This window comes from Neolamprologus brichardi, chromosome 4 (assembly GCF_056152115.1).
Source record: "Neolamprologus brichardi isolate AB-2024 chromosome 4, ASM5615211v1, whole genome shotgun sequence".
In the NCBI taxonomy this organism is placed as follows: domain Eukaryota; kingdom Metazoa; phylum Chordata; class Actinopteri; order Cichliformes; family Cichlidae; genus Neolamprologus; species Neolamprologus brichardi.
The window spans coordinates 20,348,796-20,420,181 of NC_142107.1; the positions used below are offsets into that span (position 1 = coordinate 20,348,796).

General features: G+C 39.8%; 3 protein-coding genes and 4 non-coding genes across 17 annotated transcripts; 4 read left to right on the forward strand and 3 right to left on the reverse strand.

Moving 5' to 3' along the window:
• Window positions 1-225: 225 nt before the first annotated feature.
• On the forward strand, window positions 226-30,083 carry kcnh6a (potassium voltage-gated channel, subfamily H (eag-related), member 6a). Of its 4 annotated transcripts, none has more exons than XM_087840002.1 (16): window positions 226-688; window positions 3,460-3,690; window positions 5,310-5,459; window positions 5,742-5,845; window positions 6,662-6,971; window positions 8,653-8,855; window positions 17,140-17,568; window positions 18,764-19,181; window positions 19,632-19,831; window positions 20,623-20,875; window positions 21,481-21,674; window positions 22,601-22,700; window positions 22,782-23,069; window positions 23,276-23,459; window positions 23,984-24,200; window positions 24,699-30,083. In XM_087840002.1, exons 1-16 carry the CDS (start codon window positions 613-615, stop codon window positions 24,993-24,995), a joined length of 3,654 nt encoding a protein of 1,217 aa, XP_087696128.1. In that variant the 5' UTR covers window positions 226-612; the 3' UTR covers window positions 24,996-30,083. The 4 variants fall into 4 exon arrangements, with proteins under 4 accessions (XP_087696128.1, XP_087696130.1, XP_087696129.1 ...); XM_087840004.1 differs by having other exon boundaries at window positions 24,708-30,083; XM_087840003.1 differs by having other exon boundaries at window positions 23,279-23,459.
• trnac-gca (transfer RNA cysteine (anticodon GCA)) lies at window positions 5,203-5,274 on the forward strand. The gene has a single exon. It is a non-coding gene; the product is annotated as a tRNA-Cys (tRNA).
• trnac-gca (transfer RNA cysteine (anticodon GCA)) lies at window positions 20,226-20,297 on the forward strand. The gene has a single exon. It is a non-coding gene; the product is annotated as a tRNA-Cys (tRNA).
• On the reverse strand, window positions 23,505-23,576 carry trnac-gca (transfer RNA cysteine (anticodon GCA)). Its single transcript has one exon. It is a non-coding gene; the product is annotated as a tRNA-Cys (tRNA).
• On the forward strand, window positions 27,300-27,371 carry trnac-gca (transfer RNA cysteine (anticodon GCA)). The gene has a single exon. It is a non-coding gene; the product is annotated as a tRNA-Cys (tRNA).
• On the reverse strand, window positions 27,600-34,319 carry dcaf7 (ddb1 and cul4 associated factor 7). The gene is made up of 7 exons (XM_006803021.3): window positions 33,920-34,319; window positions 33,446-33,604; window positions 31,693-31,804; window positions 31,469-31,587; window positions 31,163-31,372; window positions 30,810-30,927; window positions 27,600-28,866 (listed from the first exon to the last, which is right to left on the reverse strand). Exons 1-7 carry the CDS (start codon window positions 34,055-34,057, stop codon window positions 28,694-28,696), a joined length of 1,029 nt encoding a protein of 342 aa, XP_006803084.1. The 5' UTR covers window positions 34,058-34,319; the 3' UTR covers window positions 27,600-28,693.
• Window positions 34,320-45,710: 11,391 nt separating this feature from the next.
• On the reverse strand, window positions 45,711-68,101 carry LOC148103012 (uncharacterized). 8 transcript variants are annotated; one of them, XM_087840011.1, is made up of 13 exons: window positions 67,107-68,101; window positions 66,587-66,690; window positions 63,196-63,397; window positions 63,002-63,034; window positions 62,785-62,903; window positions 50,524-50,626; window positions 50,328-50,360; window positions 49,954-49,986; window positions 49,621-49,854; window positions 48,412-48,515; window positions 47,166-47,331; window positions 47,014-47,069; window positions 45,711-46,689 (listed from the first exon to the last, which is right to left on the reverse strand). In XM_087840011.1, the coding sequence occupies exons 3-12, from the start codon at window positions 63,349-63,351 to the stop codon at window positions 47,025-47,027; spliced, it is 1,026 nt and encodes a 341-aa protein (XP_087696137.1). In that variant the 5' UTR covers window positions 63,352-63,397; window positions 66,587-66,690; window positions 67,107-68,101; the 3' UTR covers window positions 45,711-46,689; window positions 47,014-47,024. The 8 variants fall into 8 exon arrangements, with proteins under 8 accessions (XP_087696137.1, XP_087696134.1, XP_087696133.1 ...); XM_087840008.1 differs by lacking the exon at window positions 66,587-66,690 and having other exon boundaries at window positions 45,711-46,677; XM_087840007.1 differs by lacking the exon at window positions 66,587-66,690.
• Between the last annotated feature and the right edge of the window lie 3,285 nt (window positions 68,102-71,386).

A 71,386-nucleotide genomic window follows, 5' to 3' on the forward strand; every position in this document is an offset into this window, starting at 1 on the left:
CTGATTTAAAATTCCATACCGTATGTCTTCTAAGATATATCTAATATATATGTAGAGAGACTTAAATACTTATATATACATAACTGATGCTTCCGCTGTCTTCTGCCTTCACGCTGCTGATGGGCGACAGGGGGTGGTGCAAGGGGAGTGGGTTGGGATCGGGCTAATGGGAGCTTCTTCACTGCCATCCTTATCGCGCATTGTCCAAAACTTCAGGGAGAATGCAGCGGTTATAAAGCAACGAACGGATTCTGCGCTCTGCAGCTTTTGTTCACAACCTGTCCCGCAACAGGTAACCTCACTAAGGAAAAGACTTTCGAATCGCTTTCATACATTTTTTGTTGTATCCTAGTCTACTTTTTACCCCCACGTTATCAGCGTGCAACATCCTGCATCTGCTATTGCCCTGGCAACCAGCCCTCCTCTCCATCATTCTCCGGCGCTTCACCCCTCACCATCAGCGGCAGGCTCCGAGGGAAGCCAAAATCTGCTGCTTACGCTCGCCCTCTAAGTGGAAGCGGACCCTTTTGTTCACTGGCGTCAGTTCAAATCTCTTTGCTTTTTTACTTATCTAAGGTTCATGTGTCGGAAGTGTTTTCTCTCAGCATCAAAATGCCCGTGAGACGCGGTCATGTTGCGCTCCAGAACACTTACTTGGATACTATCATCAGGAAATTCGACGAGCAAAGTAAGTGCACATGAAATTAGTTTCAGTTATGCGTCTGTGCTGCTGTTGAGGTCCGAACAAAGGGTGTGATATTTAAATTCCAAACATTTTACAAAATACATATTTAGTTTTCCCATTTTAAACATTTGAGCTGTTTTTTGCTGCGATGGTTTAGCTCGCAAATGCTTTAAATATATCCAAAAGAGATGGCAGAGACGGGGAACTCTAATTTACGGTGAATTAATTACATCCTCTATTTTAAAAGGGATAACTGTGCTCCTTGTCTATGGGAAAAGTGTTTCTGACAGCTAGTTCATCAGTAGGAGTGGTAGCCTGTATTTATTTCAGAGCTGTTAGTGTATCCAGTTAAATCTTGTTGGTATAGTTTTGTTTGCTTTATTTTTCACACGTCTGTGTTTGTTTGTCGGTCAGTCTCATTGCTTGAACAGATGGTAGAAGGACAGGCTTTTTATATTATAATAAATTAACACATCTTATCTTATCTGTATCAGTAATGCTGACAGAACCCAGCTGCTGCTTTTATGTTTGCGGGGTTAGTGCACCTGCATGTGAGTTTGTTTGTGAGAGCTCACCTTATGACTTACATTGTGTTCCATTAGCTCACATGTTCCATTGGCTGGAAGAAGAGACCACCTCTCACTTATTGGAGAGGAAAAAAATCCCTTTCCCTGAAACCACTAAGGCCTCTGATAGAACACATATGTTGCTGTCTTCTTTTGACCATTATTTGTATCCAGTTTTCCCTTCATCCATTTTCAGTACTTAACACTTATTACATGAGCCTGTAAATCTTTGTTAATGCTACTTTAGTTTAAAAACAAAAACACTGAAAGACACCATGCCACATTATATCTCATGTGCAATAATCAGTACATTTCCTCGCCACTAGCAGCGTGTTGACACAGGACTGAAAATAACCCTGCCATCCTGATTAGATACTGACCATACATGGAGAAATAGTTGATTGCTGACAACTCTCAGTTTGTGTTAGTATAATCAGCTCTAGGACCAGTAATGCTTGAATCTCTCCAATATCCCCTAAGAAACCCGTATTATGTAATGGCTCTACTGTATCCCAAAAAGGTGTATGTGTGTGTGCACGCGCAGTCACATACACGTGCACGATAAGGTGAGTGCACGTGCCACAGTGGTGCTGCTTAGCAACGGTGTGACGATCAGTGTTTTTGCTTTGAGCCCCAGATAATGACTTTGGACAGAATGTGCTTTTCCACTCTAAGAGCTCACCCGTTTATATTAAAAAGAGGGGCCAAGAGAAGAGTCCCCTGCTCTCATCTGTGTGGGCAGGAAACAGCTGTTTAACCCAGTTTCACCAGTAATAAAAAGGCCAATGAGAGGCGACAGAGGTTATGTATGTACTTTTCATTCAGATCGTTCAACTCCTCCATTAGCAGCCTTCGAACAAAACTGCCCCAATTCCCTGTCATGCAGCATTTTTGGGACAGTGGGTGTTTCCGTTGCCACGAACAGTATCATTCATTTCATTGGTACTAGGCACTGAAGGACATATGAGCTTGGAGTTACTGTTGGGGATGTTTCTGAAAGCAGGGTGACTCTGAGAGACTCAGAATCAAAGCTCTGACTGACCAGGAAGAACCATTATTGTTGTAACTGACACTGTACAGCCACAGTGTTTCCCCCATGATGAAAGAGCACTGATGGTGGTGGTCAACGCCCCAGTGAGTGTCATTAGCTGATGAGAAGTCCAACAGCTACCATGCAGTTAGAGATTTTATCTCAACTTTAATGGCATTATTTTATTTGATTATTTTGTCGCACTGTCACATGTTTATCTTATTATGAAATTTCAATGTAAAATGATCTTAATGTTGTGTTTTCATGAACAAAACTATGTCAAATGTAGGCTAGGTGTTACATTCACAAGTACTGCCCTTCTTAAAAGACAGACTGGCAATATTTTTAATACAAGTTAAAGCTGGTGGCAAAAATATCAACTGTACAGTGATTGTACTTTTAATATTGTTTACCACTGTTAAGATATGAAAACTATTTGATAAACAATGTAAATCTGGAAATGTAATATTTTTACTGTTTAGGTAGCCTTGCTAAACAAATAAAATATATTCATAGGCAAGTGGCTGATACCAATGTAATGATGTAATTAAAAAATGTCAGATACACAGGCTCCAAAACTTGTAGATTCCCATAAGTTACCTGGCGCCATGTGCTATACTCCAAATACCCTTATGCTGAAGTGCCCACCTGCTCCTTTTCAATCCCTTGGGAGGAATTGTGACGCTAATAACATTAGCACCATGGAAAAGTAGACTTCATTAGTTCCACTTCAGCTGATTGTCATGCCTAGATGAGGAAGAACAGACTTTGTGGGCTGTGAAGTCAATGCGTATCCACAACAGTCAGCACTTCAGCATCTTTAAATCAAATTAAATCTTAAACAGTGTAAACAGTTTAATTGTCAGCATTAACAAACTATTTCTTTAAATCTTTCAGTGACAGGCATAAGTGCAATCACTGGAATCAGGCGTCATTACCCTCTGTGAAGTAAAAGACTAATTTAGTTGGTGAGATAGTCATGGCTAAGCTTAATTTATAAACCTCTATGCAGTATATTATTTCTCCTTTAATGAGCAGAAAGTTTATTAATATTTATAAGCAAGAAATTGGCTTTGTCAGTGTTGCTTCTAACCCAGCTTTAATGGGCGGTCGTTGTACTGCCACATGGATATCTTGCCTTTATAAATTGTCAACTGACACTGTGTTCCTCCCTTCAGATCGCAAGTTTATTATTGCCAATGCCCAGATGAAGAACTGTGGCATCATCTACTGCAATGAAGGCTTCTGCCAGATGTTTGGTTTTACCAGAGCAGAGATCATGCAGCAGCCCTGTACCTGCCAGTTCTTGGTGGGTCCTGGCACAATGAAGAGTTCCCTGGCCCAGCTGGGACAGGCCCTGCTTGGGTCTGAGGAGCGCAAAGTGGAGATCCTGTACTACTCTAAGGAAGGTAAGACACGCGAAAAACAAAAACAAGAGCTGGAGGAAAAATGACTGGATTAAGCCCGTTTATAGCTCGAGACCTCATGAAGAGAGTCCTCTGGCTGTCACAAGATTTGGCCTGCTGACAGCTTGATTGTTATCAGAACAGTCCAAATAATCCTCCATATGTTCAACTAGTTTATCCTTTATCTCCTGACAAGAAACCTTGTTACAGAGATCTTAATCCAGAATGTTACCTCAGTCCACCAGCCATTCGATTGGATCTGTTTTAAAACATCTTTCCTGCTTTCCAAGACTAGTCCTTTCATTTTGATAATTCATCATGATAAATGTCTGGATCTGATGCACAAAGATGATTTTCATGTGAATAATATTTGCAATCAAAACAAGTAGATAGTAAAAGATCGTCTCCCTTTAAGTTTGTGTAGTTCAGGAGATTCTTTATTCATCTCAGACCACTATATTTGGCAGGTATCCGCGTTTAGCTGCTATCTTTTGCTGGACTCCCATTGATCTTGCGAATCCGTCACCATGGCCAGATTATGCTTTTATATTTAGGCTTTAAATCACTTGCCATGTTTTCGAGTCACCAACCCAGCGAGACCAGGCAGGCAGACTCAGCGTCTTAATCACTTCTTCAAACCTGCTTTTTTGGTGTATCCTTAATTCATACTTGTGTGTATTCTCATCAGTCTTATGCATGATTCTCTGCACATCGTTTACTTTTATTTTTAAAGTTTAATTTCCTGTTTATTCCAAGTTATTTGGGATGCCAGTGACACACTGTCTTCTGCCGAGGTCTGTGTTTAACCTCCATCATCTCTTTTTCTTTATCATCTTTTTCTGGCACAAAGGAATTGAGGTAGACACACATGAGTGAGCATGAGTTAGACAATGACAGTTACCGACTATAAACCATACATTTACTGTCTACATTTATACAAGGACATTCATAGTACATGTCTGTTATAACTTTTGCCATTTGGGCATGAGGAGCGCAGTTTAGAGTGCTGTTGTCATGGGAATGGGATTGTGTGCCAGATCAAATCCACTAAGCATCCATTTGTTTTGTTCCCCTGCTTCCCACTGTGCTCCCAGGCTGAACAGACTGGAAAAAAAAATCTGAACATGTGATTGCAATGTGATTCAGAACAAGACTACAGCGCTCACAGGCCCATTTTTTTCTTAACCTCCAAACAAAATCTCTGTTCAAGGTCTTTCAGGGTGAATGTATGAATGGAAGTGAATGCATGCACTGTGTGTGTGTTTCTGCCCTCTCTCCTGTTTCTATTTTTGGAGCTCACTGATTGTGAAGTGAAGTCAGACCTGACAGAAGTATTGCTCATTTAGCCTTTTTTTTTTTTTTTAGCTTCCACAGTTTTTGAAATGATTCCTTTCTTTCTTTCTCCTTTGCTCATATTGCTTTCTCCTGTGTGACCTCCCTGAGAAACATAACCTCGTTAAACTAGGCCAGCCTTCAGCTGATCACATTTTAGAAATAACTTCTGGGTTACCAACAGGGGGTATAGCTCAGTGGTAGAGCATTTGACTGCAGATCAAGAGGTCCCTGGTTCAAGTCCGGGTGCTCCCTATATAACTGCTGTTTCTTACCTTTTGTGTCAACAGGGACCTGCAGACCCTGCCTTGTGGGAATCGTTCCAGTAAAAAATGAAGAAGGCCTTGTGATCATGTTCATCCTTGACTTCCAGGAGCTCATCGATCCCTCCCACAAGAAGACTGCTCTCAGGCAGAGAATCACCCAAGGATGGGCCTATTGTAAAGTCTTTCACACTGCACACTGCATGTTTTGTTTGTGTTTCACATTTATAGAAGCTAAACATTTTTCTGTCTTTCTCTTTCCCTGTGAATTCTGCAACTGTAAATATAAATTAGAAATTAATGTGTGTAATTACTCTTGATTTTCTCATCATATTGGTCAGAATGTGCACTACTGTCTTATCTTAGCAGAAAAGTTGGATATTTTAAAGCAGAAAAGTTGAATTGAATACATTTTGAACTTTGATAACAAGTGAGCTGAAGATGAAGTTTTCTCTTTAGGCCAGAATCGCAGGCTGAAGATGAGGCTGCCGGTGCTGCGATCCATGCGACGACCTTCACTCTCAAAAGATCAGTTTGAAGGAGTGGTAGTAGACTACCTGCAGGTGAATAACACGTGCATGCAGTGCAGTCCATTTGCATGAATGCATGCTTTGCATTTTGCTGGAGTACATAAACACATCTGGCAGTGGAAAAAAAATCTGTACAAAGATAATACGTCACACTGTGACTCCTAGGCATGACATTTGCAATGATACAATTTTAAAACTTACTGACATATTATGCCTGCAATGCCTCTACTGTTCTTCAATCATGCATGAAGAGCACTAATCAAAATGTTCTACATATATAGTAACAACAAAGTCTTTGATTTGCCTTTCAAGTGCTATATATGCAATTTTAGTTTTATATGCAGTTCTAATAGTTAAATACGAACCACCTTAAATAGCAGAAAGATGTTTTTGAAGCAGAAGTTCTTGTTTCTCAGCCCAAAAAGACACCAAATGGAAGAATGAGGAGGAAAAGCAACTGGTCTGTTCATCTTTCTCTTCTTAGAATTTTCCTTTACTTGTGTTTAGAGTTCTCTCTTTTGATGAATGGCACCTTGTATGAAAGTATTTCCTGCCAGTATCCTTACCTGACACTGGAACTGTACTGAATCAGATAAATTGACATGTTGGGACTGTTTTACATTTACGTGCTGGCAGGGAGGTGACATTCCTCTCTGTTTCAGAACAGCATTTGTGAAGTGTGAAATATGACAACGTTTTTAAGAAAACATTTAGAAGAGAAAAAAAGCATTTCAAGCCAAAAACCAGCAGATATGGTGTGTAATTATTTGTTTGAACTATAAAAAGAAGCATGGCCTTCATTTCCATAATATTCAAAGTAGCTTGTGCCTTATTGCCCTTCCTTGACAGCCAAACAGCGAGGAAGTCCCTCTGAAAGAGTTTCGGATCCCATCTAAGGAAAGCTGTATGCAGTCTGAGACGGAGGCTCTGATAGAACAGGACATGGATCCCCCATCGCCAGCAGCTCAGCCCTCCACCAAACGACGCTCCCTTCTGACAGATCGACTGGACCCCATGCATCCCTTCCCCCAAGGGACATTACCTCGAAGTTGCTCGAGGGACAGTGTTCGGAGCCTCCGACGTGCCTCGTCACTGGATGACATCGATGGCATGAGGGCAGAATGGAACAGTCGGCCTGGAGACGCCCGGACTAACAGCAGTGAGTGTCTGATGGGGCATCTCAGAGGGAAACTAAAGCTGTAAATAAAATATAGAATTAGTACGAGTATCATCAGGTTATCGTTGCTGTATTTGTGTCTCAAAGAAACTATGAAGTCTTTACAATGCATATTTTTTTATGATGTTAGTGGAATTTAATGTGTGTTTAACTTTTTTTCAGGTTAACCTTCTGACAGGAATATAAAGCAGCATCCTAATAAATTAAATCACACAAAGCACTTTTCACAGCTGGTTTCTCTGACTCTGACTCAGAAAATGACACAGAATTCAGTTCAAAATTTTTTCTTCATTAGCCTTTTATTCTGTTAAAAAACAACCTGCTTTGAGACATAAATTTGTCTTTGTTGTTATTGCCACTTTGGTTTGCATACAAACAAACACTTTCACTGTGAGATCTGCTGGAAGGTTTGCTGGTATTAAAGGGATCTCTAACAGGTCATGTCTATTATTTGCTATTTTAGGACACAGTAGGATCTCAGACGTGAAACAAGCTTGCAGTGGTGGCAAACATGTTGACAGATGAGGTCAGGCAGGATGTTCACAGATGACATTGTGATCTGTAGAAAAAGTAATGGCGGGAGAAGCAAGACAGAATACATGTGTGCGAATAAGAGGGAGACAGATGTACCAGTGAAGATGCAAAGAGCAAATGAGTTTAAATACATGGGGTAAACATCCAAAGCAGCAGACAGTGGACAAGAGAGTAGAAGAAGAGAGAGCAGGCAGGGTGGAGCAGGTGGAGAAAATAGTCAAAGGTGATTTGTGACAGAGGATGTTAGCAAGGTTCACGCGATGGTTGTGAGAAATGCTGTGATGTGTGGTTTGAAGATGGTGATACTAACAACAGACGTTAAGAATTTGATTGGGAGTGAGCAGAAAGGACAGGATTAGAAATGGGTACAGCAGAAGAACATCTCAGGTTGAGTGTTTTTGGAAAACCTAATTAAAGAGGCTTAAAGATGATCTGAATATGTGCAAAGAATGGTTAGGGGAGGAGGAGGGCTATGTATTGGACAAAGGATGTTGTATATGGAGTTACCAGGCAGGAGGAAAGGGGTAAGACAACAGAAATGATTCACGGATGCCATTAAAGAGGACATGGAGGCAGATGATCAGCTGTAGCAACCCCTAAAGGGAGCAGCTGAAAGAAGAAAAGGAAGTTTATATCAGATTAGAAAGTGAGGTGACACATCAAATCATCAGTATTATCGAGTTAAATGCAGTTGAATTAAATGTTTAGTAGCTTAAAATGTCCTTGGCATATCCTAAAACACATAACTGCAAACTAATCAGAATCAAAACGGATTTTTTTGCAGCTGAGCTGTAACAGCTTTCAACAGATTTCTCACCAGTTCGGCACTTGTCAGGTTGTTGATGTCAGATTGTTGCTCTGATATTTATAACACAGAGAGCGTCCCTCTGTGCAGCTGCCTAATAAAAATTCCAGTAGAGACACGATAATCAATTCTTCTGTCAGTGATTGGGTCTGTGTTAAAATTGCTCATCACTGCACATCATCTCCGCTCTCAGGGGAAATACTTCATGAGGAAACGTTTTCTTTTGTACAGGTTCCAATCATACTCTTCCCTTTTTCTGTTCAATCTACTCTTCCACAGATTGTTTTTTTACTTGACTGCTGATGCTGTTGTTTTGTGTTGTAGATCTCAAGCCCAATACTCTGAACTCCACTTCAGACTCAGACCTTATGAGACATCGAACCATAGGCCGCATCCCACAGGTTACCCTCACGTTCGGCTCTGACCGAATGAGACCGCCTTCCCCAACTGAGATTGAAATCATTGCACCCAGCAAGATTAAAGACCGAACGCAGAACGTCACAGAGAAGGTCACTCAGGTCACACAGGTAAGCTGCTCTTTACCATCTCAAGAGAAAAAACAGAGAATAAATACCTGTTTTCTTTGCACTTTACTCATCTTCACTCATTTTATGTCATCACCAGGGTCTTAAATTTTCCATTTCACATTGCTGGCTGCATATGTATTTTCTTATTCAGTAATTGGCTACATCAACCGAATTGCTGTTTGATCTTTAAGAGGCGAAGTTGCTAGAAATTGCTTGCTTCTCACCTGTGAGATTGGCCAAATTGTTAAATGACTGCAATAACAAGGGACCAGCGTTCCTTTCTTCCCTTTGTTTGGTTAATACACAACAGCAGATATGTCTGCAGCCGCTGAACAGCAATCAGTGGTAGGAAACACTAAAAGGAAGAAAATGTTCAAAATTACAATACTTATGTCCTAGAAAAGGAATCAGTGACACAGACTTCGGCTGGTAGAATTGGTTTTTGTATCTTCTGCTTGGAAAATGTTGTGTTAAACTACTGCATTCTTTATTGTTTTAAGCTAATACAAGGAACAGCAATAAATAACTCAGTAATTAATATTTTCTGGTGTATTTTTAGCTGTTTTTGGCTCTTCCTGAAAGAGAAATTTCTAATGTTTCTAACTGGAAAAAAAAGAAATATGATCATTAACATCATATTTCTGTCAGATAGTTCAGTCAAAGGTGTCTATAAATGGCACATGCTTCAGGGTGACTGAAGACGCGAGACATCCGAACTCACAGGGTGAAAGCGTGAACAAATAATCTCACCTGAGGTGTGACAGCAGCAAAACACATTCATCAGCCACCTGTCATCACACCACGGTGTCTCTGTGTACATTTTGGCAAACTGCCTCACAAGAGTGAAAGAAGGACCACAATGGAAAATACCTTAAAATACCCAAGAAATTTTTCTCCTGCCAAAGGAAATCGTTATTTCCAGTATAATACAGTTACGTCGATAATTTCTTTTTTTGCAGTTTTCCGCTATACACGACAAGTGATTTAAAATCAAACAATGAGTACATGTGATGGAAGTGCACAGTTTCAGCTTTAATTCAAGGGTTTTTTTTACAAAGGTACGGGATAAATTATTTATTATTAGCAGTCATTTTTATACACAGTCCCTCATTTTTAGAAGCTTAATATTAAATGAACTGCCGGCTCACAGGCAGTTTCATAGTGAGGTGAGGCCTGAGCCCTTGTAAACAAATGCAGCAGACATAATATTTGAAGCTGATTCAAAAACCTCACTTGATGCTTTATAGTTTTGCACTTGAATTACATTTGATAGTTTTAAATTTCACTGTGGTGACGTCATATGTTAGTAAGTAACATGAATAATGATTAAGAAAAGCAGTTTAAAGCTGCCAAAATATATTTTTTTAAATGCATTATTATTTGTACAGCAGTATGTCATGTTTTCTAGTAGTAATAATTAAATTATTAAAATTATTATATTATTAAATATTTTTAATAATATAATAATGATGAAGTTCTCATGTCGCACTAGACACGCTGCACAGCAGGTTGCTGCCATTAGTAAGTATAAATGGATCTACGAATGTTACATTGAGCATAAGAAAAAATGATAAAGCTTTTCTTTCTGACTGTAACGATGCAAAGGCCTGTTTGCTCAGGTATAAAGCAGAAAATAAGGCAATGCTGGGCTCCCTAAGTGCATCACATTAACCGGTTTATCTGAGAGGCTTTCAGGAAGGTCAGTTGAGCCTCTTTTCAGCCAAACTGACCAAAGAAGGGTTTTTGTTTATGTCCCACTTATCTTTTTTCTTTGGAGTGGCTGGTTTGTTATTTTAGCAGGATATCAGATATAGGAGCTATGGGTTCACTATGAGGTGTTGTGTAAGCTATTTAAATGGTTCATGACTTGTAACATTTTACAAGATTTTAATTATCTGATTCATTAAAGTCTTTAAGATTTAGAGCATCAGCTGATTTAATATACAGTATGATTTCTTTTTAATCTGGGTTAATGATTCATCTATTAGTTCCTCCACAAATCTATATAATCCAGGCTATAAAACTGCACACAGTAACTCACAGTAAGTGATTTGATTACATTTGGTTGCAGTTCACCCCAATTGTATCTGCCTCTGGGCATTTAAGCGACCATGACTCGGTTAATCTTTGTGAAGTTTAATAAATTACTTAGAAAGTTTAATAAACATTTCAGTACGGATACCACCTTTTAGGAGATGTTAGTTGTGCATTTGCACAGTGCTGTGACCTCATGTGACTGCATTGTGACTGAATGGTGCTGCTGTGGTGGTGGTGAGATATTGCTTCTTTGCACTGGGAGTGATTGCGGTATTGACAGCCGGCTCTGACTCTATATGCAAGCAACGTAGCTTCTGTGGTCCTGGAAAAAGTGACTGCACAAACAGAAGACCTCTCGAAAAGCCTGGCTGAACACTTCATCTGTTATCTTGGCTTAGCTGACGTCATGAACAAGATTGGTTCGAAAGTAAGCGTTCCTCTGTTTAACTACACAGACAGGGTTTGTCCGCTTGTCAGGGAGGTTTGTTTTAGTCTTGTTATGTTTTTGTTGGAAGGTAGAAGGTAATTATTACAACTATCTCTTTGGTGTGCCACTCGCTGGCAGACCACACATCATCTTAGATGTTTAGTTGTTTTTAGATTGATAAAGTGCTGTGATGAAGAAGATTATACAACATTAAATAAACTCAAAGTATTTCCATCCATCCATCCATTGCTGCTGCTTTATTTACGATTAATTAAATCTATTCCTGTTTTGTTTTTTGATATTCTGTGAATGTGAAAACATGTTTCTTTTTCAAATATATAACAATGCACAAAACATTTTAACCTACTTTGTTGAAAATTGTCCGAGTTTATGCACCTGAGGTTTCAGGTGTTTCCCTTCCTGGTTTTTATACCATAAAGTCACCACTCATGTACACAACTTAAATACATATGAACCATAACAGTAAAATCCCTCCTAACTACATGACTGTTCAATCCTTTTAGGGTTAAATTCTATAAACACAAAGGTCAAGCATCCAAATAAAGAAAATATGTTTGTGTCTTATAGAAATATAAACTTTTTCTCCAACATTCAAAAATGAAAAAAAGGTTTCATTAATTGCAAATGCAAATGGAAGTTATTTCCAAACTTCTGTGTAGTCATATTGCTGTGTTTTCTTTATGTAATGTCAGTACATGAAGAATGCCTGGATGTATGTAGGGCTCACAGCTGCCTGTGAGTGTGGAGAGTCCTGCTAGTGAGCTGGATTTATGAAAGGGAGCGAGACTATTGAGCGGTACTCGTGGCTTGACGCTGCCAGTGACCTTGGCTCCTGCAGCTAATGGAAGTGGAGGGCAGTGGGCTTGGTCTCTGTGCCTCTGTCAGACACTAAATCACAACTGCGTGTTGTTACCGCTGTGAGTTTTTGTCCGGTTAAACCAACTTGCTTGAGTATCATAATGATGAGTTCGGAGACAAGAAGGTCAGGCTAACGTCACAGTAATCACGGCTGCTGCCATGTGAACTGTAGCGGTGGTCTTTTACTGACTGTGAGTTTTCTACAGGTAATAAATAGTAAAGCACATGTTGCCTTTCTCTGTGGCCCCAGTTTCATTATGCATAGAATGTTTTCTTTATGCTGCCCTTATAATTGAATTTCGATTGGCAAGTTAAAAAAAGAGGGATGATGGTTGTCATTGATCTCTGTTCATATTGATTTGTCTGCATAACACAAAGCACGCTGCGATTGATTATAGACTGTGGCTTGTTAAAGACAGATAACTGTACAAGAGCCTCAGCGCACTGTAACTAGTACTGTGTGTCGGTGTGTATGTGGCGCCCCCTGGCGTTGACTGATCTTGCAACAGGGCAACTTGGAGATAGCTGCAGCTTTAACTGAGTGTGGCTCTGTTTTTTGCAGGTTTGCACAGTTATTTTGAGTATTTGTCTCCATGAATGTGTGTGTACAGGTTGATAACATGCTCGTTTGAGATCTGATTGAACTCTGAATAGTCACACCCAAATAACGCATGCTTCTAAAAAAACAACATCCTCACAAGGCGTGTTAGAGAGGCGTGTGTAAATATATTTTCCAAATATCAGGGTTGAATATGAGGTTATTTGAGTTTTTTAATGGAATTTATTAGTTCATTTACAAGACTTTGCAAAAAATATTTTAAAAAAAGAATTACATTAATTCAGAGGGGAGAAAAGACATGGCAATGTTACCGTAAACCTTTGTTTTTTGAAAATATAATAAAAGTGATTGGAGGGTTATTCACAAAATGACAAGACCTCACATACACTGCATTAATTCAGATAATAATTTGCATATACAAAAATATAAAACAAAAACAAAACATCAAACACGCACAGTGTATTTGCATTCACAAACAATTCACGCAAATGCTTTTATAATTATTTCCCCAGCAACTGACAATGAATCTCACCTCCTATAAAGAGTGTATAGAGCTAAAGGGAAATTTTACTTCAGTCAAGAGCTTAAAATTTATTTAGCTGTTTAGCTTTTTATTGTCAGGCCAAACACAACCACCTGATTTTTTTTCTCCAATAATTACTACTTGTTGAGCATCACACAGGAGCCATCATCCATCACTTTTTATGTGCTTGAAAGAGGATCCCATGATGAGGGCAGGGCTACAATCAGGGAGGAAGAGCGAGAGGAGCAGAAGGGAGGGAGACACAGACTGACGTACAGAGTTCCCGTCTCCCTCTCTCTTTCTCTTAGTCGTAGTCTTGTCCTGCTTTTTACCCTGTGGTGTGTGTTTCAGCATGAGCGTCAAGCAGAAACTTCAGCCTGTGAGTACAGCCTTACTGAGTCTTTCATGCTCTCTGCAGTTACCCTCAAAACTCTTTCTTTTTCAGCTCCACATTCCTGTTTGTTAGCTGCCAGTGTTCCTTTCCCTGTTCTTCTTCCTCACCCCATCTTTAGTCGTCTTCCACCTCAAACTTCCAGCTTACTGAATATTTCTCCACGAGTTAGAAATGATCACTTGAGTCAAGTGACGTAACTTCACAAAGAGATTACATGAGAACTGTGCAGAGTTAGAGCACTTTCAAATTTACTGAGGGGTTTTTAAGCTGAAAATAAATGCTACTTTCATGTCTGGATTCTATTAATGTGATAGTCACATCTTAAAGGCTCAATTTTGTCTTTACTTATTTTTTATAGATACTATTTAAACTTTGAACTAAAATATTTAAAATGTTTTGTGCTTTGCATTGTTGCTTTATCCACAGTTGTCATATTATTTTGAATATTTTATATTTCTACTCTGAATACCTTAGAAGAAGCAGTTTCATATATATATCTATATCTATATGCATGTCTCTCACTTTTTCTTTCTCTTCATATATATATATATATATATATATATATATATATATATATATATATATATATATATATATATATATATATATATATCTTTTAAATCTAGTACAGCTTGAAATGTATCAGCTTGATCTCTTCCCATGATGACTTTAAAGTCGGAGTACCAACAGAGAGTTGTAGCGTGCAAATTAGAGGTGCCTGTCGTTGTCTGGTCATCATTATCATTAAACAGAGCTGTGGTGGACATCAATAACGTAACATTTCTTGGATGAGTGAACCTTTGCTCATGTGTTTACATTCTCATTACTGTGTTGTCTCTTCACATCTGTTCAGCTCCTGTGGTTAGTTGCTTACACACAAAAGGTTGTCACAGTTTGTTGTCCTAGATGGAGAATTCAATCAATTCTGTGCACTTTCTTCCATTTATGTCTGTTTTCCAAACTCAACGCTGTCTTGTTGGTCGTAAACCCAAATTATGAAGCAAGTGAAGCAGCCAACATCCCTTAACTGAAACCTTGGTTATTCCTAGTGACCATCTTTCTTAATTTATATATAGTACTCTGTCTTGAGAAAAAGTTTACTTTGACTATTTATGGACACTGCTTTCATTCAAGCTGGGAAAGTGGAAGGGAAATGTATTTTTGAGGAGACTTTTTTTCCCCTCAACGAACAAAAAAGTCTAAATATATATTATATTTTGCAAGGGAAGATGGGTTTACTGGGGATAGAGTGAGTAGAAAGTGGTTTCACCAATATGTGACAAATTAAAGGAAAGACTCTCGACTTGTGGAGATCCAAGGGCCCTGTTTTGTTGTTGGGACATTTTTCTGGGTGCACTTCTCCCCTTGGATGGATAGCTCATGTATCAATCAATGCAATGTTCTTCTGAGTCATCAGATTTATCCTGTGGTGAAACATTTCTAGCTCGAATTAAGAGAAAAGAGAGAGATCTTTTCAAGCTTTACAGTGTCATCTCCATCAACAGGAGGGGAGGGATCACTTCATAGTTTAAGTATAAATAAGATGCACATCATATGTCATGGCCTTCACAGTCATCAGACTCTATCAGCTGGATACATATGGGAGATCTTTGGCCACAGGGTTACACCACATCACACCAGATAAGAAGCTCTTTTGGTGAATATGGTTCATTCCCTGCAGTGGGCTTCAGGACTTGAGCTATAGCACACCAAAAGCTTTTCCCTTTTAATTTCTCACTGATCTGTGTGCTTGCCATACAAGTTCAGCTTCTTTTGTCATGATGACTATCAACATAATTATGCAAACTGACATGTAAATGACGGTCTAACCGCCAAAGGGCTTGTAAGGACAAGAAAGACATGGAAACCCAACAGCATGTACAGCAGTTTAGCTCTCTGTGGTTCATGTAGATGTGAATGTCAGTTATAGTGCATTAGAAGAATAAAGCACTTTGATTTCTGCAAAGCCAGTTTGGTTAAATAGAGCTGACCTTGCCATTAACAGAAATTACCTAAAATCACTCCTCTGCATGAAGCCCAGTCGATGCCAGCACTTATTCCAGTCCGAAATTGATCAGATCGCTGGCAGAAAGGGTCACGTGGCTTAGACAAAGTGGCAATCACGTGGTGCAGCGGAGGCAGGTGAGGCTGCAGTGGACTCTCTAAAAAGGACAGTGATTTGGCTCGGTTAAGTGCATTTGAAGAGAGGATAGAAGAAGGCGGGAGCTGGGATGTGTGTTTATGGCAGTCATCAGCAAACATATTTATCTGGAAGAAAGTGATGAAGGAAGGGAGATGGGGAAGAAGGCAGGTGGGGCTGCAGAGAGTTTGGAGAAGCCTCCTCTGCTGCTGTGGACGCCAGGATGAGAACCTGGACATGGAAGCTCTTATTGTTGTACCGGTCAGTGGATCTTACTCATCACTGATTCAGTCATTGGTAATTTTCTGATTTGTGTTGGTCTGCATGTAAATGGTACTCGACATATGAGTGGATTTGTGTTTTGCTCTTTTCTGCCACTCTGAAAGAAGAGTCCAGAGTTGTTTTTGAACCTCTTGCTGTTTTAAAAATATGTCCCATTGTTGTTAGAGCTTTCTGCCATTTTGTGTGCAAACTTGCTTAGAATATTTTGAGCAATGCACCATTTATTAAAAAATAAAGCCGTGTTCATGATGAAGTTCATCATCTGAGGCGACATGGCACTATCAAAGGACATGCTGGGCTTTACTTTAAGGGTGCAGTGGGGTGTGGTTAATGTGAAAGTATCCCAGTGTCTATCTATTTATCACAGTACTGCTACACCTTATGGATTTTTGCAGCTTTTATTGTAAATACTTGAGATGGCACTAACAGTAATTATGAAAACTACAGTTCTTGGTCTCTCGTGCACCATGTTCCTGCAATAAATTCTGCTTGTTTTTCAGTTTTCCCAACCTTCGTCTTACTTGGTCAGCGACAGCTACCAGACTGTTTTAACATACGCTCTTTTAACTCTGTCTTTAATTCTTTTAAGGCACTATCAGTATGTTGGAATCTTTAAAAAATGACTGAAATGAGTTTTGGCTGTTTTGTAAAAAACATCATTTTCATTTTAACTAAGAAAATTGAAGTTTCTTATTAAATATTGCTTTATTTAATGTTAAATTCTAATAATTAAACCGCAGTGAAAGCTGTTTAAATGATAACTTAAGATGCTGATTTACAGACCAAAAACATTTCACATTTTTATGTCAGAATAAAGTTATTGTTTTTGAATAAGGATAGTTGTTTGCTTTGTGAGAACTGTGCACTTACTTCCTTTACTCTCGTCTCAGACATTAGCTAATGTGCACGCCTCCCCCTTCTTCCTGTTTTAATTGTATGCTTCATAAGGTACTCTATATAGTATTTATATTATACTTTCTGGCTATGGGCCTTGATCTTTCCTCCATTATTAATAACCTCCTCTGTATCCCATTGGCCATCAGGTGTTATCCCTCGGAGCTGACGTGCTGCCAGAGTACAAGCTCCAGGCCCCGCGCATCCACAAATGGACCATCCTTCACTACAGCCCCTTCAAAGCAGTATGGGACTGGGTCATCCTGCTGCTGGTCATCTACACGGCCATCTTCACGCCATATTCTGCTGCCTTCCTTCTCAATGAAGCGGAAGAAGAAACACAGAGAAGAATCTGCGGCTACACCTGCAACCCACTCAATGTGGTGGACCTTGTGGTGGACGTCATGTTCATCGTGGACATCCTCATCAACTTCAGAACCACCTATGTGAACCATAACGACGAGGTGGTCAGCCACCCGGGACGCATCGCACAGCACTACTTCAAGGGCTGGTTCCTGATCGATATAGTTGCTGCCATCCCCTTTGACCTGCTCATATTTCGCTCTGGGTCTGAGGAGGTGAGAAAGCTATCTGAATATCACTTTGTGTTTCAGACAAAAGATTAAATGAAAAGTCTCCTTTTATAGCCTTTATGTGTAACAGATTTTGCAGTAAAACTGGAAAATTACTCAAAACACAACTTTTTTATTAAAGTCAAATACAGAAAGTCCCAAAATACAATCAACTAGGACATAAAACAGGTAACTCAGGAACAGACTAGGGTGGATAAGTAGACACGCTGACAAACGCTGTAAGGGAGAGAAGACTATTTATACACACAGAGGGCAATCAGGGGAAATGGAAACAGCAGGAAAGCGAGGCATATCCAAGATAATGATATACGAGAAGCAAAACAAAGCATGTAAAAAATAAGAGGCACAACACTGACACACACAGCAGCCTGCCACAGAGAAATATGAAGGAAAGCTAGGAAAATAAACCAAAATACAAGGACTTATGTTTAAATGGTAAATGGCCTGTATTTATATAGCGCTTTACTAGTCCCTGAGGACCCCAAAGCGCTTTACACATCCAGTCATCCACCCATTCACACACACATTCACACACTGGTGATGGCAGCTACATGTAGCCACAGCCGCCCTGTTTGCTATGTTTAAATAGCAAACTCTCAGCCTTAACAGAAACTGCCATCAGAAGTAGCCTCCAAACCCTGGCATTATCAAAAAACAAATACCAATCAAAACTCAACTAAATAAACAAGTATACTAAACTCAAAATGCATGAACAACCCCCCCAGCGCCATGGCACTGCTGTTATGAGTGGCAGCTCTTGGCCTTTTAACTCTTACTAAGTGAACCAACTAACGCGCCTGTGCTTTTTGTGCTACAAATGTAGCTGTATTTGGTTACTTTTATACTTTTATCTGTGATGTCCTTTTCCTTTTACCAGTTTATGTAAAATGATATTTTTATAATACTATGATGGAGTAATTATTGCAGGATAGCTGGAAGCATTATGGACAAATTAGAAGTGTTTATATGCGTTTTAAGAAGATGGAAAACCCGCTGAGTTACACATGGTAAACGTCCAGTCTGGCTATCCCATTGTGCCCTCATGTAACCTAAAACTGACTGCACAGCTTATTGACCAGTAAATAGTTTATTTCTGCATAGACTCAGTTTCATTGCTATTTTTTGTACTTATAAAAGTCTGCTAATAGCACTAACATGAAATCTTCTCTGTCTTCAACAGCCTCAAACAACCACTCTTATTGGACTACTGAAGACGGCCAGACTTCTGAGGCTGGTGCGAGTGGCCAGGAAGTTGGATCGTTACTCAGAATATGGAGCTGCTGTTCTTTTCCTCCTTATGTGCACCTTTGCCCTCATTGCTCACTGGCTGGCCTGTATCTGGTACGCCATCGGTAATGTGGAGCGTCATGGCTCTGCCCGCATCGGTGGCATGAAGATTGGTTGGCTGGACAATCTGGCCGACCAGATTGGGAAATACTACAATGACAGTGACCCAGCCTCTGGCCCTTCAATCAAGGACAAGTATGTTACAGCCTTGTACTTCACCTTCAGCAGCCTGACTAGTGTGGGCTTTGGCAACGTCTCACCCAACACCAACCCAGAGAAGATCTTCTCCATCTGTGTCATGCTAATCGGCTGTGAGTAGAAAGGAAAATGATCAGAAACATGCAACACTTCAGACTTCGAATCACTGAAGTAGAATCCAGAATATTTTGCTCTAACTCTGAAGCTCATCTTAGAAACTCTGGAGTAATTCATATATTCAGTCACTTAGGTGATGCGGAGTATATTCATTTTAATATGAGGAAAATTACAAAGATAATGTCAAACAAATCAGCAAGTTTAAGGAGAATCATGTCAAAAAATTAGGTCAGTCACTGTTTGTTAGCTGGTAAAATAAGTCCTCCAAGCTCTTACCTGTTTTTATGAGAACAGCTTGTACTGTTTACATAAATCCAGTACATCCTGAGCATACATACAGCCTTTGCTAGCCTATTTTTTGATGGTACAGAGATAGACAGGAGAAATATAATCAAACTTTATCACAACCCCAGGAGTAAATTGTTTCTGCCTTCTGTTCCATGCAGCTTTGATGTATGCCAGTATATTCGGAAACGTATCAGCCATCATTCAGAGACTTTACTCAGGCACGGCCCGCTACCACACCCAGATGCTGCGGGTCAAGGAGTTCATCCGTTTCCATCAGATCCCAGGAGGTCTGAGACAAAGGCTGGAGGAGTACTTCCAACATGCCTGGTCCTACACAAACGGCATCGACATGAATGCTGTAAGAAAATGAAAAAACTTTGACTGCTGCCTTCCCCTTATGAGCATGCTTTCAAAGTGCAAACATCAATGTGCACGTTCAAAGCACCTAACTGAAGTACAAATAATGTGTTACAATTTATAGAAACACTTGCTGTCCTCAAGTCTTCTGCATGTCCTGTGTTTGACCTACACTGGCTGCTTGCTGTATTCTATGCTGTTGCAATGGCCCAGTTTTTGTGTGGTGATCTTTTAATGTCATGTAGTTCTTAAAAGTAGTAATAAGTACAAATCCAGGCTTTATTTGATGCACTTGCTCCCAGAAAAAAAAAAGTTTTCGTAATATTCAAATCAAACCTTTATAACAGTTTATTTCAAATGTTTTCAGAGACTTTTAGGGGCATCTTTGTGTTCATGGGGGTATAGCTCAGTGGTAGAGCATTTGACTGCAGATCAAGAGGTCCCCAGTTCAACTCTGGGTGCCCCCTCTTCATTTACAGACATTCATTGTTTCCAGTGTCTCATAGAGAGACCCACTTTTCAGATGTGATGTGCGTCATGTTGCTGTTTGGGACATCCCTGCTAACCAGAGCGCAAGAGCAGAATCAGTGCCTGCCAATTCAATGAGGGATTAGCTTATCAATTGTAGCTCTCATCCTTTATGCCCTGCATGCATCAATCTGATACTCTGCTCCCCTCCAGACCTTTTTCATGTGCTTTCACGTTACTTCTTTTTTTATGTTACAGAAGCTTAAAAAAGAAACATAATATGAAGACAAAGTTAGATTTCCTGTGTCCCATTTCTTCCTGCAGGTTTTAAAGGGTTTCCCTGAGTGTCTGCAAGCTGATATCTGCCTTCATTTGAACCGCAGCTTGCTGCAGAACTGCAAAGCTTTTCGAGGTGCTAACAAAGGCTGCCTGCGGGCTCTGGCCATGCGATTTAAGACCACCCACGCTCCGCCGGGTGACACCCTAGTCCACAGTGGGGATATTCTCACTGCCCTATACTTCATTTCCAGGGGTTCTATAGAGATCCTCAGGGACGACGTGGTGGTGGCCATACTAGGTGAGCTGCAAGTTGCTAATAAAGAGCTTTTTACTTGTTAACACTTTAAGAAAAATCATTTCATTTTCCATTTAGTTAAAATAATTATGACCAGAATACAATTTTCAATGTTAAGCAAAAAAAATTCACCTATTTTGGGTAAAACCAGTTTAATTTGTTTATATTTATCTGATTATGAAATGTTTTTTATCTGTTTTATTTTGCAGTCCTGTTTGTTTTCCACTTACTTGTTCTTTCTCTTCCTGCAAAGTCACAGCCAGAACTGACATTGGCCCTTAGTTCACAGCAACACTGTGTGTTGTGTGGCCAGAGGTGTTTGGGCACAGCTCCACTTTCATTCCACAGCGATTGATCATCAATAGAGCCAGCACTGGCTTATCCAGGCTGCACAGGTCACATCTTTGTGGCTGTGTTTGTGGGGACCACTGATTTGTGTTGAGCTGCTGTACTGCTGTGGATCAGGTCACTGTGGTGCATTATTTTTTAATAATGCATTAAACATAAAAAATAAATAAATAAAAGAACTGACATTACCCTGTTATTGCTTATACAAGGATGGGCTTGCCTAATTGAATTTTCCACTACTTTTGCTGTGATGTATGTAGGAAAGAATGACATCTTTGGTGAACCCATCAATCTGTACGAGAGGTCAGGGAAATCCAGCGCTGATGTCAGGGCTTTGACATACTGTGATCTTCACAAGATCCTGAGGGACGACCTTCTGGAAGTGCTAGACATGTATCCCGATTTTTCCAACATGTTCTGGAACAATTTGGAGATCACCTTCAACTTGAGAGACGTGAGTGCCACCAGGGGGCGCTGTTACACAGCATCCTGCTTGTGATTAGAGTTTAGAGTCATAGATTTATGTCTCAAGATCGCCGATTCTATTCTGTTAGTAAAAACGTAGCAAATCAACTGAGATGTTGTCATCTTGGCATCATAAACATGCTCAAACTGCATTTTCTGCCCCGGTTTTAATCGGTCCCCTATGCCTTTCCTCTCTGTGCTGAGTGTAACTTTGTGTGGGGTCACGCTTTTCTTTTAATTTCTTTTAAGGGTTAGGGCAGAAATACCTGCCTTTCTCTTTTGGAAACAGGAACTTCCAGTTTGCTGATCTCTAGTGCTGTCAGGAAGATAAACTAGAACCATGTATATCATTTCAAAGTAAATGAATCTATTACATTTTCCAAAATGCTCCCACATGACTTCATGACGTTGTTATTTCTTGTTATTTATAACTAATATTTATAACAGTACAATAAATAGAATAGAATCGCCCTTTATTGTCATTGCATGTGTACAATGAAATTGTGATCAAACATGTATAAAATGTCCATTAAAGACATTTCTTTTCATATATTACTCAGTCAGTCCTGAAATAATCACACTGGCTAACTGGAGCTTTCCTGGTTTCTGCTTGTGGTGCCGTTTCAACTTAAAACTAAATGGTTTGGAAAAGCAGTTAATGTGAGGGCCCTCCAGGCGAACATGTAAATATAGGCAAAGTGTGCAGGAGGGTTTAGAGGCAGAATTGAAACTGGGGCATTTGTACAACACACTCAGTAAGCATTGTGCCACAGCGCTACAAGTGGTTACCAGTATCTTAAGTGGTAAAATCATCACCTAGATTTCTAAATATACTGATGGAAAAGGTGCTGTATGTTTCTTTTAAGCAGGAGATGTGGTTTGTAATTTTGAATTACTGAAGCTGATCTGTATCAGGTAGATAGAATAAACCAGACAACCCCAGGCAGGGACTCTGAATGTGGCTATCGTCTGACGAGGCATCGGAGAAGCTCACTGCGTCGGAGAAACAGGCCAGGTGAGTAAGGGACGCGGCCTAACGCCAAATGTATCAACTTATTGTCTTATTCCTATCTGTGCTGTGACTCTGTGTGGACAGACGGGATGGATCGTGAAGACTCTTACCCAGATCAGTCACGTTCGATGTCAAACCACCACCGGGGAACAATGGCAGGATCTCATTGGGAAGATCTCTGCAGCAGTGCTAGTATATGTTCACAGTCTAGTGATGAGGAAATGAAGCCCATAGGACACAGCAAAGGGGAGTTGTACCCCCATGCGGGTGATACCAGAGACTATCCATCAGCAGTAGTCAACCTTCTGCCTCACAGTGGACCTTCAGCTGGACTCGGCCCGCCTGTAGACCTTGGAGGACCTCCATACTCAGGTAAAATACGCTTAAAACACTTTTGGAGGCACAGAGAACACAAAAACTCCACAAATGTAAATTTTTTATTCCATTTTAATTTGCTTTTTTTTTTTTGTTTGAATGCAGCACTGATAGATAAATAAAAAATAACTGTGGAGTAATACATTTGCATATTTTAACAAACATTTTTTTCAAGAAATGATTGTTCTTTTACTTTTGCACAGCAGCAACCCCTATCAGCATGCCAGGCCTGTATAGCTACTGGCCAGACCGCAGAGCAAGCCAGTTTTCAGAGAGCCAGAGGCGGCCGTCCTCAGTAAGGGCGGGTTTTCACCCTTCACCCTGTGCTGAAGATCGGCCCAGTGAGCTCGAGTCTCGACTGGAGCTGCTTCAGTCACAATTAAACCGGTAAGCTTGACTTATCTTGTTTTAGAATTAAAGAAATAAACAATAAGGGGGCACCCGGATTTGAACCGGGGACCTCTTGATCTGCAGTCAAATGCTCTACCACTGAGCTATACCCCCGGTGCTCAGGCCCCTGGGAGGTGGATGCATTTGTCACTGTTGTCCCAAGGCAGTGTTCGCATTTCAGCTCCACCCTTTCTGTGTTTGCATATCAGTTTCCAGCTGAGTGCTTACTACACGGGGCTATTTTGCATGTGTGTGAGAGAAAAGGAGGAGTAAGAACAAATTAAACAGAGATAAGAAAGGGTCAGGGGTGAGACTGAAAATGTCCATCATGTGTGTGTTTTCTTTTAACTGCCTGCCTGCTTCCACGTGAATGATCGTGATGATTCTATAGCGACAGATAGAGAAAAGTGTAGTAACACTCATAACGCTTTATAGAAGTGTTCTGACCAGGATCAAATCATAGAAATAAATGTGTGAAAGAGTCTTGAAGCCATATATCTTTGTCTTCTTGTCTTGTCTAGACTGGAGACCCGTATGACTGCAGACATTAATGTGATCCTGCAGCTCCTTCAGAGACAGATGGCTCCGGTGCCTCCGGCCTACAGCGCTGTGTCCCCCAGCCCTCACCCACCTCACCCACCTCACCCCACCACACTGTACAGCACGGGCACACCCACAATCCACACCGTCCCTCCAAAGCAGCCACCACAGATCGACAGCCCTGCCTCGCTACTCCAGGTGCCTTACTTATCATATGCTATGTGCAATAAGATTGCTCCTCTATAGTCATTACTTTTTTTTTGACACTTTTGCCAGAAAAACTATTTAAGCAATTCAATTCAGTTCATCAGAGTTGAAAAGGAAAATAAGAACTTAAGACATCCATAATCCTGAAAGGAAAAAGAATAACAGAGATATCTGATAAATCTACAAGTCGAACGATGATTGTTATCTCCAGGTTTCAAGATAACTGCCTTTTCGCCCCAATCATCATTTATGTCTTGCATTGTCTGTAGCAAGAGATCAGTTAATGCAGGATCTTTCTTCCTTGCTTTTGGATTCAGAGCACTTTTTTGAGCCCAAAACATCCATAATATTAAACTAATTCTTTTAAAATTAGACTCTAAAAAAGATTCTGACCTTTGTGTCCTGCAGAACGTCAGTCAGGCTGTTTATTTAATATAATTAAATTATACACTACATACATCTAATCTTGTATGAACTAATACTTCTCAGTCTTTCCAGAGTCCAGACTCTGACTGCAAGCACAAATCCAAGGATTCCCTGTCCAGCGGGATCCATCTAACTGTGGCATCAGATGACACCATGTCCATGTCACCAGAGGCAGACCGACCACATCTACCCTCTGTCGACCTCACTCCTCCTCAGATCTTCTGCTCTGGAGACCAAGAGCCTTCGGGACTTCTGTGCGGCACCCAGCGCTTCCCTTCTCTCCCGGAGCACCTGGAGATCTCCACAGAAATGCAGGAGATCCAGAGGCATGTGTCTGATCCTGTCCTGCCGGGCAGCTAGAAGAGCTATCACTGACCCTCACACCCTACAGCCTGGTACTTTGGACGGTACAGCCATATTTTCCCCACATCGGTACTTCCTTCCCATTTAAACCTCCTCTCCTGTTCAGATGCTGCTGTGGAGCGTGGGATGCCTTGCCTTTCACATCACAGAGGGTACACAGTGTCTCGAGTTTCTCAAGCACAGACCGAACATTGCCCTCAAGGCTGCTGTAGTTTTGTGCTCCAGCATCCCATCACTCCCAAAGTCCCGTGCAATAAAGAGCAGGATGGTGCACTGACATCTACAGGACATGCCAAGCAGTCACTGGATCTCAAAGCTACACCAACTGCTCCTACATGGAGGCGTCCTTGAAGAGAAGTGAAATGACAAGAAAGAATTAAGAGGTTTCACGTTTGAAGAATTATCTGCAGTCACTTTGTGTAAGAATTGCACATTTAGATTTGAACATAGAAAACTATAATCAGCTATTTGGAAATGAAATTATTTTCATATTACAAATATTTATAGGTACATTCAGGACCATGCACTTAGTAAATGTAACAACTGTGAGTGGTTTAGGTTCAGTGTTTTGTCGTTGTTGTGTATGTTTAAAAAATATCAAAAAGTCGTACAATAACTGTCTCACACACCGCGAAGGATGACGATTTATGGCAGACGTAGGAGAAAGCGTCGTGTTCATCTCATGTTTCCTGTTGCGGCATTTTGATGTGAATGAAAACGTGTCGAGCGTGTCATGAGAAAATATTAGAATATGCACAATGAAGCAGCACAGAACAAAATGAAAAAACGTCAAAGTTTCATGTACATTTAAATATAGCTCTTACAGTTTTGTTTTTGGTCACGAATGCTTCGATTGCTCCCGTTTCTGTGTTTGTTTATCCGCTCACCTCAGACGTGTGTCGACTATTTCTCAATGCAGCGTGGTCACACGGTGTCGTAACACTCCTGATGTGTTTATCTGAAAGTGCCAACAATGACGGACTTGTTCTCTCAGTTATTTTCACTCGCAGTGGACAAACCGCACCCTGGACGAACGTAAAGGGAAATCAGCTTAGTGGCAATTGAAGTGGATGGTAACTGTCAATCGCATACAGGCGCAGAGACGACGTCTAAATGTGCGCCGAGATGATCTCTCAGTTCCAGCCACGGGGTGAATGTAATGACCTATTAAGCATTTATAATTCTGTGAAAGGCTTCTTCAAGCACAGATTCCTGTTATTTGTCTTTTTTAGATTAAAGACACACTGCAAAGTTACTTCTTTTTGTTTTCCAAGTAACTTACCCGAGCGCTGGGATAATAACTGCAATGCCAAATGAAACATTGCAAACACTTCAAAATAATAGAACACACTAAAGCTAAGTTTTTCAATGAATATATTGATAATATATTAATAATATATATTGTCTTTTAGGAGGATGGGTTTTCCTAAATATTGTACACCAGTCTGATGCCTGTTTGTCTAAGGCCCGATCAACAAGTTGTAAAAGAATACGTGTATAAAAGCAAAAAATCTTGATGTAAATTTAGCCAACCTCACATTCAAGGTCAACTTTTTTTGCACTTCTGCACCGTTTTCAATTAGGCTGATGTTTTCAGGTCTCTCAAAGGAAGGCCGCTTATGTCCCCTTGCTGTTGTGTCACTTGCAGTGGCAGCTGGATGTCCTCTAATGTGTCAAAACAGCAATCCTGCAAAGCCAAGGGGAGCAGGTGATGAGGAACTCAGGGCATCACACTAGAACTCCTTGTTGATAGTCTCACACTCGGGACAACTTTATAGCGCACAACAGGATGAAGCCAGTTTAGTATCATCCTGGGCTTCCTCTTCACCCGACATGTGAAGAGGAAACTGTCCACTCTTCACACGAAAACTGATGAAAAAGCTCAGTTCCTGGAAACCCAGCTTCCGTTGCCAGTGGTGATCCGCCGCTCAAAATTTGGGTCAGTGCAAAAGAAAAGTTCACGTTTAATTTCTGTGACAAATTTAAAGCATGTGTCCAGCATAAGTGGTCATAACATGACTTCTAGGGAGTGATCTAAATTTATCAGCTGCACAGAAAGCTGAGTGGAAGAGCAGATTAGCCCAATTTAAAATTGGAAGGCTGCACCTTTCAGACTTTTCAGGAGGAATAGTAGTAAATTCTTATGAAAAGAAAGTATCAGACCTTAAAATTATTGATGGGAAGTGCAATGTTGAGGTTTTTTTGCACTGAAAAAAAGCTACCTTTTTTTACAAGAACAGTGTTTTTGACCTATCAGGGAACTGACAACTAAGAAGAGAAAAGGACAGCACTGCACCTATAGGGGGTATAGCTCAGTGGTAGAGCATTTGACTGCAGATCAAGAGGTCCCCGGTTCAAATCCGGGTGCCCCCTCTTTTCACCCTTCTACCAACACAAACTGAAATTATGTTTATTGGAGAGAGGCAACTGAGCGTAAGGTGAAAATGACCCCGAACTGTAAATAGACAGCTCTGGCTCTCTGAGAACTGCAGGATGAATGTGCTGACAGCAGTAGCTTTCTAAATAGATTAACTCGTGCCATGCAAAGGCAGCAACAGTAAAATGATCTTACAAAAGCTGGGGGGGCAAAAAAGAAATAAGGCAACACAAGGCTTAGTTTGTAAGACATGGAGGAATACAATTTATTTGAGTAAATTCCATATTAAACTTTATGAAAAGAAAAAAAACTACGGCATGAACACTTGTCTTACAAACAACTCGAGTTGATATATTTATATGTATGTACAATTTGCCTTGTAATGGCATGCTACAAGGACATGACCCTTTAATTACTGAAAACAACAACAAAAAAAGAGGCAGACACAAACAGTCAGAAAGTTGTTTCCTCCCATTTTTACAGCTCACGCGCATGAAGAAAAAAAAAATGCAGCTTTCCAAGCACAACTTTCTACAAAAAAAAGAAGACAAAGAGGAGAATAATTGAATAATTTGGGGGGGGAATAAAAGGTTGAACAACATTGCTCTGGTAGGTTTTGAGTGCTGCTGTACACGGTTGCTTCACAGCATCGCCAGCCGAACTAAAACACAACATGATGACACACCACTGCAGTGACAACATGAACCCTCTCAGGTTATTTTACATTTTTCGAAAAATTGCACCAGTCACAAGCTTGAGGCTGGGCACAGTCATCTGAAGAGAGCACATACACCCAAATTTAACAGCTTTAATTGCCACAAGGGTAAACAAGACTGCAATATATTAATCCTCGGATTATCGATAAAAAGGTATGCATTCACGAGAAAGGCTACAACATATTCCTACATATTAGAGAGGCCATCTTCTGGCACCTACAGTAGCTGGTATCAACCTTTAGAAAGGAAACAGATGAAATGTACAAGGAAGGTAAACCCTTCATGAATATCACACGGCTGGCTACAAATCACACCGAGGAGTACAAAAATCGGACTTTCATACGCAGCAGCTCAAAGCACTCGTGTCTCTTCCAGCTGCTGAACACTACCTTGTGAGCAAAATAAATAAGTGCTTAAACACGGTTAATATAACAGTAAAGACATGGAAAAAACATTGTAAACCAGGTTATTGCGGAGCAGGTGTTTAATATTCCAAACACATTCAGAGAGTTCACTCGACACCTCATCCTCGTCTTGAAAACGCAGGAATGAGAACGGGAAAAAAAAGTCCACATCTGAAATGGCGCTCCTTCTCCGTGACTTCACACACGCAGGATCTCCAGGCAGTTGTTATAGCAGATGGCGATCCAGTCCGGCTGCGTGGAGGCCCACTGCACGTTGTTGATCTCGCCTTCGGCGGTGTAGGCCAGGATCGGGTCCTCAATGGCTCGTGGCATCTGTTGGATGTCCCAGATCAGGGCCTGGTGGTCGTCAGCTTAGAGGAGACGGAAAGAAGAGGGAACAATAAAATGTAAACAATCAATTCATTAATTTTTTAAAAAAAGAAAAGGAGACCTGGGAAGCAGGCAAAGCAGAGATATCGGTGCTGAGGTGGAAATAAAATGTTTAAGTGCTTCCTCTAACATAATTATGCCAGGGCTGGGCAAAATAACTTTAAAGAAAATGTAACAAAATGAGCACACGGCTAATATTGAATTTTCTTAAAAGCAGCAAAGAACGGTGCACCTTTCTATCCAGACCCTGGCTTAAAGCTGGAAAACTGCCGTTCTGATCTATTCTGACGTGATGATGTGCGGCAGAGTCATCTTAAATTGTGAATCGAATCTTTGTTATGCTTTCTACGGCAACGAACACAACATTTGGATAACTGCTGCACTGAGTATTTGGCCTATCCACTGGCTTTTTATGACCGATTTTATTAACTTGATCACTGACATACTGACAACAAAGAGAGGGTTGTTTCAGTTCCCACAAAAAAAGAAAATGGGACAGGCAAAGCACTCTTCTTTAAAGAGAAGTCTCGCCCAACACACTTTTACAACACTCAAGTGTTTTTATTAAATATCGTTTTGTATTTCTGCCCAAACTTATTTTAAGTAGACAAATGTTTTGGTTTTAGTGTTTAAAGTAAAATCGTTACACTTTGTTAAGGTCATGGTTTACTAGACAAATTTAAATCATTTATGCAATATTACATGTCCTAAAATACGTTTATGGAAAAACCGCCCATAAAGAAACAGCCTGACACTGTCAAGAAAAGGAATTTCCGATAATTCCAACGTTTGTTATCTCAACCTCACGGTCTGCAAAACATCTACAATAAACTGTAAATAGAATAGAATAATCATTTAATTGTCCCACAAGGGGAAATTTGGTAAATAAACCATGCACTGTTTCGCTCCATATCCTCATCCAGCAAACATTTTAGCTATAAGGGGAAACCCCCGCTCACGGCGTGGGGAGTGAGTGCAACATTCAGTATTTATCTATTTGCATTTTTCCTAAACCAAAATAATTCAAAGAACGGACACAGTTTGCTATTTCAAATTAAAAATTCTGAAGAAACGAACAAAGACTGATCAAATCTGTTTTTGCATGTTAATCTAGATGTTTTGACATTTTAAAAAAATCTAAAAAAAAAGTTTTGTAAAAAAAAATGTGAAGACAAATAAATGAAAGTGCTGAACTTTAGGTTATTGCATGCTGCGTCACTTCCTTTTGTTGTTGTCACTGTTGCTTGGCAGTAGGTAATGCACCTCCCTTGCCCAAATATGGTCGAAGCTGTTTGCCAAATATCATAAAACCACAAAAATAAAATAGCATGTTATAATCTTTTACATAATGCACCAATTAAACATTTCATGGCCCGTAACATCAGAAGCAGGACATACAACTACAGCCAAAAGCCTCAATTATAGCCCGTTACAGACATGGACAGGTGGAGATTTGATGGCCAAATAATCATTACTTTTACACTTTTTTGAAGTGTGCTTGAAGTCCGCTGCATGTGGTAGATGGAGCGTGTTTGTAGTTTGTGGAAATGGAACAACAGTACTTAATGGGCCAATCACAACATTTCACAAGTTTCCCACTGAAGGATAAAGCCCCACTAAATGGTTAAATTACCCACATGTAGTTTTTTTCATATTATATATGTCGCTATTTGTCTTATGCATATCAAAATACAAGTGAATGACTTTGTAGCATGAGTCCTGTTTTTCTGTTTCTAAGAAAAGAATAAGTTAATATTACAAATCAAAATCCAGCATATTGGTATCTTACAAGCCTTTAAAAACACAAATATAAACTTCTAGTTAAACACTGAAGTGTGTTATTTTATGTCTTAGCGGTACCTGAGATCACACATCTCCGTGAGTGGTTCTAATTTTACTGAAGCCCTGCTTGCAGTTCGCTTACCTGCGGTGCAGATGTGACATGAGGAGTGCGGTGCCCACGCGATGCCGTTAACACAAGCGCGATGGTTGTTCAGCCGAGCCACCGGAGTGCAGGGCACGCGTACGTCCAGGATAACCACCTATTAAACAAAAAGACTTCAAATAAAATAATAATAAAACTATTTTCCTCAAACAGATAAAATGTGGCCTGATGTTAAGGTCTTTCTGGAAATCTCCTTCTGAGGTACTTAATGGAAAACTCTGGAAGAGGTGCTTTGATAATTACATGCCCCAAAAAATCTAAATGTTATTTTTTTTGCTCCCTGAAACAAAACAAAAAAAAAAAAGTGTTATAGTATTTTAAAGCAAACCCACCTCCATGCCGTCCATGGCCATCGTGGCCAGGTAGTTGGGGTCCTGTTTGTTCCAGCAGAGACGGAGGAGCGGGTGGTGCTGGGGGTCCTCGTAGATGATGGTGCTGTGCTCGAGGTGTCGCAGGTCAAACATGCGGACGGATCCATCGGCTCCAACAGAGGCGAACATGTCTCTGCCACCTCCTGCACGGCTGAACGCGATGTCATACACCTGCAGAGACAAACAGCTGGATTCAATTAAATATTCCTGTGCATACACAGCAACACAGGGATCACCTCTGGGCTACAAACACACAAACGCACACACCTCTTTGTCGTGGGCGATCAGCTGGGTCTTCACATGTCCAGACACGAGGTTAACTCGTCCCAACACCTGGCCGGTTTCCAACCCCCAGATTGTGCAGGTGGTGTCAATACTGGAAGTACCTGCAGAAAAAGCAACACAGCTTAACGATTTCAAAGGTCACAAAAGAAAGAAAAACTACATTCAATTTAGTAACTCTACAGTTTATGACATACTGGGTTACTTACCAAGTAGATTAGGATCGACTTCATTCCAGTCAAAGGAGGTGAGGGGAGCGCAGAAGTCTGAGTTCTTGTTGTTATTCAGCAAACATTCAAGACGTGTTTCTGTGTCGCTGACCTGCAACACAAACCCAAGGACTCTTACAACAAGTGCTACCAGGTAATGTGCCGCCAGCCAGCCACCAGGACGAAAAAAATCTTTTAGTCCTTTTACATGCAGTTGTGCATTTCAGCAGCAGACAAGTTAAATAAGGCTGGAAATACCGTTTTTACTTTTCCTATGAAAACATTAAAAAAAAAAAAAAGACCAAATGCATCTTCTTAAAAGTCCTCAACAATTCACAAATGTAATATTTCCTGCTTTTAAAACAGCTGGATATGTTTTTAGCAACTAAAGAGGATTAAATCTCGCATTTGTTCCATGAGGTAATAGTTACAACAGCAGGACACTTTCAGTTCAGAATAAAGAAGTAAAATGTGGGTCATTGATGTGTTATTAATAGTTTTTTTTTTAACAACAGCAAAGCTCCATAGCGCAGAGACACAAAATAGCTCTTATTTGTTAACACAATTGGCTGTCTGATCCTCCAGTTACATTTGTTATCTGCTCATTTTATCTCCTAAGACTTTAACAAGCAGAATCATGCATTCATTTCATCCCAGTTACATTAATGCAAATTCTTCTTCGCCCCACAGGCTCTTACATTTAATCACGTGACTTACTCCCCGTCTGTTTTAGAGTACAATTTAAAACATAACAGTAGGTATTAAAAATATTTAATGATCACTTTAAAAGCCAGTAGGTCATAAAGAGATGTCATCTTGATCTCTTCCCCGTTATTCTTCATCTTTCAACTGCTGCTTTTAGAGCACAGCAGCTCATCTCTCTCCATCTCACCCTGTCTCTAAGCATCCTCTTCTGTCACACCAACCCTCTGCATGTCCTTTCTCATTACATCTATGAATCTTCTCTCTGTAGTACTCATATTTTACTCCTGTCTAGCAGCTCCATATGCAGACCTCCTTTGACCAATATTCACCATCGCTCCCTATGGACATGTCCAAACCATCTCAGCCTTGCCTCTTTAAATCTGGCTCCAAACCACTCAACCTGAGCTTTCCCTCTGATGTACTCATTTCTAATCATGTCTAATCTCACTATCACTCTGTAAACCTTCCCTCTCACTCCTCCTATCCTTGTGCTACAAATCACCCCTGAAACTCATCTCCACTCCCTTCCCCCTACCTGCACTCTCTTCTTCACCTCTCTTGCCTACCTATGCTGCTTGCGTCTTCATTGTTGCACGTGTCACCCTCTCATTCACTCACATATATTCTGTTTTGAGTCTTCTAATAATTTAATCTTCTCTAGAACATACCTCCACTTCTCCAGACTCTCTTCCACCTGCTCCCTTCTTTCACTACAGATCACGGTATCATGTGAACATCACAGTCCATGGATGCGCCTGTCTGACCTCATCTCTCAGCCTGTCCATCACCAGTGCAAACAAGAAGGGGCACAGAGCTGATCCTCACCACTATCACACTGTACTCATACATGTCTTCCAACACCCTCGCTCCTGTGTGGTCACCCCTTTGCTCACAACATACTACTCTAACCGTGTCTTGTTTGCCGTTTTCTTTTAAGTCACTTTTGGAAACTCGCGGTTTTAATTTATATTATCTATTATTTTTACTTGTTCTCTTTGTAGCATGTTCAGGATTTTCCTATATAAAACACAGTTATCTGTATTCCTACCCTCCAAATGCGCAGGTAGTCCCCACTGGTGGCCAGCAGGTCTGGATAGACCCCCTTCGTGTCTGGGATCCACATGATCTTGGTGGTGGGGTAAGGGTGGTCAAATGTGTTCCTGCAGACAAACTCTGAGCTCTCTTCCTCCAGACCCACCAGCTGAACCTGTGCAGGAGGGAAAAACATATCCTGTCATATCAAACAGACGACCTGATATATCGGGAATGAAACCAAATGACTGTTCCCAAGGGGGTTCGGAGTTAGAATTATCCATTTATAGTGGCGTTACTAAGGGATATTATTAGTAATACACAACAAAAGACGCGCTGGTTATTAACACATATGCACACTGTTGTTGTTTTAGTTTTACCGGTAAATAACAACAGATCGGACATTGTTATTGTACGCTAGGGCAGCTAGCATTAGCATTAATTCGTCAACGCTGCGTTAGCTGCTGGCGGCCCAAACCACACTGCGCACCTTGTTGTTGTATTCCTCCACGAAGCTGCCGAGAGCCAGCCGAAACCGTTTGTCCGGACGGACGCTCCAGTTCATGGCGTACACCGTCCATGGCGCTTCGTATTTGTAGATTTCTTTTCTTTTGCCGTGTAGAGACATCCCCCTCGAACTGCAGCCAACACACCAGCGTCAGCGAACTGCGATTTAAGTAGTCCCACAAGCGAAGTTCGACCGCTTCTTTAACTTGTATGAACAAATGACGGCAAACACGGCGACAGCGGCTATTTAAATAAGCAAATCTTGTCTGAAAGCAACGTTTACCACCACGTTACTTAACAAAGAGTACCATCGCTGGCTTCAACCTGAAGAAAAGGTCAAGTCACACGATATCCAGATGACTTCCGGTTAGTATTTCCAACATAAAAGCCCCTCTACTCTTGAATTTATTGGCGGTCAGCGAAGAAGCTTAGAGATGCATTACCGCCACCTGCTGGTTGGATGTAAATAGCGGGTGATTAAAAGGTGGAAACTGCTGTATTCTCCCTGTCTCCCTGTAACGCCCGTGCTTCTTCCCAGGTTAAACCAAAACAAAACTAAAAGCTAAAACTAGTTGTGAAAAATAATGTTGTTTACTAAAATAAATATAAAAAAATAGACTTTTGAGAAATAATTAAAACTGAAACGATTTTGTGAAAGTGGAAAACAAACTGAAACACTAATCAAGTTGTCCAAGTTGAACCAGTGTTTGAAAATGCTGAAATACAACAAATATTTTCTCATTTTTCTTCCCAAAAATTTCCCGACAAACATACAATCCATCATCTCATCACAAATGCAATTTCCTTTTTACATGCGGAAAAAGTCCAAGAATGTTAGTTACTTTGCCTTTCTGGGGACAGCAACAGCACGTCAATGAGTCTAAATCACCTATGAGTACATTGTCTTTAGTAATATCATATTCATACAGCTTACATCTATCAAATAATGTATGACATTTGCAACGATTGCTTTCTTCTCACTCGTGTGCTTTTGTTGTATAATGGCATAATAAGGACTACACTACATTTTTCATAATGCTTAATCAGCATTCACACTGATTTGTTAATGTGTGATGTACTGCAGTGTTTTTCCTGCAGTTACTCTAAATATATGTTAAAATAGTATAAATGATTTACAGTTAATATATTTATTTAATGATTTTAACCAATGACTGTATAAAAGATGGACGACGCGACAGCGCCTCCTCCCATTGTGCAAAAATAAAGCAAAGTATTTAAAAATAAATTTCATTTCATTATGTATGATCTGAGCATGCGCAGAATGATCCACAGCGCTCTTTGATCCTTTTTTTTTTTATTATTATTAAACTTTATTGAGAAACAGTATACAGAACGTGTATACAACCAGGGCAAAATTAATATATCACAGGGGGTGTAGTCTTTTCAAAATGTTATAGCGTATGAACAGATCCAGAAGAGGTGCTGCACAGTCTCAGGATGGCTTCCACAAAATCCACAGTTCACATTTATGTCCCTTTTGAACTTTGTCATATAATGATTAGCAGGATAAAATAGAGGAATAAAATTCCAAATGGATACCGGATTTTTAAGAAAATGTTAAGCCCAATTAATCTTAAATGTATTGTTTAGAGTAGTAAAATCCAAAACATTGAGACCACCGTGTTCATAGTCATTCATCACTACACTTTTTCTGATGTAATGTGTCCCGTTTTTCCAGAGGAAGTACTACTTGATATTAACCAGAAATCAATACGCGATTTCCTTGAACCAGAATGGTTACTGCAGGTAAATGATATATCATCAGGAAATTTGTCTCTCCAAATATGTGTTACATTAAATTTATCCATAAATGTTTCCAATCTCAATTTTTTCTAAAATGTTGTGCTGGGGGCCATCGATCTATAGTGTCATTTAGTGAAACATTAAAATCTCCTCTAATTATTAAATTCAAACTGGGATATTTAGAGAGCCAAAAACGAATCCTTGTATCTAAAGCAGGGGTGTCAAACTCAAATACACAGTGGGCCAAAATTCAAAACTGGAACAAAGTCGTGGGCTAACATTAATATTTATTGAAATATATTTATTCCTCCAGATATGAGAATGAATCTTTTCTTATGGACTCAAACACATTTTGCTGAAAAACTGAATATAGAACAAGCAAAGCTTAATACTAAACAATATATATATTAGCTGTGTAATACCAGTAGGCCAGCTCTAATAGTAATTTGGTATGGCTTCGTGGGCCAAATGTAATTAGGCTGCGGGCCAAATTTGGCCCGCGGGCCAGGGTTTGACACTTATGATCTAAAGAGTCAATTAATTAGTCATTTTCAGGTTTGGTATTATAGCCATATAAATTGACAATTATGAAAATGGAGTGATTGTATTCTACTACCAGACAAATATAATGACCCAAAGAGTCACAATTTGAATGTAGAACAATACCTCCGAAGCTACCTTTGAGTGTTGTGACCCCAGCTGACCTCTCTGTGGCGTGCGAATACCAAACATCGTTACCCCACTGAGACTTCCAGAAGTTCACATCAGCAGATACAGAATGGCTTTCTTGGAAAAAACAAAAATCACTTTTATATTTCTTACCAAACAAAATAAGGCTTTACGTTTACAGATCTGTCTCAACCCCCTGGCATTAAGGGAAAAGATAGAAAATGACAATTAAGAAAACAAAAAATAAACCGCTAGAAATTTAAGGAACCAATATTGTGTGCTTAACAAAAAAATAAACCTCACTAAGGGACCGAGCATTGCAGGGATGAAAATAACTCGGCATAAATACAAGAAATATTTTTTAAGGTACAACTCAGGTGCTGAAACTTAAAGTGTCCTCGAAATATAAATGAAGCATAGACTTAATGATCCAAAACATCAGAAGGATCAATGAAAAAATTTCAACCAAGTCCAAGCAACTGTGCAACATTGTAGGGACTTTTCTATTCCTTAGCTCCCCCGTATTCACCTCTCATTCTGAAGACGGGAAAACTTCCGTCCCATTAACAAAACCCCGGCATCCGACGTAATAGGCCTTTTTATTTTCTCTGCGAGCCTTCTCAATAATAGGCCACATCTTGCTGCGGCGCTCCCTCTCTTCTCAGGAAAGGTCCTCAGCAAACTTCAGGTCCCGGTTCTCCTTTAAGAATGGAGATGTCTTGGCTGCTTTCCACAGGCTATCTCTGGTTCTGCGGGAGATGAACTGGATGATAATAGGTCTGGGACTGATGTTGTTTGGGCGTTTGGAGCCGACCCGATGTACGGTGTCATAAAGCTGATTTTTACATTCAGGCAACAGGCCTGACAAATCTCAACAGCAACTCTCCATGTATCATCCTGTTGCTCTTCTTTGACACCAAACAGCCTGAGGTTTCACCGTCTGGAGTATCGCTCGTGATCTGTGATTCTTTGCTGGTCATACGCTCTTCCTCTTTGGAGATTTTCTGCTCCAAAGTGCCCACTCTGCATTTGACATCTTTTATCTCTTCACATGCAAAGTCCAGTTTTTCTGATCCAGGTCATCCATTCTTTCGTTTATTAGCTTTGACAGAGTTTCAACAATATCCACGCTATCTACCTTTGAATGCAGGGCTTTCTTTGGCGCCGGAGACTGGCTGGGTGAGACGGGTAGAGGTGGAAACTCGTCCATTACGTCCAGTTATTGGGAGAGGAAGTGAAAAAGCCGTGTAGTCATGACAGTAGTCAAGCAGTGGGTTTACCGACCCGGCTGTTTGGCTAGCATTAGCCTTTAGCAGTAGCTTCGTTGTTGGAGCTAGCCGAGGGTCTTTTATTGTCACGCTGTGACATTTTGTCGCTTTATTGATCAAAATCGGTCATTTTCGGGCTTAAATACCGAAAAAGCTTCTGAGGTCTGAGTTGACACAGTGTTCCTACAGTATTATAGCGTTACATTTGCTAAGCTCGGCAGTAAGCGTGTACTTACTCGGCCATCTTGGAACGCCCCCTCGCTCTTTGATCCTTTGATCTTCACAAAGGACCATTCTGACGTCACGGTCGACGTCACGTTCTCTGCTAGTCCTTAAATAGGGAGCTCCTTTAACGGTTCACATTGGAGCATTTTCAGAAACAGACCGTTGTTTTAGACAAAGCTAATACTTATTTAACCCGTGACACCGTTCTTTAAACCTTTAAAAAAAAATGTCACAGGAATCATTAAATATCTTACCTTCTGGAAGCGATAGTGGATCGGGATCACTCAAGCAGCGGCTTCAGGCTACTAGTATGAGAGCGTCTAAGCTTAATAAATTAGTACAGCTACACACTGAGTTCTGCTGTAGGATTGCTGCTGAGCTGTCTGACGTTAGAAGGGAGAGAAATCAAATCAGAGAAGAGTATGAAGAAAGTGGGAGAGCTCACGGGGAAGAGATAAAAGAAATGTGGGGAGAAAACACAGAACTCACAACAAGGTACGAAAATCTAAAAAGAAAAACCGCAGAACTCGGGGAAGAAAACGCAGAACTCAGAAGAGGGTATGAAAATATTATAAAAGAAAACGCAGAACTCAGGAAAACTTTTGAAAATCATCAGCGCCTAGTGGAAGAAGCACAGTGTATAATAAATAGCAATGAAAACGCAGAACTCAGGAAAACTGTGGAAAATCATCAGCGCCTAGTGGAAGAAGCACGGCGTATAATAAATAGCAATGAAAACGCAGAACTCAGGAAAACTGTGGAAAATCATCAGCGCCTAGTGGAAGAAGCACGGCGTATAATAAATAGCAATGAAAACGCAGAACTCAGGAAAACTGTGGAAAATCATCAGCGCCTAGTGGAAGAAGCACGGCGTATAATAAATAGCAATGCTCCTGAACCTGAGGAGGCTGAGACCCATGGTTCGTGGTGTCATGGTGCCAAACGCCTACTTAAAATAGGTTTAGGTCTTGCCACAGTGGCCATTGTTGTTCCTGCAGCTTGCTGGGCCATCGCAAGGCTTTTCGGCTAAAGTGAATGTCCCGCTCTGTGGGGTCATGATAATAATCATGACCCCACAGAGCGGGGATTGCTACAATTGTGGCTTCTGGTCCACATCCACAATTACAGCCCTACTGTAATTGTGGATGTGGACCAGAAACCCCTTAAAAACAGTAATAATGTTTTCCATCCACAGTCCACCTTCATCCTGGCGCTGTTCCCGCTGGTGCAGGGTCCGTTCTTCGGCAAAGGTTTCTCCATCTTCCTTGATTTTGTCCATCCACCGTTTCTTCGGTCTGCCTCAAGGCCGGCGCCCTTCTAAAATATGCTGTGCTCTCCTTTATGTTTGATTTTATTTTGCCCCTCACACCACCAACCAGTCATGGCAGAAGACTGCCCCTCCCTGAGCCTGGTTCTGCCAGAGGTTTCTTCCTGTTAAAAGGGAGTTTTTTCTCTCCACCGTTGCCAGAGTGCTTGCTCATAGGGGATCATTTGATTGTTGGGGTTGAATTTTTGGGTTTCATTTAATTGGCTTGAACTGAAAAGCCTAAAAATTCAGGTGAGGGTTTTACATAGTGGAGAGCACTGCAGTTGTTAACTGCACTTTTTTATTTGTAGTTTTTGCAGTGCTTCCTACTACAAAAACTACAAATAAAATCCTTGCAGTTAGCAGCAAATCAAAAGAAATAAACACATTTTTAAAATATCCACTACTGCTCTGTGTGTTTACTTCAATGAACAATTGTATGTTTTTGTGGTAGAAGATTATAGATTGTCCAAATATGTGAGAGTTTTAAAAGTAGCACTGCATGAGATTTACTGTGGCACAGATCGTTGAGCAGATCGTGTGTTGATCTGAGTCCTGTGATTTCCAGTAGTGATTTATTCCCATAACAAAATCAAATTGTCCTCTGCTGCCGTGTTGTTGCACAATGAAAATGATGGAGGTTTCAGAAACAGTCCGGCCCTGGTTACTGTCTCAGATATGACACTAGTCTTATCCTGTCTGCTTCTGTGTGTATATATGTAATATGCATATCCACATAATTATGGATTATTATAATTATGACATTTAATAAACACACACTGTGTTTTAAAGAACATACATTGTATTAAATTTTTATTTCAAATATATTTCATTATATTTTTTGTCATCATTTTATTATAGATTAAGTGCAAGAGTTGTTAAGTGTGGATAAATAAATAATAGTTTATTGCAATAGCAAATTGCGCCTTGGAGTCCTGAGGTACTGTGCAGGGCAACTAGGAAGTGTGTTCCGGACTCACTGTTAGGATCCACTGATTTAGTCACTGATCAACCTTCAGTCACGTAGAAGGTCAGAGCTTCATATTTATGGGATTAATGTGCAGTTTCATTGAATCTGTATTTATCTGTAAACAGGGTTCACATGGGTGCTTGAAATATGTGATGTTTGGTGCAGTTTTCCTGTTTTGTGGGAAAGAAAGGCTTTTTAAGTACACTTAAGATGATTCGTTTTCATTTTCACATGGTCTTAGTGAGGTGATGCAAAGTGAAACATGCTTTCTGTGGGTTTTTTTGGCCATGTGCTGGGAAAGCTTGAACATGGACCTTGAAAGTGCTTAAAAAGTGCTTGAATTGGAGCCAGAAAAAGGCGTATGAACCCTTGATTGGGAGGTATATAATATTAAAATTTAAATATTATATAATATTAAAAACATTTTTTAAACATTCTTTTAATCAAATGTGTTTAAAATAATGTTTGTCTTTGAATCCAAATATAAACAATTGAAGGGCAGCTCAACACTTTTGCACATTACTGTGTCCTGTTGAAGGAAATACTGACAGGTGTTTGCTTCATACATGGATTACAGAAGGAAAGAAAAGAGAAGAGACTTTTTAAAAATCTGTTTCAGGTTAGAGGGTAACCGCTGTGCTGTCTGGGCTCAAATTGTGCTCATCAATATTTTGTAGATCAGACTGCGTAGTTGTGAACTGAGTTTTGTAACTTTGTGTTTAGCATTAAGTGTTGCGGTGCTGATGAAAGTCCTGCTGGCAGAAATGACCTTCAGTCAGAAAGGCTGATGGTCAGGATGAAGGATCACAAACACGTGATTGCAGCTCCTGCTGCAGAGGGTGGAACAACCAGTTATTAGGTTTAGGGGGCAGTTACTTTTGCAGATAGGGCAGGTTTGGAGAGTGTTTTTCCCTTTATAAATGAAACCATAATTTAAACAATACTTTTTGTAATATCTTTATTATCTTTGTCTAAAATGCAAACAAGTTTTATAATCTAAAACATGTATCAAACAGACAAATATGCAACAATATCACACACAGACCTGTTTCAGGTGTAAATGTAGATAGATGATGGCAGCCCTGCAGTGTGATGTCAGCCCTGCAGTGTGTTCATACACTCACTGAAAATGTTTGTAGCAGAGGAGGACGGGGTAATACCTGGTGCTGCAGGTTACCCCAAACCAAGCTGATCCCTCCTCCCATGATTCACAGCTGGAAAGGGATCTTCTGGATCTTCCCGCCCACCTCATCTCGCTGAGCCCGCATCTGCTTTTAATGAGTGCCGTGTGCGAGCCTACCCGCCCGCACAGAGGTGAGAACGGTGACACACACACACAGAGGAAGTATTTTAGTGTTTTTGTTATTGCTTTTTCTTGCATATATTTCAGGATCACTGGCTCAGTGGCTTGAAATAAACTTTATTTTGGAGTTACATATTTTGATTTTGGGCAGTTTTCTGTACTGTTTGTTTGTATATGTGTCTTTTTGGCTGCTGTTGCAACCAAATTTCCCCTTGTGGGACAATTAAAGGATTATTCTATTCTATTCTTATATTCTTATATTTAGGAAACAACTGTTTCTAGTCATTCACATTTATTTAATATGCTAAATTAAGTTTTGGGCATGTGTGGCATCATAGATGAATACATGAAAATTGCAGCCCCCCATTTTATTTATATGCCTCATGTCACTTCCTTTTGGGAAAAACTACTGTTAGTGTCTATTTTGCTGTAATATAAGTTCCGCCAGCAGAGGGCGCTCGGTGTCTTACACATCAGTAGCCGACACCTCGCTAGAAGAGTAGTGCAGAGCTGGCGCACCAGGTAGTTCCTGATACCTCCTGTTTCTCTGTTTTTACAGGTAAGCTGGGTTCCAAATAATACATATGCGATAGACAATAGTAGCAATCGATCATAAACGTAAAAGCTAGAGAGCCAATTCACGAGCTTGAGGGTTGATAACGGTGAATCGCCACCAGGTGTTGCAAAATTCACCTTTGTTAGAGGGAAGTCACCTTTGTTAAATAGCAAAGTATTTAAAAATGAATTTCATTTCATTATGTATGATCTGAGCATGCGCAGAATGATCCACAGCACTCTTTGATCCTTTTTTAAATTATTATTAAACTTTATTGAGAAACAGTATACAGAACGTGTATACAACCAGGGCAAAATTAATATATGCCAGGGGGTGTAATACAAAGAATTAAATACATTCAAATAATTTATAATTACTACAAATGGTAATAGTTTTCATAGCATTTTGTTAAGTAATCCACAAATCAATTATATGTAACATAAAACATCATTATAGTAATATTTAAAATTAGGTTTTTGGTTACTGTATTTGCATTTGTGAAAATAAAATTTAGCTAAGATAAAAAGTTTATTATAAAGTAAACATCTTTTTTTTTTGCCTTCAAAAGAAACAAAATACAACATTTTCCCATTTCACAGTAAAGTCTTTGTAGAGATGTCCAGCAATGAATCTACTGAAGTCTTTCCAAAATCTTCTAGTGTATGAACAGTAGGGCTGTTGATAGTCGACTAGTCACCGATTATTTTTGTGATTAGTCGACTAATCAGATCATGTATCCATTGGACATAAAACGTACAGCTTATTGCACCAGCATGCATCTGCTCTTATATAAGAGCACTTTATACACTTAAAGCTGCAAGCTAATGATAGTTATAACTATCATTAGCTTACAGCTTTAAGTGTTTAAGGTATGTGCTAACTAAAAATAAAGACAAGATGGTAGTTTATTAAATTTTAATGAAATTTGCAGATTGTTTCGGTGAAGTTTAATAAACTCCTTGCTATCTAAAATATAACAGGACACCGGAGTAAATTCTCGAGCATCTCACACTTCTGATAATCAGCTGTCTGCTTGATGTTTATTCAGCTGTGTAAAAACTATAACTTTAATCTCAGCCAAACCGATTTACTCAGGAACAAATAAAATACTAAAAAAAGCCAAACAATAACATTTTTAAGTTATCTAAGTGACTTATATATCATATTTAACCTGAGTAACGAAAGACAGCGGTGGGTTTGAAAACGATTTGCCGGGAGTCCGGTGTTCTCACGGGCTCTAGTGAGCCTTGCTCCCGGCTAGCTATCGAGCTAGTGGGTAACAGAGGTCTCCGAAAACATCGGAGCGCTTTTGAAAATATGTGGTGTCTTGATAAACTGAGGAGATATTTGAGGTTTACACAGCTACATTCTCGCCTTAAAATATGTTAAACGTTTATTTTGTGACCCAGAAAGAATAACAAGAGTCATTTTAAAACTAACTAGCTGCCACCATTGTTGGAAACTGAGCTGGGATGCGCTATAAATTCCCCCACACACCACAAGAGCATCTGGCTGCAGCCAGACCCTTCTCCTATTTGGTCTTGGTCTTATCACGAGTACACGAGAACGCAAGTTTTTTTTTTTTTTTATTTGCACAGAAATGTACAACAATTATGGCAATCTCTACAAAGATTCTATTTTCCCAACATTATACCTTAGAGGTTTTCTAGCAGATCTAGTTCAATAATCATATGATTCAGAACCAGAGCTTGTTTTTTGTCCATAAATTTAACAGGTGAGAGGAAGAGGCAGAGTTCTTTGTGAAAAGTAAAAAAGGACGGCTTTGTTTTCAGAAAACAACATTTGTGAATAAAGAATTTCCCCATAATAATTATTACATTTAAAACATTTTCAAGCTTCGTTTCTTTTCTTAGAGAACCAAAAATAATATCATTTTTAGAAAATTCAAGTAAGTTTGGAATCTTTGGAAAGAGCCAGTAGTGCACATCGTTCCACAGGGCTTTACAGAATATACAATCATAAAATAAATGTTCTGTTGATTCAATATCCCCATCACAAAAAGAGCAAGAATTATTATCAATAGCAAAGCGATGTCTGAGAAATTCTTTGGAAGGGTAAATACCAGAAAGGATTTTGTAGTGGACCTCCTTAGCTTTGGGAGGAATGGGAAGTTTTAGGTAATTTTTTCTGATCTCTTTCTATTGATCACCGGAGAACAGATGTGAGATGGAATTTGGATTGGATCTATAAGGGAAAAAAACATTAGTAAATAATTCCCTAATTTGGGAGTTTTTCAGACTGTTAGCTGTAATGTTATGCCCATTTACCAAGAGTTCAGGGAGGTCAGGGGATCTATAGTCAGGGTTTTGAAAAAGATTATATGCTGTACATAGAATGTTTTGAGGGATAGCCTTAGTAATTTTTTTGAAATTCTTTGTTATTTATTTGCAGATTATAATTGGTGGTGAAATCTTCTAATAAAATTTTACCTCTATCATTTAACAAATGCATCACTGACCAGATGCCCTTATCGTACCAAGTACGCACAAGTACGCATATTGAGAAAGGCCCTTTGTTTTGATTCGTGGCCTGCCAATATGGTGCTGCGCTCCCACAATGCATTGCGGCGTTACGTCAACTCCAAAGCCCGTTGCGTGCAGGAGAGTATGCATGCGCATTGCCATGGTGATTTAAAAAATAAAGATAAAATGAAAAGTAATTGATAAAAAGTAAATATTTAAACATTCCCACAAATGTGCAATGAACGTGCAAAAATTCTGTTTAGTAGTTGTTGCTGTTTCTTTCTTTCTTTTGAAAAATAACGACGTCTCTGAGGCGCGAATTGAGAGGAACAGCCGGTGTCACTCTGTGCATGCACAAACTAATGCAACAGGAGAATATCTGTCTGAATGTCTTATTTATCTTCATAACTGCTTAAATTATCAGAGTTAATCGGAGCTCCCGTTTTATGAAGGATTGCGCCACGTTTTTCCCACATACTGAGACGTTTTGTTTTGCAAAAGTCAACACGTGAGCATTAATACTGAAACTCTGGGTTTAAATAAATGTGGAAAATTACAATTTAAAATAAAACAATGCTTTTGTTAATTCACAAAAAAGCAGAAATTTCCATAGTAAGCGGGGCGAAACAGGAACTTTTCTGTCATTTAACGGTTTATCTGCTACTTAATTACTTTGGTGTAGTATGAATGGGTGAGGTCCTTATCAGTATGAAAAGTTGTAAATCTTATAAAAGCACGGTGAAAAGCTTAAAATGAGTGCCCTGCTTGAATATTGTTCAAAGCTAACCTGTGGGCCGGGTTGGAGTCATTGCTGGCCAGATTTTGGTCCCTGGGCCTTGAGTTTGATACCCCTGCCATCGATGGTTAGCAGACAGATTAGCAGATGATTTTACAGCTGATAGTTTTAGCAGTGACTAGAGTTAAAAAGACTGTTTTTAGCAGGTGGGAATTGTGTTCAAATACAAAATTAATTTTATAAGTGTAAAGATTGTGTGTGTGTTTATCTATAAAATATTTATAATTATTCTGGATATTTATAAATGAACTCATCTATTTTGTTGAGATCTGATCTTAATTTTTTTTCAGATTTTTTCAGATCTCGCAAGAAGCTTCCTCCTTTTGGATTCAACACAAGTAAAGTTTTGTAACATCGACACCTTTTAAACCGTTTCATCACGTCTTCCTTCCCTCAGAGATGAGTGGGATGACTGACCTGACAACAGCTGAGGTTTGGTTTTCTGTCTTGACCCTCAGGAGTCAGCAGTGTCTAAAAATGTGTGACAGAAAAACACACACTTCTCTTTACTGTAAAATAAGAATAGCAGAAGTGAGTTGTAGGCTCGTCAACTGATTCTTGGAAGACTTGTAAATCAACTGTTTGTGAGATTATTGTACAAAAAAAAAAAGAAGTGTTTTTTAACTTTGTTTTTTTCCAGTCTGGGTCCTCTTACTCCAACAGTCTGAAGACATGCATCGGGTAACTGGCGAGTCTAAATTGGCTGTAGGTGAGATTGTAAGTATGAATGGTTGTCCGTCTCTCTGTGTTATCATGTGATAGGCTGGCAACCAGGGTGTACCCCTCTCTCACCTTAAGCTGAGTTGGCCTCAAGAACCCCCAGATTGGATAAGAATAACATGGATAGTCAATAAACAAAAACTATTCACTAGTGATTAAAAATTATATTTAAATAAAGTTTATTGGCATCTTTTACCTTTTTACAAACAGAAAACATCAACGATCAGCAGCCTAAACTTTACCAGTGGAGGTGGCTGAACTGCTTGAAGTCATAAAAATAATAATGCTATACTGATCAGTCTCCTATGGCTCAGAAAACTGTCTTGCCTTCCTAACCTACATTTACCTTGTTCCAGTCTCAACACTGCAGACACGCTGCTATATATTTTAAGCAAGACATTTTGCTGCAGTGCTACAGCAAAAAACTGAATTAAAATACTACATCCAAAAATACTTGCGAATGAAAAATAGGTGGAGCATCTCAGTGTATCACAGACAAAGTGGAAAATGCTGTTGAAATGCACAGCTTCATCAACAAATCCTCTCCACAGAGCTCAGTACTAGAACATCCCGGTCCACTCATCAGGGTTTCCACCAGAACGAATACCTCCAGGACTGAACACGTTCTTCTTCCCTGGTTTGCTGCTAAAGCAGCTCCAGTTTGTTTCCAATTAAAGTGACCTGAAAATAAAACTGAGACAAGTTGAACATCACTGTTAAGTCAGTTTAAAACAACACAAGTAGCCAGTGTAGTGTCACTAAAACTGGCATAATATTTTAAGACGTCTCACTGCTGGATTTGAAGTCGTTCAACTGATTTCTGATGCTTGTTAAAAGAACACCTCAATAATCTAACCGAGAGAAAATATAAACCTGAATAATTGCTATAGTAATAGTAATTACCTAATCCCAGTGATATATTCCACAAATGCCCCATATGCTTCACACAGTTCCAAACAACAGTAAAATACAGAATATTATATTACAGTGTGGTGCACAACTCCACATAAAACTCACCGAGTAAACTTCTATCTAACCACAAAGGCACTCTCTCGGATCTTGGAAAGTGGAAACTGTGAAAAAATGGATTAAACAGAAAGTCATTTTACTTTACCTGTAAGGTTTATTAAAGATTTATTAGAACTCAAATTTTTAAAACCAACACTTACATCCAGTTCTCTGGGGAATTGAACAGGCTCTAGTCCCTTACAGCAGAGCACTGAGAAAGGCCTCTCCTTGGTCTCTGAATGCTCTTTGAAGCACAGACTGAACACTTTGGCAGGCAGGTAAACATCCCAGTCAGCTGCATGCTCCTCTATTAGATCGTTCACCATCCTGTTTGATTAGGAACATTACAGCACTGAGATGTTACTATGACGACAGAACATCCAGGTATTATGCGCCGATTGTTTGTAATAACAGTTTGGTCCATAGGTTTGGTGTTATTTATTCCCTTTTATCTCATTGAGAAAAAAAACAAATAATATTATAAAAGACAACTACATCATCAGCAGGAAATTGTTGTTCAAATATTCCTTTAGCTCCCAACAAAACAAGTACTGAGAATCCACAGAGAGTTCAAAATTGTCCAGACTCTTTCAGCTCCAATAAAATGAGCGCGACCGCTGTTTCAATAAAGTTTCATGTCCAGACATCCAAAAGTAAAGAAGAGCTCATTTCCATCTGAAGTTGACAAAATTCTCACTTTAGTATATTTTTTGACAAAAAGAAAAAAGTAGAGTTCGGCTATAACTTTCGATGTTAAGGTAGATGGAAAAAATAACAGCAGCTTTGGGATACTTGACATATGCTTTACTACCAGGTGGTTAGTTATGGTCGAGCTGATAGAAACACATCAGCACAGATCTGGATAAAACTATTCTCAATAAAAGTTCATGTTGAGGGTCTCCCACTATCATCTGGTAGGAAGAAGATGATGAAAACGGACTATATCTCAGAGATGATCCATCAACAACACAATGCATTAAAACATGTTCCTGAGTGGTTTGAATGACTCACTATGAATAATCCTGTTACATCACCACTTAACAAACAGATACTGATGTTTGCCTGATTTATTGGTGCATGCACAGTTATAACTGCCCTAAAGGCACGAAGGCATCTAAAACCATTCACTGCAAAACCAATATGGTAACAGGAAACTTCAGAGACTTTAATATTCGTGATATTATTAATAACCTAAGTGTTTTTATCCTGTGTTAAAAGCTACAGGTTTTCACCTGCAACAACAAGAGAATGAACTTTGTAGGTCATCCAAATGACAAAGTGTATTTTGGTAAAATTAATAAAATCTGGAAAAGGACCAAAGGAAACAAAACTACAGGTATAAAGGCATAACAAGACTATAAGATGTCACAAAAAACAAATATTAGCACACCCTGGCTTTTTACAGACCTGTCTATCAGCTGTGGTGTGATCATATCTGCGATGCCCGTCTGCTGATGATAGACCACAAGAGCAACAGCAACCTTCAGCTGATCTTTCAGTTCTCGGTTGATCTGTCATCAGGAAGACATTCACACAGTATACAGTTGTGTGAAACTGGACAACGAGGACACACTATAACATTAGTTTATAACAAAAAAAGTATCATGCATTATATTATGAGCTGGAAGACAAAAAGGGCTTTTTCAGCTGGTGGTAATTCATTTCCAGTATAACATATATACTGGACAATTCAGGGTATATGTTTAATTTAACAAAAACAAAACCAATATTATTTCATTAGCATTTAATTATCATAACATCTCACAGAATAGATAAAGTTTCATTCTCAGCACCATATTTTTTATACTGGAACTCTTAAAAAAAAAAACCTGTAGTTTCAAATTGTTAACAGTTCAGATAATGTTTTTCATCTTGCCTTGGGCCTCAGTGCAGCCCTTAAGTTCATCCACGGTCTAAAACAAGCCAGTTTACCTTCCTTCTCCTCCCTTTAAGCCAACAGTCTCCTGACTGGCAGCCACTTGTAAACAGGAGCTTTTTACCGGAGGAAGGTGGAATTTCTGAGCCATCTGGTCTCACTGACATCATACAAAGCAAGACTAGAGAATTGTTCTCAGGCTGCACATGCTTGATTTCACAGATTTTTATGCCAGATGCAGTGCGTGATGCAAACAGCCCAAGGCTTCAATCTGACTATTAGAGACTTGCAAAAAGGGGGCAAAGTTTGGAGACATCGCAGGACTCCGTGATAAGTTGTGAAAATACGTTGTGGAACTCGATTCTAGCCATCAGTTGTACGTGTGTTTTGCAGAGAAAACTCATGGTTTTCAAACACAACTGTATTCATGCAAGTACCACAAGACAGTATATGTGTGAAAGAAAATAAGGAGTATATTAGCTTCTCTTTATGCATTATATGATTGCCGAGTTGGTCTTGTGAAGGTTAAATATGCTCTTCTAAATTAAAAGAATGTCACTATAATAACTACACATGGGTTTAACTGCCTTGGGTTTGGTTTTCAGGCACTAATTCCAAGTCAGATTTATAAGGCACTTTAAAAAATGCAAGTTTCTAAACTTCAACTACATTTTTGATGTTGATATGAAATCAGGTTTTGCAAAACAGTCCAGGCAGATTAATCAAGGGTGCGCGCTCACTTTGTGGACTATGTCAAGAGGCAGTCTGGAGAGGATTCTCAGTGGATATCCAAAGTGCGCAATGATGTCCATGACGTTCTTTGCCACAGCTGAAGGGAGGCACGCTGTCATCGGCACAGCTTCCACCCATTTGGAGTAGAAGTCGGTCACCGTCAAAATGTATTTGTGTCCGTTTACTGTTTGAGGCAGCGGTCCTCGGACATCCAGAGCAAGCCACTCCCATGGCTCCTTCACCTGCAGTCAGGACAATGCATCAGGCAGAGGGACAAAACCACCCAAAACCCTGGTTTGGATTTGGAGTAACACCTGCAGGTAATCGTACAACAGACGTACCTCTATAATGTTTTCATTGTCTTTATCCTCAGGCTGTAAAAATGACAAAAGAGGAGGTGAATTAAGTGCTTCTCGATATAAAAGACAAACTTTTACAGATTAAAGGGGTGTAAGAATTCTGCAGCAGAGACAGGAAACTGTGACACAATTGTGCCCAACACTCGGTGTCCTGATACCCGTGTGGAGCCCTTGGTTAAAGCTAGTCTGGTGAATTCTGTTAAAAATGTCCCAGTAGTGGGTGAACTGGAAATATATGAGAATAAAAGTTTATTTTTTGTTTATGATCCAATCAAGTGATCAGGGTTGTGGTTTTAGTGTTCATCCAGTTTCAGAGATTTATTACACCCCTAGTAGACTGAAAATATTCTACTTACACTGAAATTATTATCTGGAGCCCAGTGGATACTCTGTCGATGCAGGTGGAAACACACACATAGATTAACTCGCACTAATGAAGATAAACAACAAGATAAAACATATTGGATATGCCGTAAATGCCATAAGATTAGCTCAACATAAACTCTTAAGTTATCCCAGTGATCAGTATGTATAAAATACAATTCCATTTACCTGTGGTACACAGTAATCTCCATGAAAAAAGTGTGGAAATGAATCGATCTTCATCAGCGCTTCATCAATTATAATCCTCCATTTCTCTGACGTTTTGGGATCTCTAATCATTAAAACAGAAAAAAGTTAAAACATTAAGGAAACAATAATATATATCTGTACAGAAATTATTAACAAAATAAATAAAAGAACAGGAAATTTTTTTGATTTATGAAGGAGAAGCACCAAAGAAACCTCTCTGGTGTTTGATTTGATTTTATCTTTATCTTTTTCCAAGAGAAAACCTGTGATCGACCAGAAAGTCATCTTTGCCAACACAACAAGTCCCAAGGAAACCTTTGGTTAGGTCTGAAAACTGGTTTAGTGACCTAACCAGTGGGCAGATCTCCAATGGACCACTACAGCAAACCACCATGACTGTAAATTTGTTTTTAAATGTGTGTACAGCAGGAAAATGTCATCTTAAATGCTTTTATCAGCTTTTAAAAGAAAAAAACGTAGGTTTGACATTGTGTTATACCTGTAACCACACAATCTTCACTGTAAACCTGCAAACTGTACCATCCAAAACAACCTTTTTGCAAGGTTACTGTGGTTTTTAGGCTTGTGCATTAAATATATATCAATTTCAAATCTGAGGCGTTTGTATAATGCTAACTGCTTCTATAAAGACATTTATGAGCCACAATCTTTCAGCAGGTAGCAGCTGACGAACCAGATTGTTTTTATACCTCTGAGAGAAACTGACTAGTCAGAAGTAACATGTTTAGTCCTTTTTAATCTTTTGCTTTTCTTCTAAAACTTCTAACAAATCTTAAATGTCCCTCACTGAGCACAAAACAAATATTTTTCTCAGCAAATAAATATCAAGCATCAAAACCACGCAAAGAAGAATGCTTTGTTTTCAGAATTTATGTGCATATTTGAATGTGTAGCTTATGACTACAAGGCAGCACTTTTAAGTACACCTGTGTGAACGTTATGAAGTGCACTAAAACTAAACTCGAGACTACAAGTTGGTCAGCAATATGGCTTTCTTTCACGGTCACTATACATATACAGTGGAATATAATTGAATCAATCTGTGACACCTAGAAACTATTTCTCATAAGCTCATTATGGAGCATGTGTGAATGTTAAAAGCTCAGCAAATATATAACAAAAAAGTTGCAGATTCAGTGAATTAAGGAGCGATGAGAACAGGAGGAGGAAGTTGGTTTTAGAGAATAATATGGAAGGAAAACTTTAAAGCTGCTAATATTATTTACCACAATCTAAATTTTGATCTCTAAGCTCATCCGGTCTTGTTTCCTTTATTGAACAAACACTGCAAAAATTAAACCTTTCTTCATTTTAAAATGTTATTAATAACATATAAAGCCCTACATGGCTTGGCTCCTACCTATACAGCAGATCTGCTGAGACTGAAGAGGGTCATCTGGGTCTGAAAAGGTCTTTTAACTATTTTACGCCTTTATTTTAAAACCAGAGGTAATAATGCTTTTGAAGTTGCCACTGCTAAACCTTCCTCAGCTTATCAGGTTGGTTGAATTTATGGTTGGTTTTCAGTGACGCTTCATAACTCAGCTTTTCCTTAATTGTTTGACTGTTGTTTTTGGCCCTTGGTTCTTTGAATGTGTGTATGCAGGAATGAATGTAAGACTAACTGCATGTTTGATTATGTACACTTATCCTTAATGTGTGGTTTTATTCAAACGGTTAAGCACTTTGTAAATATGCGCTTTACAAATAAACGTATTATTAATAATTAACAAGCAAATATGCCCAAGAAGCTAATAGCAGTCTTCAAACTGTAAACACTGACTTATTAGAGGTATAATTAATGATTAAAGAAAGTGGCTCCATAGTGTAGCTGTTCACACATTTGCCTAAAAAGTGAAAGATACCAAGGAAGAGACACAAATCCCTCATGAAGGGAATCCGTACTGTGCATACTGAAGCATTACTGCTTATTATTGATTTAAGAAAAGAGGACTAGGACAGTGTGGGATTATGATATTATTTTATGCCATGTTAGACCCCTAATTAAAGATTGTGAATTATTATGTAGTTTCAGTTTGCATTATGCTCCTGAACTAGAAGAAGGTGATAATTATTACATTTGGTAAACTGATTTGCATTACATTAGACTGTTGATTTATTGTGAATGAATGATATTGTTTTATGATGCATTATACTGCTGAGTTATAAGAAATACTGTTCACAGAAAGTCATCGTCTCATTTGTCTGATTAGAAGAGAACAGAGCATACTGCCCCATTTCATCAGGAGCAGATAAACAGGGAGCCAAGGTCGTAGCTTAGGCGCTGTGTGAGAAAGAATGTTTAGGCTCTGATGATTAGGTGGGGGCCACTAGAGGCTATAAGAGTTTGATCAAGGCTCCACCATTTTGAGATCTGATGCTGTCTGTGTATGGTGTCCATCTCCCACGCGTGTGTTCATTAAATCATCGTTTGACTTGACCCGGCCGGACCAGTGTTGTTATTTTGGTTTTCCTCTTGTATCCATTCCCAATATTTGAATCCGTAACAGTTTTGGGGGCTCGTCCTGTGGTATTGGGATGGAAGTTTTGGAGGCTTGGACAGTCCGAGGTGGTCAGACGGGCAGACATTATCCGGCAATCGAACTGAGTGGACAGGCGCCTTTATAAAAGAGGTAGGCACAGGCCTGTTGATTTTATCCGAAGTGTGCTGAATTGGACGATAAAATTAAATGTCTATTCAGTAAAAGTTGCCGGTGAGTGTCTGTTTTGATTTTGATGAAAAATCTCATGAGTTTTGAAACTTGAAATAAGCTTATAAGTAAAAATACTGAGTTAGAGTCTCAGGTAAAGGTAAAAATACTGAGTTAGAGTCTCAGGTAAAGGTAATAATACCGAGTTAGAGTCTCAGGTAGTTGGATAGGGAATTGGTCATTTTGTGAGTTAGAGTCTCCATTGGTCTAAGGATTGCATCTGTGTTGGTCATTTTGCGAGTTAGAGTCTCCAATGTCCATAACGTTGCATCTGCCTCAGTCATACTCTTGTTTTTTGGGTGTTGTCTGTTGTTTAAAAGTATTATAAATTTTGTGAGAACGGTGGTTAGAGTCCACTAGGAGGCGCAGTGCTCAGAGGTAACGCTTGCCAAGGCCAGGGACGCCTAGGCCTTGTCCTCTTTGAGGGATAGTCAGTTGGTCACTGTGGAGCTTGGGGCACTCCAGAATAACTAGGAGTTAGAGTCTCCTTACCGTGTTGAACGGTATCTGCGCTTTTTTGGACACTCTAAATTGAGTTAGGGATTTTAGAGATGAGGCCAGATACAGTTAGAGTCTGATACTGGTTAATTGATTACAAAAAAGTTGGACTTTCTTCGGTTGGACCCGTTATCTTAAATTTGTCAAAATTGTGTAGGCGCTAAAACTTTCAGGCCTGAGAGTGATTGTAAATATAAGACGTCTTTGTAAAATAACATAGAGAGTTGAGTGTGAAACGAGGCTGTGTGTGACGACAGCGCGCTGCAGCGCTGCAAGCTATTTTTAGATAGTGTGTGAACATGCAAATGAGGTGGCTGCTGTGAAGCCCACAGAGGACTTCCTGTTTAGCGTGTTATTGAGTTTTATAAGTATAATTTGCAAATAATGATACATGCCTGTAATTAAAACGCTGATTTTGCTGATTATAATATTACAAATAAAGTTTTGAATGACTACGGTGAATGTTTGATGTTTGGCTGAGTTTTGATATGGGAGAGACGGCTTCGCAGCTGTTGGGGGTAAGTGACCGGAAACTTGCATGCCCATAAAAGGCAACTGCCTGACTGTGTGAACTATGCACCAAGAGAGAGAGTAAAATCTAGGTGGATGAATTAAATGGATGTTGTAAGAAAAATAGTAAATGAATGTTTTAGTCTCTTAATACAGGTGGATTTCTCTCAACCAGGAGACCTGAGTACAGCGGCAAAAGGATAGATTAATAAAATTGGGACGACACACATGCCAAGCTCTGGCTCAAAATTTTACAGTTTGACCTCTCACTTTGTCCCCACCCGAAAAAGAAGCTTAAAGGACATCTTCTCCTCCAGTTATCGGCTACCATCACTGGAAATTTTCAGGCAAGTTTTTCACTGAATTGTTTTTGGCACCATGTGTCCCTGAATCTCACAAGCAAGCTCTAATTCCTGGCTGAAGACATGGAATGCTGTTATTTAAGGTGGGAAATCAAAATTTGGGAAACAAAATTAAAAACATACACAATTAGAGAAATGCCTTGTTTGAGAAAAAAGTTAAAATATCCCACCCACAAACGCACATACACGCAATGAAGAAACAGCTTACATTCATGAACACGTGAAGATTTTCCAGCAAGTTTAAAGCAGCGAAACTTAACATACACCTGATGTTAAATGATAAAGTCTATCCACTACTAACAATTAAACTCTCTGGGTTGCAGGACAACAACTTGACTTCAAAATGACAGACACTGGTAAATCACAAACCAGTGATGAAATAATAAATTTAGTGGTTAAAAGAGTCGAATTGTGACATGTTTTTTTTCTGATTGAATAATACAAGAGATTACTGAATGAAATAAAATTCCTTTTTTGAATTATTAAACATGATCTTAAGAATTTTAACGTGTACCTGTGTTGTCCTGTCAACTTGGTGGGTTATGAGTTGATTATATAGTGAGAAAAAACAAAAAAAAGGGGGGGAGAAGGCTGACACAGGGCCTGGCCCCTCTCTGAATAACATAGCCAAAACAACATTATTTTCAAACAACATCATTTTCCTGTTCGTCTGTTTTTGTTTTGTTTTTGTTTTTTCTCTTTTATGCTTAATTACAGGCTGCTTTGTCGGCCCGGAAAGCCGAGGCTGACCTGGACTCCTGCTCTCCCCTCTACCATCTTGGCTCTCCCTTCTACCATCTTTGATATGACCCTGACCAAATGCTACAGCAGCTGGACTCACAACAACAGCCTGAGAATGTCAACAGTGCTGCAGGAAAGAGATCTCATGCAGCGGAGACGGAGAACGTTAAATCCAAGGCCCGTTTCACTACACGGGGGAGATTTCCAGACAGCTTCAGCTGACAGAGCTGTGACGAGACGCCTATTAAGCCCGGATGAAAAGTGAGGCCGAGCAAAAGAATGCTGACCTTAACAACTCTGCATTAAAACTGTGCAGGACAGTGATGGACCAACACGGAGGATCGGGCAGCAAAAAGGGCGTGCCAGAGACACGAGGAGTAACTGAGGTCAGAAGGCACCTCAGATTGGACAAAAGCAGCAGAAGAACATAAGCTGAAGGCACAGGTGTCGGGGCTCGGTCAGGAGCTGACCTCTGAGAAGAGCCGAACAGCAGAGCTGCAGAAGGCCGTGGAGCAAAGCAAGGAAAACATCAATAAACTTCAATCTGACGTGTACGGAAAAGACTCTGAGGTTTCTGCCCTCAGTGAGAGCTCAAGACATCAGAGCAGAAACTGAGCATGGCTCAGGAGGAGCTGGCTGCTAATCGAACCCATCAGTCAGGCTTAGAGTCCCAGATACAGGACTTGAAATCAGCCCGGAGCTTGCTGGAGCAGGAGGTTGCCAAACCTGACGAGAAGCTCCAACAGCAGGAGCAAACCCTGAAGGACCTACAGAAGCAAAAAGGGTCAAGTTAAGGAGAAGCTGGACAAGGAGAAGATGCAGGACACTGGAGAAAAGGACTGCCTCAATTGGGGCCAGAACCAGTATGGAGAGAACTTTGGGCAGCAGCACCAATGGACCCAAACGGACTAAAAAAGGAGGAGAGCAGGACCCCAGAGCACGCTTCAGGCCATGGTTTACCCAGAACACCAGAACAGGAAAGTGATGAACACAAACACACACACACACAAACACACACATCTACATACACTGACTCAGAATCAAGAGAAACACACATATGAACACATATGCACTTGTTGATTGACTGAGAAATGACACACACGCACGCACACAAATCAAAATGCTGATTCAATTCACGGAGAAGTGATCCACACACACATACACATGTTTGTGCAATGAAGAGTGATACACACACGCTGATGCAATGAAGAATGCTTTACTAACAAATGCTATGCTGATACGCAAAATGCTGCATACAAACGTCCAAATACAGAATTTGTTACAACAACAAGAAGCCATTGATTGTTAATTGGTTAAATGCATTTCATGTCACCCAGAGGGCATTTGTGCAGATTTAGGGGACAGGGTCTAGAGCAGTTTGGTTATGAAAACAATGTCTGTGAGTGATGTCTGTTTATGGCTCAAGGCCTCAACTGAATTGTTTACTGTGCTTCACACAGCCTGATAAGGAGCAGTGGTACAGAGTGAAAATGATGAATTAACGGTGTGAGCCTTATTTCGGAGAGTCACATGTTTGTGATTGAGATTTAATTGAAGGAGGAACACACTGAAGAAAAAAAAAATAATAATAATAAATAAAAGAAAAAAAAAAAAAGAAAAAAAAAGAAAAGGGGGCCAGCCCTTGGATTTATGTAAGCATCCCACATGTATTTAACACAATTGCCTCAGGCTTTAAAGATTTGTATAAAATTCAACAGGAAATCATAGCTTCCCTGTATTTCCTACATTGTTGGCATGCTGGTGAGTGCTGTTGCTCCACAGTAAGAAGGTCCTGGGTGCAAGTCCACAGTCTGGCTAGTTTGCAGTGGTTTCTCTCTGGGTATTCTGGTTTCCTGCCACAGTGAAAAGTCATGAAGCTATTAGAGTTAGGTTAATTGATGATTCTAAATTATCCGTGAATGTAAGTGTAAATGGTTGTTTGTTTCTAGGTGATAGACTGGTGACCTGTTCGGGGTGCACCCTGCCTCGTAACCTATCACTTTAGAGTTATTTCCCAGCCCTCGTGCAATTAGGATAAAGATAGGAGGATGGTAGTTGTTGTAGACCCATTCAATTTTTATGGTAATCAGAATTTAGACTTTGTTGAACCGTAGGCAATATGAAGACAACATGTAGTATTTAAGGGACCAAGTAGAATTTGGATAAAAGTTAGTGAATAGTGTTGAAAAAATGACAGAATTGTGAAGGATTAAAATATTCCAGGAGCTTAACTTACTCCATCTGAACATGTCTTAATCCTGTAATATGAACTCAAAATGCACAGGTTTACTGAATATGAAAAGGTTGTGTTGATTTAACTCAGTTGTTTAAGTTTCTACCAAAGCAAAACATTTGTGTGCAACTAGTGTCCACTATTGACTGAAATAAGTCCAACATGTTTTTGTCAGTGCAAAAAGAAGTTACGGTACCTGTATGCCTACACAATATTGTCCCGGGACGGAGAAAAACTTTCTGGTGAAGTTTTGGTTGATTTTGGGTTTTGCTTAACACTAGGTTGATTTTATCAGTGAGGTTTGGATTGTTTTCTTTCTCTAAGAGAGAGAAAGATGGTTTTATGCTTGGACATGTTTCCAACGGGCCCCAGTATTTGTTATTATATGAGTATTTTATTGGTTACGTTTGTCTTTGCTTTTGTTACAGTGCACTGAAATAAGAACATCTGAGAGGAGTGATCCACCGGTGGTGATATTTTGGTATTTTGTGAGTTCCTGATTTAACAAATCAGCTCTTTAATCCAGGCCTGAGAGATTGAACTTTAAAGCGCTATAAAACATGATTACTAGAAACAGTCGCAAAGTATTTTTCTCCACAATTATAATGGGCTCTGGAGAAATTCACTTATATGGGACATTGATCACATGAGAAGTCCTGAGCCTAAAAGGATTGCAGCGAGTCAATCCAGTCAAAAAAAACAAGGAACTGTTTTCCTTTAAAATGATGACGTCATCTTGCTGGTGATGGAGCCTCGAATAGGTTGCGTGTGAGACTCCATTATCAGCAATATCTGGTATGAATGTGTGTGAATGTATGCATGTGACTGGACTGTGATGGACTGACGACTAAATGTTTAAACTGACTTGACACTGAGACAAAAACGATACCGACTTTAGGATTAGTACATGTCTACAAACAATTCACCCAGCTTGTAAAAGAAGGGTGGATGTTTTGTCTCGCTTTGTTTTGTTTTTGCAGGAGTAGGAGGACAGAGACTAGGGGGGGAGGCTGTAGCTTCACATGAGTGTGAACTGCAGACTTAACCCTTTGGTTGCTAATTTTGAGCTACTGATGTTTCCATCAAGAAAATTGTGTTTTATTAGCTGTGTTTCGATTAATGCAGCACATTATATTGTTGGGAATGTTAAATGCTAAAGTGAAGAGAAGCTTTGATTTCACTCATGACTGAACATGTTATTATTAACCATAGCGGGCCACTGTAAAAAGTCAATCAATTTTGATAGAAAAAGCAAGAAAAAACTCTAACAGGGGAATGATAGACTTGTCACATTCAAAATAGAGATATGTAATGACAAACCTTGGTCCACGTCATTTAGGTTCTCCATTGAAATAGTCAATAATTTAGAAAAGTAAGATAGAACCGACAGGGGCATGTGGTGCTGCACAAGAACAAGAGCAAAATAAAGAAAAATTATTGTGTTTAGCTTTGATAAATTAAAATTAAAATGTACCATTACACTCAGAGGATCAATATGAAATTCAATATATGCTAATTTTGTATGAAGTACATGACTGATAACTGTTCTGTCCTGAGCTTTTGTTTTTACAGCGCCCACTTGACCACACCAACAGTTTCTCGCCACCAAAAGCGGGTACTTGCAAAGAATAGGGAGGAATATCATCAGAAGTGGGAAAGGTAAGCCCCGATGGGGGTGATAATGTAACACACCCAAAGAAAGATTTTAGGTCTGACCAACCGTCTCAGTCGTGGGCAAAACGATGACAGTCAATAAAATTCTAAAAGATAATTTAGTGACAAAAAATATCAAGAGATAAAAGATAAAACAGTCCAGTGTCCCATTCATGAATCAAATAAAAACACACAGTCCCAAGGCCAGAGCCAGCTATGCCACACAGCCAGTTGCACTCCACATGTTGCCTTTAACAGGGGTAGAAGTTGTCCTTGGAGACCCACTACCCTGCAAGCATATAGCCAGTGATCACTCCAACCTGTGCAACTATGCTGCCTTTAGGCTGTGGCATATAATAGGCCTTGGCCTGCACAGAGAGACAAAATGACACCTTCAGTATAAAATTCATAGCGCAAAACCCATCCATCCCAAACATATCAGATTATCACATTACATACATGCACAGAGAGACAAAATGACACAGCAGTGTTTGTAGTGTGGGCTATAAGTAGACCAGTGTATCAGTGCAATCAAGTACACCTGCCTCTAATTAGTCCAACCCCATTCCAGCCATTGGCTAACCAAAAATGTGACACACGCACAAAAAACCACTCCCAACCCAGTGCAACTTCACACAATAATATGGAGCTGAATTAACACAGGCACACTAGTCTACCATGTTACAATAACACCATTAATTTCACGTATGGTCAAATTCTTAAAACTTGACCCCAAACATGAAAAATTCTTCAAACATTTAGAGACAGAGTGGAGTTCTAGATAAACATAATGCAACAAATCACATAAGGATGGAGCGTTGGAATCAATAAGATGGGGAAATAACACGCAGGAAAAATGTTGATCATGTTGAATATGTTTATTCCAGTGTGCAGGGATTGGCTAATCTGACCAGGAAATGTTATAAATGGATTGTCGGAACAATCAGCGTTAAAATCACCTTTGACAGTCCAGACTAAGATGGCGTTGGACATCTTCAGGGCGGAAAAGGGTTGGTGTGACCAAGGTGTGGTTTGGCTTGTTGTATGTATATTTCATAATGATACAGCTCTGGATGGACCAGTTACCAGGGCATGGAAGGAGGACAGACTTATTAAATGAGGAGAAGGAATTTTCTGGGATTGGAGATCCTGTGGGTGAGTGGTTGACTAAAAGCATGCATAAAATAAAAGCTATTTTTTGTTATTGATTGGTAATAGATTGATAATTGGCCACATTCACAGTTGTATTGACTTGTAGTGGATGTAGTCTACTTCATGTTTAAGCACTCTAATTAACAGATTGAAAATAGTGACATTAAAGGAAGAATATGCAGCACCACCCTGTCAGATGCCAGTGCCGGTGGGGCTCAGTGATGAATCAGGTGAGCTTCATGGCTGAATCAAAACATAGAGGCCCCTGCTGTGGTCAGTAAGGGATAAAAAAGGGTGTGTTTTACTGTTATTTTAGCATCAGCATTATTGTTACATCAGAATCATATAACAAGCATTGCATTGAACATTTATTGAAGCTATTGACATATTAACATTTGTATTACAGTGATTGTTATAACCCCATGTTAATCTTCTATCTACAGGTGTCAAAAGTAGTCAACAAGTTCATGTTGAAGTGAAGTTCATAATAATACAGGTTTTGTTTGTAGACGATTGTGAAGACGCAGGCTCTGGGCGGAGCCAGGTGTTGAACAGATCTAACATGACAATTAAATTGATTTCATTCCCTAACACAGAATAACAAGACTGGAGCAACGACACTGGACAGGAGAAAGTCTGATACTTTCTAAGATATGAGGTCACTAACCTTTTCTTTTAATTTTCTAGCTTAATTGAATGGACACATGTTAGAATTAGAAATGGCTAATTTGTTTTTTATGTCTTTTATTAGAATGAGTGGTTTTAATCATTTTTATATATATCTTGCAAATGTGCTTATAATGAGTTGGCACTCGGTCTTTTGAAGGTCATAAGCTTCGTTCGGCGATAGTCCGGACTGATAAAGTGTAAGAAATGCCTTGAGTGCAGCGGGCTAAATGCAAACACGCTTACACACACATACACTAAATTAGGATAAGTCCTTGGGACATTCTGAATGTTCTAAACCAATTCTGAATCACCAAAAGATCAGTAGACAGCAACATTAGATTGTTAGAGCTAGGAAGAGAGGTGTTTTGGTTTTCTGTCTCTTACAGAGAAAGGAACAGACACCAGACGAGGTCACAGATATACGAGGATCCTTGGCAGCAGAGACAGTTACGGTGACTGCGGAAACATCAACTGGGTTCAAGTGTCATGGCATTTTGGGCTCCAGTTAGTCACCTAAAAAGGATGGATCAAATAAACACAGCGATAACCACGAAGGGGTTGACGGAAATCCAGGAACACCACACCAACGACGTTCGAGAGGCTGTTGGTCATAAGGAGAACACCTTTCTGTTCCTTTTCCTGGGGAACACAGCTGTTATCCCAGAATACACAGATCATTGTTTGAAATCGGGGCAGAATAATCCCCTGATCTGTGCAACGACTGAAGGGTTGTCTAACCCCTGAGGTTGAAGGAAACAAGAGCAGAGGATCACCCGACTGGAAGACACTGGTGCCTACAGCAATAAAATAAAGGTTAAAAGCTCCTCGGACAGAGGTTCTAGTCCGAGTACGTTTGGAGGGTATAAGGTAGCACCGAAATAAAGCTGTGGGAGAACTGGGGAGTGATGGGAGTGTCATCTGTACCTACTGTTGTTGTTGTAATAAAAGTTTTTCTTGCATCTGAACTGCGTAAACACAGAGGTCATCTCACATATGGTTCACCCAACAGGGGGACAAAAGGCCTCAGGAGTAAGGAGAAATGAACCCGGCAACACTGGATTGCAGGGTGTAAGTGAGCTCTTTATGTCTAAAGAGCTCATCAGGGGGAATTGTGGGATTATGATATTATTTTATGCCATGTTAGACCCCTAATTAAAGATTGTGAATTATTATGTAGTTTCAGTTTGCATTATGCTCCTGAACTAGAAGAAGGTGATAACTATTACATTTGGTAAACTGATTTGCATTACATTAGACTGTTGATTTATTGTGAATGAATGATATTGTTTTATGATGCATTATACTGCTGAGTTATAAGAAATACTGTTCACAGAAAGTCATCGTCTCATTTGTCTGATTAGAAGAGAACAGAGCATACTGCCCCATTTCATCAGGAGCAGATAAACAGGGAGCCAAGGTCGTAGCTTAGGCGCTGTGTGAGAAAGAATGTTTAGGCTCTGATGATTAGGAGGGGGCCACTAGAGGCTATAAGAGTTTGATCAAGGCTCCACCATTTTGAGATCTGATGCTGTCTGTGTATGGTGTCCATCTCCCACGCGTGTGTTCATTAAATCATCGTTTGACTTGACCCGGCCGGACCAGTGTTGTTATTTTGGTTTTCCTCTTGTATCCATTCCCAATATTTGAATCCGTAACAACAGTAAACGTCTCCTTGTGTGTAGTTACATACCCAGATGTCTCTTGTTCTATCTGGCTGGGTTCTTTGGCCCGGACGCTGTCGTCTGTTGCAGGGAGAGCTGATGTTGCAGATGCAGCCAAATCCTTCTCTGAGCTTTTAGCACCAGGTTGCTGCATTCACAATAAAAGAAACAACACGTAATGCATTTAGAAAAATGAATAACATTAAACGTTAAACAATAAAAAGTTAACTGTCTGGGTCAGCTCACCTTGTGTCGTTTACGTCTCGGGTTAATGGCAGCCTGTATCAAGGAGACAGTAACAACACCTTTATTTTTAAAAAGCCGCTGGACTTGAGAGGTTTAAACGGAAAAACAGGAGGAGTTTCATTATGCAGCTTAAAATATTTCACAAATGTTTTATTTCTAAATGATGCCAACAATTATCTATGATACACACAAACCTTCTTTTTCTGTGTGTTGTCAGTCGGTGTAAATATGGTGGGAACCGCATCTTCCCGAAGTGTCACACTTTTGCCCGTTTTGTCAATGTACTGCTCCTCAAAGTGATTGATGCACAGAACAGAAAAGCGAGTCGGCGTCCAGTCCTTCCACTTCATGTTCAGTACCCATTTTTTAAGTTTTCGGGGGTTGTACAGGGGAAACCTGCATGCACACACAGAAAACATTTTTTCCCCTGTGTGAAAAGTAACTCACTAAAAATCGTGTAGAGTTCAGTAAATTATACCTGTTGACTAACTCTGTTAAAACTGATTATGATATGCTATATGTAATATAACACTCAGTATTTCCAGCGTGATATACTGAATGTAAGCTAGATAATTCAACTTAAACAACAGAAAAACATAATAATAAGAGCATAATTTACTGTTAAAGGTCTTAATCTGGAGTATTTTTGTCTCGTAGATGTAATTTAGAGGATCTTAAGTGGTCTTTTTTTCTTCTTCTTTTTTCCGTTGCTGCCTTTAGGGGTCGCCACAGCAGTTCATCTGCCTCAATCTCAACCTATGCTTAGCATCCTCCTCTGTCACAACAACCCTCTGTATGTTCTCCTTTACCAAATCCACAGCTCCATGTTAAGCATCGTTTGTCCAATATATCCACTGTCCCTCCTCTGCATATGTCCAAACCACCTAAAAATGCAGCTCTCTAACTTTGTCTCCCAACACTCAACCTGAGCTGTCCCTCTGACACACTCATTTCTAATCCTGTCCATCCTGGTCATTTACAATAAAAATATTAACATCTCAAACTGCGCCTCCTGTCTTTTTGTTAGTGCCACCATTTTCAAACCATAAATGATAACAGGTCTCACTAGCATCTTGTAAACCTTCCCCTTTACCCTTGCTGCTATCCTGTCAAAACAAAATCACCCACACTCGTCTCCACCCACTCCACTCTGCCTGCACTCTCTTCTTCACCTCTCTTATGCACTGTCTATTGTTTTGAATGGTATGTAAACTCATCTATCTTCACTACCTCTACTTCTTGCAGTGTCACACCTGTATCCCTCTCATTTCTCTTCTCTCCGATGTCCACAGTTCACACCTGTTCCTTACTGTCAGTATAGGTCACAATGTTCCCTGCATCACAGTCCATGAATACTATGGACTATTATGTTTGTTGGTGAAATAAGCACCTCAGGGCTGATCCCTGATACAATCCCACCAGCACCTTAAGTCACTCCTACAGCTCACAAGTGGTTCTCAAATGATTTGACTTAGAATTTAGTGTGAATAAAACCCCTCTATTGCAACTGCATAAAAAAATAATGCCGCAGCAAAATGTACAGTGATAAACTTTCTTTGTTTATGCCCTTTTTGCTTAGTGAGCTTGTGTACACATCTCGGTAACTTTTCCAGGTGCACTCCGAACTGCACTCCCATGTATACAGAAAAAGATCTAATTATGTGGGCTTAAAATGTTGAGAAAAGGTGGAAAATTTGAGTCTTAACACTGATACAAGCCTACTTCTGTAAGCCACTGTTACTTTACAAACGTGCTTCTAGCTGTCTGTTGGTTTAGTTTAACCAAAAAGCAGCGCTATTATCGAAAACTTTACGTCTGGATCGCTCGAGGTGTCGCAGTTGTAGGCACACGTATATCTCCCCATTTATGGTCAAATTTCGGTCAAGTTGGGACCACAAAAACCGATTTTGTTGTTGCTAACGCTAAAGTTGTATGAGAAACGTCTCCAGCTAACAACAATTTGGACACTTCAACATCCGGAAGGACATTTCAAAATAAAGGTCGCATTTATGCTTCCTTCCTTCCCAAGATGAGAAGAAAATGATTTATAGAATTCAGCCACCAGCCCATCTGTGCCTGGAGATTTGTGTTTTTAAGAAATTCAATAGATGTCAATATCTCTTTTTCAGTAATTGCACTGTCACAAAAAAGCCTATCAGCACTTTTAATCATTTCAACATTATTTACAGAGTCAATAAATTGGGTAGCGACCTTTGCGTTATAATTGGATTCATACAACTTTGAGTAGAAATTACAACAAAATTGAGAGATAATTTTTGCATCATCACTGACCGTACCATTTATATTCAATTTATGAATAGTATTGGCTTTAGATCTACTTTTTTCTATGCGGAAAAAATAAGCAAAATTCTGCTCTCCCTCCTCTATCCATCTTTTTCTTGAACGAACAAAAGCTCCTTCAGCTTTCTGGCGGTAAAGCTCATCCAGTTTAGATTGAAAGGACCTAAGATGTAATCTATCCTCCTCCGAGACCTCGTCTGGTGGGAGTTGATATATTGCGGAAATTTGAACAATTAGATTTTCTTCTTCTGCTGCCCTTGACTTAGCTATTTTTGCCCCATACTGTCTTAACATTTTACTCGTCTCAAATTTCCCAGTTTATGCCATAGGAATTCTCAATATTAGCCTTGTGTATAAAATGTTTTAAGTCGTGTGATTTCAGATTTCACAATTGTATGGCTCAAAAGCGAACTATTTAATTTCCAATATGAGGATCTATTAATTACAATAGTTGAAAAGAGTTGCAGGTTAATATATATATATATATTGCTCTATGGTCCGTAAGTGGAGTTGCAAGGATATTGACCGTGACACTGTCCTTTGATAGACTACTTGATATTAACCAGAAATCAATACGCGATTTCCTTGAACCAGAATGGTTACTGCAGGTAAATGATATATCATCAGGAAATTTGTCTCTCCAAATATGTGTTACATTAAATTTATCCATAAATGTTTCCAATCTCAATTTTTTTCTAAAATGTTGTGCTGGGGGCCATCGATCTATAGTGTCATTTAGTGAAACATTAAAATCTCCTCTAATTATTAAATTCAAACTGGGATATTTAGAGAGCCAAAAACGAATCCTTGTATCTAAAGCAGGGGTGTCAAACTCAAATACACAGTGGGCCAAAATTCAAAACTGGAACAAAGTCGTGGGCTAACATTAATATTTATTGAAATATATTTATTCCTCCAGATATGAGAATGAATCTTTTCTTATGGACTCAAACACATTTTGCTGAAAAACTGAATATGGAACAAGCAAAGCTTAATACTAAACAATATATATATTAGCTGTGTAATACCAGTAGGCCAGCTCTAATAGTAATTTGGTATGGCTTCGCGGGCCAAATGTAATTAGGCTGCGGGTCAAATTTGGCCCGCGGGCCAGGGTTTGACACCTATGATCTAAAGAGTCAATTAATTAGTCATTTTCAGGTTTGGTATTATAGCCATATAAATTGACAATTATGAAAATGGAGTGATTGTATTCTACTACCAGACAAATATAATGACCCAAAGAGTCACAATCTGAATGTAGAACAATACCTCCGAAGCTACCTTTGAGTGTTGTGACCCCAGCTGACCTCTCTGTGGCGTGCGAATACCAAACATCGTTACCCCACTGAGACTTCCAGAAGTTCACATCAGCAGATACAGAATGGCTTTCTTGGAAAAAACAAAAATCACTTTTATATTTCTTACCAAACAAAATAAGACTTTACGTTTACAGATCTGTCTCAACCCCCTGGCATTAAGGGAAACAATAGAAAATGATAATTAAGAAAACAAAAAATAAACCGCTAGAAATTTAAGGAACCAATATTGTGTGCTTAACAAAAAAATAAACCTCACTTAGGGACCGAGCATTGCAGGGATGAAAATAACTCGGCATAAATACAAGAAATATTTTTTAAGGTACAACTCAGGTGCTGAAACTTAAAGTGTCCTCGAAATATAAATGAAGCATAGACTTAATGATCCAAAACATCAGAAGGATCAATGAAAAACATTCAACCAAGTCCAAGCAACTGTGCAACATTGTAGGGACTTTTCTATTCCTTAGCTCCCCCGTATTCACCTCTCATTCTGAAGACGGGAAAACTTCCGTCCCATTAACAAAACCCCGGCATCCGACGTAATAGGCCTTTTTATTTTCTCTGCGAGCCTTCTCAATAATAGGCCACATCTTGCTGCGGCGCTCCCTCTCTTCTCAGGAAAGGTCCTCAGCAAACTTCAGGTCCCGGTTCTCCTTTAAGAATGGAGATGTCTTGGCTGCTTTCCACAGGCTATCTCTGGTTCTGCGGGAGATGAACTGGATGATAATAGGTCTGGGACTGATGTTGTTTGGGCGTTTGGAGCCAACCCGATGTACGGTGTCATAAAGTTGATTTTTACATTCAGGCAACAGGCCTGACAAATCTCAACAGCAACTCTCCATGTATCATCCTGTTGCTCTTCTTTGACACCAAACAGCCTGAGGTTTCACCGTCTGGAGTATCGCTCGTGATCTGTGATTCTTTGCTGGTCATACGCTCTTCCTCTTTGGAGATTTTCTGCTCCAAAGTGCCCACTCTGCATTTGACATCTTTTATATCTCTTCACATGCAAAGTCCAGTTTTTCTGATCCAGGTCATCCATTCTTTCGTTTATTAGCTTTGACAGAGTTTCAACAATATCCACGCTATCTACCTTTGAATGCAGGGCTTTCTTTGGCGCCGGAGACTGGCTGGGTGAGACAGGTAGAGGTGGAAACTCGTCCATTACGTCCACAGTTATTGGGAGAGGTAGTGAAAAAGCCGTGTAGTCATGACAGTAGTCAAGCAGTGGGTTTACCGACCCGGCTGTTTGGCTAGCATTAGCCTTTAGCAGTAGCTTCGTTGTTGGAGCTAGCCGAGGGTCTTTTATTGTCACGCTGTGACATTTTGTCGCTTTATTGATCAAAATCGGTCATTTTCTGGCTTAAATACCGAAAAAGCTTCTGAGGTCTGAGTTGACACAGTGTTCCTACAGTATTATAGCGTTACATTTGCTAAGCTCGGCAGTAAGCGTGTACTTCCTCGGCCATCTTGGAACGCCCCCTCGCTCTTTGATCCTTTGATCTTCACAAAGGACCATTCTGACGTCACGGTCGACGTCACGTTCTCTGCTAGTCCTTAAATAGGGAGCTCCTTTAACGGTTTACATTGGAGCATTTTCAGAAACAGCCAGTTGTTTTAGACAAAGCTAATACTTATTTAACCCGTGACACCGTTCTTTAAACCTTTAAAAAATGTCACAGGAATCATTAAATATCTCACCTTCTGGAAGCGATAGTGGATCGGGATCACTCGAGCTGCGGCTTCAGGCTATTAATATGAGATTGTCTCAGCTTTATGAATTAGCAATGCTAACTTCTGATTTCGGCAGTAGGCTTGCTACTGAGCTGTCTGACGTTAGAAGGGAGAGAAATCAAATCAGAGAAGAGTATGAAGAAAGTGGGAGAGCTCACGGGGAAGAGATAAAAGAAATGTGGGAAGAAAACACAGAACTCACAACAAGGTACGAAAATCTAAAAAGAAAAACCGCAGAACTCGGGGAAGAAAACGCAGAACTCAGAAGAGGGTACGAAAATATTATAAAAGAAAACGCAGAACTCAGGAAATCTGTGGAAAATCATCAGCGCCTAGTGGAAGAAGCACAGTGTATAATAAATAGCAATAAAAACGCAGAAATCAGGAAAACTGTGGAAAATCATCAGCGCCTAGTGGAAGAAGCACAGTGTATAATAAATAGCAATAAAAACGCAGAACTCAGGAAAACTGTGGAAAATCATCAGCGCCTAGTGGAAGAAGCACGGCGTATAATAAATAGCAATGAAAACGCAGAACTCAGGAAAACTGTGGAAAATCATCAGCGCCTAGTGGAAGAAGCACAGTGTATAATAAATAGCAATGCTCCTGAACCTGAGGAGGCTGAGACCCATGGTTCGTGGTGTCATGGTGCCAAACGCCTACTTAAAATAGGTTTAGGTCTTGCCACAGTGGCCATTGTTGTTCCTGCAGCTTGCTGGGCCATCGCAAGGCTTTTCGGCTAAAGTGAATGTCCCGCTCTGTGGGGTCATGATAATAATCATGACCCCACAGAGCGGGGATTGCTACAATTGTGGCTTCTGGTCCACATCCACAATTACAGCCCTACTGTAATTGTGGATGTGGACCAGAAACCCCTTAAAACCAGTAATAATGTTTTCCATCCACAGTCCACCTTCATCCTGGCGCTGTTCCCGCTGGTGCAGGGTCCGTTCTTCGGCAAAGGTTTCTCCATCTTCCTTGATTTTGTCCATCCACCGTTTCTTCGGTCTGCCTCAAGGCCGGCGCCCTTCTAAAATATGCTGTGCTCTCCTTTATGTTTGATTTTATTTTGCCCCTCACACCCCCAACCAGTCACGGCAGAAGACTGCCCCTCCCTGAGCCTGGTTCTGCCAGAGGTTTCTTCCTGTTAAAAGGGAGTTTTTTCTCTCCACCGTTGCCAGAGTGCTTGCTCATAGGGGATCATTTGATTGTTGGGGTTGAATTTTTGGGTTTCATTTAATTGGCTTGAACTGAAAAACCTAAAAATTCAGGTGAGGGTTTTACATAGTGGAGAGCACTGCAGTTGTTGACTGCACTTTTTTATTTGTAGTTTTTGCAGTGCTTACTACTACAAAAACTACAAATAAAATCCTTGCAGTTAGCAGCAAATCAAAAGAAATAAACACATTTTTAAAATATCCACTACTGCTCTGTGTGTTTACTTCAATGAACAATTGTATGTTTTTGTGGTAGAAGATTATAGATTGTCCAAATATGTGAGAGTTTTAAAAGTAGCACTGCATGAGATTTACTGTGGCACAGATCGTTGAGCAGATCGTGTGTTGATCTGAGTCCTGTGATTTCCAGTAGTGATTTATTCCCATAACAAAATCAAATTGTCCTCTGCTGCCGTGTTGTTGCACAATGAAAATGATGGAGGTTTCAGAAACAGTCCGGCCCTGGTTACTGTCTCAGATATGACACTAGTCTTATCCTGTCTGCTTCTGTGTGTATATATGTAATATGCATATCCACATAATTATGGATTATTATAATTATGACATTTAATAAACACACACTGTGTTTTAAAGAACATACATTAAGAAACTGATTGTATTAAATTTTTATTTCAAATATATTTTTTGTCATCATTTTATTATAGATTAAGTGCAAGAGTTGTTAAGTGTGGATAAATAAATAATAGTTTATTGCAATAGCAAATTGCGCCTTGGAGTCCTGAGGTACTGTGCAGGGCAACTAGGAAGTGTGTTCCGGACTCACTGTTAGGATCCACTGATTTAGTCACTGATCAACCTTCAGTCACGTAGAAGGTCAGAGCTTCATATTTATGGGATTAATGTGCAGTTTCATTGAATCTGTATTTATCTGTAAACAGGGTTCACACGGGTGCTTGAAATATGTGATGTTTGGTGCAGTTTTCCTGTTTTGTGGGAAAGAAAGGCTTTTTAAGTCAACCTAAGATGATTCGTTTTCATTTTCACATGGTCTTAGTGAGGTGATGCAAAGTGAAACATGCTTTCTGTGAGGTTTTTTTCGGCCATGTGCTGGGAAAGCTTGAACATGGACCTTGAAAGTGCTTAAAAAGTGCTTAAATTGGAGCCAGAAAAAGGCGTATGAACCCTTGATTTGGAGGTGATGGAGTCTGAAACCATGTGATCACTGTAAGCGCTTTGATTTGTTACCTGATGGACCAGCAACACCTTCACTGTGTTTAAATGAGAATGAATCCAGCTTTACTTTAATATAGACGGCACTGTGCAAAAGTCTTGTGCCCTCGTTTCTTTACATTTTGCAGGAGAATTGGAAACGGGTGCAGCAATTCACTGAAACGTGCAAATATTCATTAAAAATACAGAATATGTGGCAAAAATCAAGTCTTTACAGTTGTAACGAGCTTGAACGTGAATGGTTGGTCTGACCTTCATCCTTCAGTTCACTCTGAACTCTCTGAGCAGCTCTCTGTCGTCTTTGTGAGGACCTGCAGGAATACTTCTCCAGACTTCTTGAAGGACATTCAAAGCTCTTCTGCCTTTTGTTGATGATGTTGATGATTCCACACTGTTTATGTCCTGCTGAGCTTTGTGCTCTGGGAATGCCAGACCATGACTGATATTTTGTAGATCAGACTGCGTAGTTGTGAACTGAGTTTTGTAACTTTGTAAACCGAAAGATCAGAAAATGATACCTTTGTGCATCTGTAGATGAGAATTTGTGTGTTTGTGTAAAGTACCCCTCTGACAGCCAAACCCATTATTATCCTTTCTGCTTCTGCTGCAGTTATTTTCAG

Bases quoted from the DNA above. Each gene is read 5' to 3' on its own strand.
- kcnh6a (XM_087840002.1), top strand. From the start codon at position 613: ATGCCCGTGAGACGCGGTCATGTTGCGCTCCAGAACACTTACTTGGAT. The intron at 689-3,459 runs GTAAGTGCACAT...TCCTCCCTTCAG, and splicing joins CAGGAAATTCGACGAGCAAA to ATCGCAAGTTTATTATTGCC. The intron at 20,876-21,480 runs GTGAGCTGCAAG...TGATGTATGTAG, and splicing joins CGTGGTGGTGGCCATACTAG to GAAAGAATGACATCTTTGGT.
- dcaf7 (XM_006803021.3), bottom strand. From the start codon at position 34,057: ATGTCTCTACACGGCAAAAGAAAAGAAATCTACAAATACGAAGCGCCA. The intron at 31,588-31,692 runs GTAAGTAACCCA...CTTTTTCTGCAG, and splicing joins AGTCGATCCTAATCTACTTG to GTACTTCCAGTATTGACACC. The intron at 30,928-31,162 runs GTGGGTTTGCTT...TTTGTTTAATAG, and splicing joins TGGCCATGGACGGCATGGAG to GTGGTTATCCTGGACGTACG.
- LOC148103012 (XM_087840012.1), bottom strand. From the start codon at position 64,865: ATGGGGAGATATACGTGTGCCTACAACTGCGACACCTCGAGCGATCCA. The intron at 63,035-63,195 runs GTTTGTGTGTAT...TCCTTGATACAG, and splicing joins ACAACACACAGAAAAAGAAG to GCTGCCATTAACCCGAGACG. The intron at 47,332-48,411 runs GTCTGTAAAAAG...CTAATCAAACAG, and splicing joins ACACCACAGCTGATAGACAG to GATGGTGAACGATCTAATAG.